This window comes from Vigna angularis, chromosome 2 (assembly GCF_016808095.1).
Source record: "Vigna angularis cultivar LongXiaoDou No.4 chromosome 2, ASM1680809v1, whole genome shotgun sequence".
NCBI classification, from domain to species: Eukaryota; Viridiplantae; Streptophyta; class Magnoliopsida; order Fabales; family Fabaceae; genus Vigna; species Vigna angularis.
The window spans coordinates 29,375,484-29,447,572 of record NC_068971.1 but is presented as its reverse complement, the minus strand read 5'-3'; the positions used below and the strand labels follow the sequence as shown (position 1 = coordinate 29,447,572).

Below are 72,089 nucleotides of genomic sequence, written 5' to 3'. Positions count from 1 at the left end.
TAAAAGTTGCAGGTGAATTAGCTGCGTGGAAGATTCTTTATATTTATTTTCAACTGAACATAAATCATACTATGATCTTTTTTATTTTCATCACATATATATAAAATCTAAAGTAGATGATGAATATAAAAGTACCCATTTTAATTATTTGAAAAGTCATATATTGTGTTAAAAGCGCATGAATACCAGCTTTTAAACGAATAAAAAAAAGATGACGTAAGGGTTTTGGACATAAGATAGAAAAATTGTTGATGATAGTAAAATATATGAAGGTTGGAAAAGGGGGATGAATTGCATATGAAAAGACGAGAAAATCGGGTATAAGTAGTAAAGTTAAAAGAGATTACCTCAAAGAAGAAATATGGTATTAGAAGTTGTTTCTGAATAGTTAGTAGCATTAAGTATATGTAAAGGTGTTTTAATTTTGAAAAGCGGCATATAGTTTTACAAATGACTATTTCTACAAGGCTTATGGGGAGGAGTAAATAAGTTGGACAAGAGGACCTTCCACTTTGGGTTGAACTCATGGAAGTGCGCATATCTTTATAGCTTTCTAGTTCGGATGAAAGAGAGTTTGAGTGAAAATAGACCCAAATCATACACTTTTGGCTCTTCTTAACAAGGGCAGGTGTCCTTGTAAATTTTAGAGCCTCCCCTTGAAGATAGACTTACATAGTGCATATATAAACTGAGGATATACTTACATAGTGCATATAATAACTAGTTAGCACCATCCTTGCTTTCTCAGTATCCAAATTGCCTCTCAACCAAGAAAACAAACGATCAACAATAAAAGTGGAAAAGAAAATATTTAACCTAACTAAGTTTTCAAATATTGCATTTACTATGTATAACAAAAATGAATAGTATTATTAATGAGGCGCGCATTCAGATGTGCCTTTTTTTGAAATAAGCAAGATGAGTTTATAGTCAAATAAATTAATGACGCAAATTATTAAAAGAAACGAAGGTGACGCGATTAAGAGTTGCTAGAAAATTTGTATGCGTGCGTATGTATGCGTGTATGTATGAAGAAGGGATATGGATGGAAAAGAGAATAGGAGACGTTTCGATTGAACCATACTCTCTCTAGTCTCTACCTGAGGCATGCTTTGAGAAACCTGATTTTCTGTTCTTAGAGAACCCTTGCTACAAAGCAAGGGAATTATCTTCATACAGCAAAGGAAATTTAGCATCTTACGTACCTCAACACTGGTCGATTTATAAGTGTGAGTCCAAGATAACGTCACATTGATTCTCAGCCATGGAACATGGCTTCCATCAGACTCACAACCGTATTTAATATAGGTGTTGCCACTTTTTAGTTAATCAATAAAAGCTGTGGCAGTCATATATATAGGCAGTTTTTAATTACATTTCTATTAATGCTTTACATTTCAAGCAAATTAAACAAATGTTTTATCTTACTCTCACTCATGCACACTCGTGTACCCTCTTTTCCACAACGCATTTCTACAACCGACTAGCATTCTAGGTTTTCGTTCTGCTTCTCCGATACTGTCATGAATAGAACCATACTTATCAAATTGTTTTGTATAGTTTTCTAAAAGAAGTGATTAAAAGCAACAAAGTTTTTATGTAAAAAGCAAATTCTTATCCTGTTGGTTGGTTTAATTAGAGTACAAAGTTTTTTCTTTCACACTGTTTAGTCATCGTATTAAAATGTTAAGGTTCCAAAATTTTTTACAGCCAAAGCGTTAAAAAACCAGTAGGGTACTATTCAGTTACATGACACTGTCTTCTAGAAATAAATCATTCACCAATGCAGGTGGTCAAAAATTGCCAAGCATCTACCAGGAAGGACTGATAATGAGATAAAAAACTACTGGAGGACCAGGATTCAGAAGCACATCAAGCAAGCCGAGAACTCTCAGCAACAGAGTAATTCTAATTCTGAGATAAATGACCATCAAGCTAGCACTAGCCAAGTGTCCACCATGGCTGAGCCCATGGAGACCTACTCTTCACCCTGTTACCAAGGAATGTTAGAGCCATTTTCTACTCAGTTTCCCAATATTCCAGATCAATCCAGTTGTTGTACCAATGAAAACAACAATTATTGGAGCATGGAGGATATCTGGTCAATGCAGTTACTGAACGGGGATTAAATAAATAATAAATATTATAAAGATAAACTAAGTGCTTAATTAAGTTCCATAAAGCTGGAATCTCTCCTGCTGAAAAACATATATCATTAGGTTTGTTTATATATAAAGTAGTTGGATGTTTGGTTTTTCGTACAATTATATGTCAGAATCTAATTAGTTATGTGCTGTAATATATACGAGATCTTATATTAAACTGTATCTGCATGCTTTTATATCAAATGAGATGCTTTGTGCATCAGATATGGTTGAGAACCACAAAGTTTCCGACGTCTAATATAATCCCAGTGGGCGTCTTCTCTCTCTAGTTTCGTTCATTTTTCCTTTCGTTGATTGTCTATAAGATTAGTACTTTTAACTATTTGATAGAGTGTTTTCAGAAAAAAACAAATCATGTTCTTACAGGTATATAGATCAAACATATGTAACCAGGTGGTTACGAACATCATATATTCACCATGTTGGTAAACTGTTCTTTCTTCTCTTTCTTATTACGCTCTAAAATGTTAACCAAAATCTTTTAGCACTGTAGATTATGTAGCAGCCCGAGCGTAAGATGTGTTTGGGATGGTAAGATAGTAGTGTCAAACTCACCTTCATATAAACGGAAAGACAGCCAGACAAGTATGGGCATGAACTTGCATTTACATTGGGAAAAAGAAAAATCCTCATATATATATATATATATATATATATATGCACATCACCTAACTAAAGCCATAACATATTGACGCGTGGTCACAGAATAGCAACCATAGCTATGTTTGTTAACAATTGAAGTTCCTTTTTCTTATTACCCTTTCTTGTGCATAGCCATGCAACGTTTTAAAGACCGACGGAAACCTAACTCTTGTCCATGATGCATTGGTATTTCACATGGGCCTCATAAATTCATCCCATCACCACATCCTTTGCGATTAAGAAAACACGAATTGCGTAAGGTATCCTTTTTTAAGTAATTTTGACAGCTAATGCATCTCTTGGGACGTTGATTAGTAGCTAACAGTGGTTGGTTCTCATTTATCATAGGCAGTGATAGTTTTCATGATGGCATTCTTCAAACGCATAAGCTATGAGGTAATTGAAACTGAAAGAGTTTGTCATGTTGTGAGCACCAAGTTAGGCCAGTGAGGACAGTAGAGTAAGAGCATTCACGGCGTACCAAACTTCAACTTTAGTTTAGCTTCCAACACTTATTCGGACAAAGAGGGCTGAGAGGATGACTAAGAGACTAGTCCTGGGATTGTGCCATGTCCCATTAAGGAAACAAGGACAATTGCTTGTAGGCTTTAACTTTGTGCCTACGAGATGCGAAAAGGAACATACAGCATCTATCAACCACTCGTTCAATTTAGTCACATGTTATATGTGCAAAATTCAATTTCAACTCCCAAAAGAAAACTCGCACGTGATGTGATAAGGATGATTCACGTGGTAGGTCGGCCACTTGAACAAAACGTGATAGAATTGAACAAAGGAGCCAGTCATTATTTTGAACAATGATACAAACACATTATATCTCTCATCTTCATTATCTTGTTATATATTCTCTTTACTCCTTCGTCAGAAAACTAGAAAACCATTTCATCAAATCTAAACTGGTTTATAGTAGTTTATAACTCAAAAAGTTATGAAGACATTGGTAAAAGAACTAGTTTTAAAAAATTATTAGACAAAACACTAAAACTCATGATCAAACGCATTGTTATACATGCTAATACAAGTTTCTTTTTCCTTTTAAATCCTTAACCAATGATCTAAGGGTTTCTTTTAGCAGTAACGAAAGTATTATCAGTACACTTTTTTAAAAACCTTTGCTCGGTCGAAATTTATGGAAAAATTACAAAATCAGAAGAAAAAAAATAAGAATGTCCCTAACCCTTCTCATAACTCTGCACATGATTAAAGAAATATTTATCCATACATCCACTTGCATATTCGAAAATGAGATAACTCATCATTAATAAATTTACCATAAATACAAAAAAAGAAATACTTCTTTTATACAATAACAAGTACAAGTTTCTATGTAGATATTAATAAAATAATGATACAAATTTTCATTTTTATTATATATATATATATATATATATATATATATATTTTACATATTTATTAAATACTTTTTGTTTCTTATCATGTCATATATCTTATAAATTTATAATCGTTGTTTCTTGTTTAAGCGTATATGAGATGTTGATCAATGATACTTTGGGTGGATCTATGAATATCTTGTTTACTAATAACAACGGTAATTTGAAGATAAATTGAGAAGAACTTTTAAATTAAAATAAAAGCTAAAATCCACATCCCTGTGAAAGTAAAATGAGAGACTATAAAATATATTTGTATTTTTCTTATATAAAGGGAGTATTATGTACTATTTTTTTATTATTTAATAAAGTCTCGAATTTGAATTTTGTAAAAGAAAAAACATAACAGAGAAAAGTCGAGTAAAAATGAGCCGTTGTACTTTAAGGAGGAGATTATTCTTTAATGAAGATGCTTATATCCCTCACTGTACTAGTCAGTTTTAACTATCACTTTTTCTTTCATATCTTTAAATACTTTGTATATCTAATATTTTTCTCCTTTTATTAGATCAACCGTTAGATCTCTAATTCTCATTCTTCACTCATAGTTTTCGTACTATTTTTCTTCTCATATTCCACCCATTTCAGACCCATGAACATGCCTGAAAAAAAGTTACCCTTTAATCAATACTTCTACCTATTTTAGTGGAATCATCCTTCCCTTTCAGTTCTCTTCTTTATGATGTTTTTCTTTTTCTAACTTTGATAATTGTTTCATGTCACTTTTTATATACCACATTTTGCATTTGTTGAAAATATTGCTTTCTTTTCACTCTCTTTATTATAACCTTCTTTTTTTCACAAGTGTTAATAAAAAAGGATTAACAAGAAGAAGAAAAATATATATGATACAAAGGAAAGAAAAATGAAAGAAACATTTATTGAAATGAAAATGTGCCAAAAAAAATTATTTATGTAGATTTTGAATTGTCATTTAATTTAATTTAATTTAATTGCAATGTCCTTGATCTTTCATATCTTGGGAGGAGTAACATGAAGCTTTATAGATGTATTGAAACTCAAAATATATTTTGAACTCCTACGTAAAAATTTCTAATTGCACGTACATCCTTTAATGAAGAATAAGTTACCCAAAACAGTATAATTAGTATGAGGTGTGATCGAGTTAACTAGCTGACTAGCGTTCTTACTTTTGGTTAAACAAAATAAAAAGAGCTAGGTAACTGACATATTTACCCCAATTATTTGCCCCCGAAACAAATAAACAGTGAAAAATAAAGCAATCAAACTGAGGACGGGAAGTGGGGATGGTATAAAACAAGTCAGACCCTAGCTGGCTAAGCCTTATCACTGTACTTCAATGAAAAGCAAGGTTTGGTAACTAACGTACTCACACCGTTGTAAGATATCATAACAAAAATCAAATCCGATAAATAAATAAATAAATATATATATATATATATATTTATGACATCATTAATTTGAACAATATAAAATGTTTATATTTTTTCGTTAAGAAGATCTCATATAATAAATCCAACTTATTATGGCAGGTTTATAAAGATTTAACATCATAAGTCTACTTTATTATGATAAATATTTATAGATTTATCATAGTCACACTAGTAAAAAAAGAGGATTTAAACTCGCACAATAGGTTTCGGTTTAGGAGCAACCGAAGCCTATCAGAATGCGGTGGCATTTTCGTAGATTAATCGAACTTTTATGCCTCGATTAAATGAGAATCGAGGCATATACACCATATGACCTCGGTTAAAGTAACAACCAGTGCTTAATGCTCTGGAAATTTCTATAGATTTAACTTTTGAGCCTGACAACTTTTTGAACCCTGATATACTGCCTCGGTTCAGTGGGGGACCTGAGGCATATGCACAATATGACCTCGATTAAATGGGCACCCGGGGCATATACTTCAAAAAGCTTCTGCCATTTCGAATACTTTCCTCTTTCTCTGCGTCCCGCACAGCTTCTGCCATTTATGCTTTTCCATCTCTCTTCACCGCAAAGGGCCATTTCTCCTTTCCTCTACTTCGTCGCACAGTGAGAGAAGGCGACAAGAGGCGTTTGTGGTGGCTCGCAGCGGCGCTCGTGGAGGCCTTCGGACTGCCTTTTATTATTGAAGCCAAAGGTCACCCCACATCAGGCCTTTCCCAACAATCATTCTTTTTTTTCTATAAATACAATTTCGAAGCCTTAGATAACCTCTAGACATCCATTTATAAAATTTCTGCTATGAACTCCATCTGTTAATTTTTTTCTTTGTGTTTTTTGTTATCTCCTTCAAGGACACAAAAAAGCTTGAAGGAGTATAGAAAACCAAAGGAAAAGGTTGATAGATTTGGATTTTGCATCCTTTTGAAACGCTACTCCTCCTTCACTAAACTATAGAACTTTCGTAACCAAATTCATGTTAACTTTTTCCTTTGGTTTGCTATTGATTCCTCTACTAAACGAAGACATTTCTTTATTAACGATGAAGGCATGGTAGAAAACCAGAGGAAAATGTTAACACTTATGAATTTAAAATAGACTCTATAGCGGACGTCCAATTTTGTTAATAATTGACGTGATTGGCATTGGAGTAGTTTGGCGCATTAATTCTGTAACAAAAGCAGTTATTCTTTTTTTATCTATAAATACAATTTTGGAGACTTCGATAACCTGTACATCATTCATAAAATTTCTCCTAACAATCTGTTAACTTCTTTTCTTTGTTTTTCTATTATTTCTTCCAAGGTCACACAAACGAGTCATTTCTTTGTTGTTTGATTCCTTGTGCAAAGCTTGAAAAAGTAATAAAAATCCAAAGAAAAAGGTTGAGAGATTTGGATTTCGCACCCTTTCAAAACGCTACAACCTCCATTCAACAAATATCTCATAACAATCTGTTAACTTTCTTCTCTGTTTTTCTATCATCTCTTTGAAGTTCACCAAAGCGAGTAATTTCCTTGTGGTTTGATTCTTTGTCATGGGGAAGAGCTTGAAAGTGTGTGTCATGGCGAAGAGCTTGGAAGAGTGATAGAAATCCAAAGAAAAAGGTTGAAAGATTTGGATTTTGCACCATTTCAAAACGCTACAACCTCCATTCACAAAAATCCTTCTACATTTTAACAATCCCGCATATCTTTTCGTCGTTTGATTTTCATTTTTTTCCTATGTATAGTGTTATTATGTTTTTCCTTTTTTTTGTCTCCATTTATGAACCTACGTAATAATGGATTTCTTTTAGAAAGTCTTCAAATAATTTTACGTCAAATACTAAAGGAAAATGACGTCCCTATGTATTTCCCAAATAACGTGGACGTCGAGTGGTTTCAATATTGGACGTCTATCTCTTCGTTTTAACGTAGCATTTATCATGCCCTGCCAACAGTCTTTTCCCATATACCTGGATGTCGAGTGGTGTCAGTATATGACGTGGATCTCTTCGTTTCTAACACAACATTTATCAAGCCCAACCAATTGCGTTTTCCCATATAAAGTTGGACATTCTATTTGAATTTAAAAAGGATAAATAAAAAAAGGGAGCGACCTTTGGGTTTGGTTAACGAATAATACGTCACATACCCAAGAAATTGGACGTTTATTGTTGGTTTAGAAGGAAAAAGAAATAAAAAGTGAGTAATCTGGCTGACAATTATATGTCGAAGCCTGAAGAAATGACGTTAACCTCTTCATTTCAAAACTTTTTCTATTAATATTACGTCGAGTAGCTTTACCAATCGACGTACTATTTGTGTTCTAAAAGCAAAAAAAAAAAACAAAAAGAGTGCAATGATATATTCAATGTAATGATGTAACATTAAAATGTTCAATTACAATCATACAAGTGATTTAATCAATTTAAACAATTCAATCACCATTCACTAATGTTATTGCCAAAAGAGAATTTTATTAATATTCAAAAGATGATTACAACTAGCAAAACAAAAGATGGCTGAAGAAGCCACTCATTACAAAATTTAAATCAAATAACGAAAATTCATATTCTTCTGTTGCAGAATTATTGTTGATCCCTTTCTGGTTGTTCACATCACCTTCCTTTCCATTTTGATCGGTGATTTTTCAATCCTTAGAGTCTTTTGTCAATGACTGTGTCAGCTTTCAATTTACTTGAGTCCCAAGTATCTTTTTGAGCGATTCTGACATACAATCTATTTTCACCGCATAACCATCTAGCCCACTCATCGTCTTCAGTTTTTGTCAAATTTGTTTTGTTTGTACTCCAAGATTCAGAGATGGGATAGACTTGCTGATGATCATCATTTTTTATCATGGTGAATCCAATAAGTTCTTGATGACCAATCCATTTTTGAAAGAGAAAGCCTTCTTTCCTGATCGGTTGAAAAATGACAATCCCAATCCAAACCTCTTTGATCAGCTTTATATCAACCCGCTTGACTATGCTACAAAATGTTTCATCACTCATCTTTAAGTTGGAGTAGAACACCCTCACCAGTTTAAGATCTCTGTGAGAAACCACGATTTTAATCTTCCTTAGACTAAGAAGATTCTCTCAAATGTCTTCATCACTAAACCAACCTGTAGGATTAGCATTCCTTGCAGTCCGGGCAACCTTCCATTTTCTTCTTGATGATGAAAAAGCCATTTGTGATCAGATTCTGGAACGTCTTTCACATTTCTAGGGTTTGTAACTCTTCAGTTTAGAAAATACTGAGTGCGTTTTCAAATCTAGTATTTATAAAGTTTTGCATCAAATCTTATTAATTTCAGACCCAACTAAAATTTTCAATCTTATATATAGCCCAATAATACAATTTCATCAACGTCGAATTTTTAAAGGGTTCGACGTAATGGGCGCTAAAGTCTAAGGTTTGACATGACAGGCACTGGAGTAGTTGGGCGCATTAGTGGCTCCCAGCATTTTCTTTAAATACAGTTTCGGATCCTTTGGAACTACCCTTTGAAAACCTACAGTACAGAGCTTCCGTAACCAAATTCATGTTAACTTTTTCCTTTGGGTCTCCATCAATTCCTCTACTAAACGAAGACATTTCTTTATTAACTATTGAGATTGTTGGTAAGGGGAGCTCTGGTTTAGTTGAACCTACAATCTCAGAGTTTCTGGTTTTTGATGATGACAACACATAATTAATAACACATGTGTTTATGTGTTACATGCTCATAACTTTCATGTTTATGATTATTTGAGAACATGTTTGTGTTGAATCTGTCATTACTGTAATTCACTATGTTTTATATGAGATCTTATTTGTGAATGCATGACATATATTTGAGAAAAGGAAAACCACATGCACTTTTGTTGAACTTATAATATGTGGCAAAACAACAGTTTTAAGTCGACTTCATTATGAAGTAATTCGATCAAAACTCGTGGCTTTGCACAAACTTTTTCAAAGTGTGCTGTGAGAATTTTTAAAGAGAAAGTTTTTCAAAACTTTGTTTAACATTGTTGTATAGTCGATTACATGCAACCTACATTCGACTAAGTCTGTTACAGTTTTGAAATTATGTTAATGCTTGAATTAAATGTTACAACGGCTATATTTTTAAATATGTTGACCAAACATTTATAGTGATTCGACTGCATTAATTTTCCATTCAATTAACTGCATTTATTGCTGCTAATTGCTTTGACTGAAGTGTTGTATTTGACTGCATTAGTAGCTATGTCGACTTGAGAGCATTAATTTTATGGAAAACTATATATAGACGCGAGTTTGATTTCTCGAGAGACTTTTGTGATTCTAACGATTTGATTGATTTCTTTCAGATTATTGATCTCTTGCAGAAAGTGTGAAAGCTCCAAGAATTCATCAAGAAGACCGTGGTGTTCATCTTTGGTGATTGCTTGACGAGCAATAATCTGTGTGCTCTTACTGTCTGATCAACCTGCACTTGAGGTGTCTATTTTGTGATCAGTTTATTTCAATCTTGTGAAGATTGGTGTTGCCCTGTTGTGACTACAGGAAGAAGACGTGCGGCGTTCTAGACTTTGAGGATTGTTCAAAGTGATTAAAGACTGCAGGAGAGGGGACATCTTGCTGTTGTTATTTGTTTGTATATGCCTATATTTTGATTAGAGGGTTAGAGAGGTGTTTTATATTTTTGAGGTGGAGGTCTCTATAAAAGCCTTGTTGTAAAAACCTTGATCATTATAGTGCATTTGCTTCTTGTGGTGGAAGGACACTGGATGTAGGCTTGGCCGAACCAATATAAAAACTCAGCGTTTGATCTTTCTATCCCTACTCTGTTACATTCAGTCGACTTTACATTTTACTCATTCGACTATATTTCGCTGCACTACAAAGTCTTTTTCCTTGCGTTTCAAGAAAGCTTTTAAAGGCATCTACTTTGCAAAAAAGATTTAAAGAAAACATTATTTTTGTGTTTCACCAATTCACCCCCCTCTTGGTATTGAAACTAAGCCATTCTATTTTCAACAATTCACACTAGAGCTGGTTTTCATAACATATTTGAAAAACTAGTCGATTAAGTTTTCTGTTAAATCGACTATTCTTGGAAAATGGCTTTTAGTTCTCAAACCTTTGGTGAAGGTACATCAACAAATAGACCACCACTATTATCTAGTGAAAACTATGCTTTTTGGAAAATTGATAACAGTTGAAAAACTGTTATTTTTATACTCAAATTTGACCTTAAAGACAACCTTTATGACTTAGAAACTAGCTTGGAATCATGTTTTTGTTGAAGTTTTGGAAATAAGAGAGTTGGACAGGTTTTATGCTTGATTTCTTTATTTTTGCAGGTTTTAAGATGAATTGAGTGAAAGAAGTGAAGGGGCTAGGAGTTGGATTCAGAAAAGGAAGAAAAAGTGCATAAAAGGAGGAAGCCGCAAGTACCGCTCAGCGCCATTTACCGCTGAGCGGCACTTTGAAGACCCGTAGTCACCGCTGAGGGGAGAAACTGCAGCTGAGGGGCAGAATAAAAGTCACGCACTTACCGCTGAGCAGTATTTACCGCTGAGCGGCATTCTTATGGGCTTGGGCTTACTTTTCTGTAATATTTAGAAGTCTATATAAGGTTTTAGTCTTCCTAGGGTTAGTATCTTTGGCTGGAACGAAGTAGAAACACACTCTTTCACCCCTTGGAGGAGAATTTTGGATGTTACAGCTCCTTTCTCACCTTTCTAGGGTTTTATCTTTCACTCTTTCATTGCATTTCATCTAGTTTCACCATGAATATGGTGAACTAAACTTCTTTTGTTGTTGGGGAATCAATGTAATCCTTTTGAAACCTTATTTGTTGTTGAGAAAGATGTAACCTCTTAAACTCTCATGTATTGAATTGATTCTTGATTATACATGCTTTACTTCATTAATTGTTAGAGTTTTTCCTCTTTACTCTTTGCATGCTTTGTTTAACTCATTCAATTGCATGATCATTGATTTTTTCGATATGGACACATACGAGGAAATCTAGAATTGGGGAAATTCTCCCGGAAGCAATATTACCTAGACATAGGAATAGGAGGATCGGTTGCCTTTAAGCTTCTGTGCGAATGTAATGCATGATTAATTGCTAGGGAGACAAGACATTGTGAACTAGTGATTAGGATTAGGCTTTCTTCACCGAGACATCGGGTTTAAGGTGAATTAGAAAGTGACATTAACATTAATGAAGAAAGATGAATTCATATATGCATGAGAGTAAATTAGGTGGAATCCAAACCCAACAACAATATCATCAACTTCATCCATTCATTCTTGTGTTTAGCCTCAATTGATCAAATTGCATTCATGTTTATTTTATTGCATTTGCATCCAAAAACCCCAAAATTTGTTCTTTAGAGTCTTAATTAGTTGAGTAATCACATAACTGTTTAGTGCCGTGAGTCTCTTGGGAAACGATACTTGGTCTTACCATTTATTATTACTTGATACGATTCGGTACACTTGCCGAGGTCTTAACAAGTTTTTGACTTCGTTTTCAGGGATTAAAAATTTGTTTATAAAAAATCCGGATGCAAATCTTTCTTGAATCCGTGGATAAAGGTGTTTGGGATGCAACATTGAACGGTCCATTTGAGCCAACTCATGTTATTAATGGAAAAATTGTTTTGAAAATTTTTTCTGAGTGGACTCAAGATGTGAACCGTAGAGCACAATATGATGTTAAGGCTAGAAATGTATTTCTTCTACACTAACTATGAATGAGTTTTTCAGGATATCCCAATGCAAAACGGCTAAGGAAATGTGGGAAGTGTTGGAGGTGACTCATGAAGGAACACATGAAGTTAAGAGAGCCAGAAAGAATTCACTAATACAAGATTATGAATTATTCAGAATGAAGGCTGGTGAGACTATCTATGAGGTGTAGAAAAGATTCAGGCATATAGTCAACCACCTCATGGCTTTAGGAAAAGTTTTTGACAAAGAAGAGATCAATATCAAGATATTGAAAAGTCTGAATAGAAGCTGGCAACCCAAGGTTACTGCAATTTCTGTATCAAGAGACTTAACCAACATGAACATGGCCACATTGTTTGGAAAACTCAAAGAACATGAATTAGAGCTTGGAAGACTAAAGGAGGAAGAAGAAATTGAAGAGAAGAAATCGATTGCTCTAAAAGTCACAAGCAAGAAAGTTACAAAGATTGATGAACCTGAAACTGAATCAAATGCAGATATACCAGAAAAAGAAATGATGAATATGATGGTAAGAAAATTTAGCAAATTCATGAAAAATAAAAATTCTGCAACTAACAATGCACGTTTCTTAAGAGGAGGAAAGAAGAGTTCAAGAAGCAACGCTGTTCAATGCTATGAATGTGGAAAGGATGGTCATATCAGGCCTGATTGTCCAGATTTGAAGAACAAGCAGAAAGAATTCTCCAAGTATCCTTAGGACAAGAACAGGAAGCAGAGGAAAGCTTATATTGCTTGGGAAAACAATGATGAAGACTCTTCAAGTGATGATGATAATAGTGCTGAAGTGAAGTCAAATCTATGCTTTATGGTAGGCTCTACACAATCAGACGATGAAAGTGATCCTGAATTTGAAAATGAACCAATAGAATCAACTACTACATGCTACTGGATGCATTTCAGGAAATTCATGCAGAGGCCATGCGACTTCAGTACAAAGTGAATCGATTATCATCTGAGAGAAGAGATTATGAATACATAATTGATAATCTTGTGAAGGATAATGAAAAGCTTGAAAAAGATCTTGAAGAAGCTCTGAAATCTGCAAAGATAGTAAAGACCGAAGTACAAATTGTTGAGAAAGAGTGTGATAATTGTCTTCTACATGTTGAGAAAATTGAGTACTTAATTAGCACATTGGCAAAATTCACTCAAGGCAAAGAAAATCTTGATGTTGTGTTGAGATCATTTGGAAGAGCTATCTACAGACAAGGTATTGGTTATAAGGCTAAAAGTAATAGGATAAACTCAAAGAAATTTATTTATCTGAGTAAACCTACTACTAATGCATGCTTTTACTACAATACACTTGGTCACACAGTAAGAAACTGTTATTTTAGAAATGTTGGTGTTCCAAAGGGAAAATACAAATGGGTTCCCAAGGAACAGCTTTCTGCAATTGACAAGCAAGGACTCGAATTCAAATAGGTACCAACATCGAAAAATTTAAATTGTTTTGCAGGATAGCAGACGATGTTGTAGCAGTGCACAACTCAAGGATGAGCTAACTTGATAATATTAAAGTTCTTGAGTATCTACAAGTGGTAACGATTATTATCTTAGTGCATCATGCATGATATTTGTTTGAATGATTGTTTGATAAATGTATGATTGTTGATTGAGATTTTTTTTGTGAAAATCAATTTTTACGAATTTTGATCGATTGGATTAAGTACAAAGTCGATTACATGTTATTGTATGTGTGTTTCTGTTTTGTGAAAACCCTTTGTCATACAGAGTCGAGTGTGGACTTAATGAAATCGATTTGATATCTCTGTTATTGGGCTTTCTATATTTGAAATTTTAAATAGGGCCTATTGGTGATTTGAGCTTCGCGCCTTTATATTGTGTCCTGTTTGTGGAACTGTGATAGTTTTTAGTGAGGTTGGTAAGTATACTTCCAGTAACCCTACACTAAAGAAGTGTTTCCAAACACTCTGTACTCAGATGGCATCTTCATCTCAACCCTCTAGTGGAAGTAAAGGAAAAGAAATGACAGTCACAAGAGGTGCTGATCCTGAAGGGTGGATTAGTGATGATGTTACAAGAGAAAGATTTTTTCGTGGACGAGTCAAGATTGTGGTTACTCCCAAGCATCTTGACTTAAAGTTATTTGAAAAAGAAGGCTTTCAATTCGCAAGATGGCTGGAAACTCAAGAACTCCCCACAATAGTTCAAATGAAAGGTAACTGGTTTCCAAATCTGGTGAGAGTGTTCTACCATAACTTGAAAATAGTAAATGGTGACATCTGGTCAAGGGTAAAAGGTGTAAATATCCACACTAACAATGATGTGTGGCTTCAAGTTGTTGGATTAAAGTTTGAAGGTCAATCCTTTCATCTATCAAACTCTGAAACAAATCGATGGCTAAAGAAAAAGGATATCTACAGAGATTGGCTTAGATTTCCGGGAAGAGACACAAGAGAAAGACTTTACATGCATGAAGGTCTTAAAATGGAAGAAAGGGTTACTACACATCTCCTTGCTTGGGTGATCCTACCTGGAAGAATGATGCTGGATGAAATGACTACAGAGGATATCTACCTCTTGCATGCTATTAAGAATGACATTCCCACCAACTGGGTGGAGGTTCTAAAAGATCATATGGCTGAAGCTGCCCTCAGTAACTCTCATTATTTGCCATATGCTGTACTGGTCAGCAAATTACTAATTCTACAAGGTGTAGACATTAGTGGAGAGCAAAAGTGCTCCTGTAATTGCACAAATGTAATAAACATAAACACTATTGCAAGTTTTGGCCTGGTAAAAACAGTGAGAGGCTGGTGCTTTAAAGGAGAAGAAGAGTTAGTGTAAAGTTCTAGAAGCACGTGTGTCATGAATGAGGACAGGAAGAGTTTTATTCCTGAATCTAACTTTGAAAGATATGTGGTTGATCAATTTAGATGTCTAAATGAAAGGGTTGATCAATGGGAAAGAAGATTTGATGAGGCTCAATAACGAAGAGAAGACAACACTTCTGATACTATGGAAACATCTGACTCAGAATAGGGTTACAAGGAATGTCTGTCTTAGTTGTTTGGTTGTCTTAGTTGTTTGTTCTAGTTTGTTTGCTTTATTGGTTTAAGTGTTTCTTTTGTAGTAGGCTTTATATGCCTTATTTCTTTTGGTTGTTATGATTGTAATCATGGTTTAAGTCAATGAAATCATAATTATTTCTATATTGAGTACCTGATTATGTTTGAATTAAGTCGATTGTGTTATGTATGAAGTTGATTGCTTTACTGTTTCTCATTGCATTCATACATTTACACACACAGATTATACCTGTAATAATTCTTGCATTACAATGATTCTAAAATATTTGATCTAGAAAAGATCTTGAAAGGTTTTGCAGGAACATTGCTTCCAGATGAACAACTGGAGATACAATTCAAATGGAAAGCAATGAAGTCGATTGCAACAGTGGATTAGTCGATTAATGTTTAACAGGGGTTACAAATTCCATGATTTGGAATTTGGTTATTCGGTTTATTGATCATATATTGTTGATTGTTTCATTTTCAATATATCTCTATTCTATAATTGATTAAAATTACTTGAGATATTATTGAGATTGTTGATTGATATTGTATCTGTGCTTCATTGATGTGTTTGCATAATTTCAAATATGATACAATACTGTAACATGCTTATACATGCTCTGAAATGTTCTGTGAATACTGCATTGTGCATTTGGGTTTTGATTATAAAACATGCTTAATGGTAGGGGGAGCATTGCATAGGATCTTAGATAATTTCACATGCCTACACTTTAGGGGGAGATTATATCTTTATCATGTGATTATCTGTGACAATGGGAGCATCATTGTTTGATTAATATGATTTACTGATGCATCTTTGAATAACTGTTTGTCAGCATTTATACTAATATGACAAGGGGATCATTATCATAAGACATACCTTCTTTGCTAATGCACAAAGGGGGAGAATGCTGGGAGAATACTCTGATATACATTTATACAGCTCTGATATACATTTTGTTTGATCTGATATACTCTGATATGTTCTGATAGGAATTGATATGTTTTTTGCTCTGAATCAAAAATGAGAATATTTCAACACGTTTGCTCTGATATATTTTGATCATTTGTTGATCATTTGCTCTGATACATTTTCATATGATATGATTTGATTTGTACAACATGGCTATTTATTAATCATGGTTGTGCATCATAAAAAAAGGGGGAGATTGTTGAGATTGCTGATAAGGGGGAGCTCTGGTTTAGCTGAACCTACAATATCAGAGTTTTTGGTTTTTGATGATGACAACACATAATTAATAACACATGTGTTTATGTGTTACATGTTCATAACTTTCATGTTTATGATTATTTGAGAACATGTTTGTGTTGATTCTATCATTGTTGTAATTCACTATGTTTTATATGAGATCTTATTTGTGAATGCATGACATATATTTGAGAAAAGGAAAACCACATGCACTTTTGTTGAACTTATAATATGTGGCAAAACAGTAGTTTTAAGTCGACTTCATTATGAAGTAAGTCGACTAAAACTCGTGACTTTGTAAAAACTTTTTCAAAGTGTGATGTGAGAATTTTGGAAGAGAATGTTTTTCAAAACATTGTTTAATGTTAACAATATTTTTGATCACCGGCAACGTCGCCAAAAACTTGTTGATGGATTGGCAAGTGTACCAAATCGTACAAGTAATATAAAATGGTAATACGAAGTATCGTATCCTAGAGGACTCTCGGCACTAAACAGTTGTGTGATAACTCGATTAATTAAGACTTAAATAAAACGAGATTGTTGGATTCAAATGCAAAGACATAAAATTAAATATGAATGCAAATTGATCAATAGTAGAGTAACACAGAGATGAACGGATGTGGTTTAATATGAGATGAATATGTTGTTAGGGTTTGATTTAACCAAGTTTACTCTCATGTATATAAGAATTCTTCTTTTTACATTAATGTTAACGTCACTCACTAAATTACTTAGAACCCGATCCCTCAGAGCAATAAGCCTACCTTAATTCCTAGAAAATTAAGTCTGAAGATCAAGAGCTTAAGACGACCAAGTACTCATACCCTCATCCCTGAGAAATATTATCCTTGGGAGAATTCAACAAGAACCTGAATTGTAAGGAACCTCCCGGCACTCATGCAATTCATAAATCATGCTACTAAATGAGTTAAGCAAGCATTGAAACAGATGAATTCCCTAACAATTAATGAAAAATCATATAAATTAAGAATCAATTCAAATACATGAGAGTTCACAAGGTTACATCATCCCCCAACAACAAATAGAGTTTAGTTCTCGATAGACATGGAGAAACTATATGAATAATGGAAAAGCATGAGATAGTGAAACCTTAAGAGTAGAAGAGGAAGCTCCCGCCTCCAGATGCGCCTTTAGAGAGTAGAAGAGTGTGCTATTGTGTTGCTCCAGCCAGAGATACAAAACCTAGAGCACCTGGGTCCTTTAAATAAATATTACAACGACTATATTTTTAAATATGTTGACCAAGCATTTATTGCGATTGGACTGCATTAATTGTCCATTTAATTAACTGCATTTATTGCTCCTAACTGCTTTGACTGAAGTGTTGTATTCGACTGCATTAGTAGCTATGTCGACTTGAGAGCATCAATTTTATGGAAAACTATATATAGACGCGAATTTGATTTCTCCAGAGACTTTTGTGATTCTAACGATTTGATTGATTTCTTTCAGATTATTGATCTCTTGCAGAAAGTGCGAAAGCTCCAAGAATTCATCAAGAAGACCGTGGTGTTCATCTTTGGTGATTGCTTGACGAGCAAGAATCTGTGTGCTCTTACTGTTTGATCAACCTACACTTGAGGTGTCTGTTTTGTGATCAGTTTTTCAATCTTGTGAAGATTGGTGTTGCCCTGTTGTGACTACTGGAAGAGGACGTGCGACGTTCTACACTTTAAGGATTGTTCGAAGTGATTAAAGACTGCAGGAGAGGGGACATCTTGTTGTTGTTCCTTTTTTGTATATGCCTATATTTTGATTAGAGGGTTAGAGAGGTGTTTTATATTTTTGACGTGGAGGTCTCTATAAAAGCCTTGTTGTAAAAACCTTGATCATTATAAGGCATTTGCTTCTTGTGGTGGAAGGACACTAGATGTAGGCTTGGCCGAACCAGTATAAAAACTCAGCGTTTGATCTTTCTATCCCTACTTTGTTACATTCAGTCGACTTTACATTTTACTCATTTGACTATATTCCGCTGCACTACAAAATCTTTTTCCTTGCGGTTTCAAGAAAGCTTTTAAAGGCATCTACTTTGCGAAAAAGATTTAAAGAAAACATTATTTTTGTGTTTCACCAATTCACCCTCCCCCCTCTTGGTGTTGAAACTAAGCCATTCTATTTGCAATATTAACAATGAAGGCATGGTGGAAATCTAGAGGAAATGTTAACACTTATGAATTTCAAAAACATTCTCCATTGTTTTTCTGGTTTTTTTATTTACTTCTTGTGTTTTTTTTTAATGTTGTTTCGTGTTCATGTTTGATGTAGCTTATGGCTTTATCATATAGATATATATAGAAAAAAGAAACGAGGATCAATCTTCATCCTTTCGCTTTTCAAAGTGAATGATCCCCTCGTTCTTAACCTTTATGTGATCGCAATATCAAGGGACAGGAGCTCCTCCTAGCTTAGTAACCAAGTGCTACAAACCTTTGAAACTAGGGGAAAGCATATTGTATGTCCTGGTGATGACAAATTTATGAACACCGAAAAACTGCGCCACAAACTTGTTTAACCCTCGGCAAGTGTGACCGAATCGTATAAAGTAATAAAACTAGGTAAGACCAAGTATTGTTTTCCTAAAGGACTCACGGCCTAGTTAGTTATCTGAATTATTGATTATTTAAGACTTGTAGACAATTGATTGTAGGTTTTTAATGCAAAAGACAATAATTAAACATGTATGCATGAATTTGATCAATGGCAAAAAGAGTAAAACAAACACGTAATGAATTAAATGGATGAGTATGTTGTTGGGGTTATCAATTTCATCTTGTCCACTCTCATATATTTTAGGAATTCATCAATGTTAATGCCACTCTCTAAATTACCTTGTCAAGAAGGCCTATCCTTAATTACGAGTTCATACAATTCCTAGCATTCCTAGTAATTAATTCTTAAGTGCAGAAGCTTAAAGGCAACCAATATGCTATTGGGAGAAATTCCCCGGATCTAGATTTCCCCGTACGTTCCCATATCGACAAAATCAATGATCATGACAATGAATGAGTTAAACAAAGCAAGCATTAAGCAAAGAGGAAAAATCCTAACTAATGATGAAAGAAAGCATAAGTCTTAAAGTAAGATGTTAAAACAAATTCCATATATGAGAGTTTCACAAGACTACATTGATTCCCCAACAACAATACAAGGTTTAGTTCACCATATTCATGGTGAAACTAGATGAACAATAATGAAAGAATGGAAGATAAAACCCTAGAAAGGTGAAGAGGTAGCCTGAGCATCCCAGATCTTCCTTCAAGGGGTGGAAAAGAGAGTGTTTGCTTCGTCCCAGCTAAAGATACAAACCCTAGGAATACCTAAAGCTTATATACTATTCGTAAAATTACAGAAAATTAGGCCCAAGCCCAAAATAATGCCGCTCAGCGGTAAACTACCGCTTAGCGGTAAGTGCGTGAGTTGTTTTCCTCCCTTCAGCGGCCTTTTCACCCCTCAGCGGATCCAACGTGAGTTTCTAAGTGCCGCTCAGCGGTAAACTGCCGCTGAGCGGTAGTTGCGACTTCTCCTTTTGCACTTTTTGATGTCTTTTCTGATTCCATCTCTATTTTTCTTCACTTCTTTCACCAAATTCACCTTAAAACCTGCATAAAACACTGAAATCAAGCATAAACTTGTCCAACTCTCTTATTTCTAAAAATATGACTAAAAGCATGATTTCAAGCTAGTTTCTAAGTGTTAAAGGTTGCTTTTAGTATCAATTTTAAGCATGAAAATAACAATTTTTCAACTGTTATCACCTGGTTTCTGGGACTTTCTTCCCACAGGTTATTCTATACAATTTATGTAAGAGAGGAGAAGCCCCACTCGGGGAGATGAGTCAAAGATTTCTCTTATATACGATACCTACCAAAGAGAAGAGATCACATTCTGACAGGGAGCACACGAAGCAAAGGAAAGACTGGCATGCGTAGTATTAGATAGAGGTATTAACAAGCACACCTCTCCTAGTGTTCTTGTGATAAGACGCCAAATAGAAATCGAATTCAACGACGAACTTTAATAGGAAACTTAAAAGTTAATAAACTTCAAGCTGTAAAAATGAATACTTTTAAAGTCGACGTCGGTTATTGTCAAAATTCGACGTTCATGTCTTTCTGCAGGCAAATTAATCGTCATATAGTTTGATGAAATCTAACATGTATCATTGTCAAAAACTAGATTCTTAAACCCTTCCTATAAATCTGTAAATCTTGTTCTCAAATGGCTTCTTCATCTTCACGGTGTGGAAAGAAGGCTGCACAATTTTTAAGAAATGCTAGTCCAAATGGGTGGATTAGTGATGACGAAGAACGATACAAATTTGGATGTTATAGAAAACTCTTCAAGGTGGACCCTCACAAGTTTTTGGATCTGGAATTATTCAGAAGGGAGGGGTTTCTCTTTCAAGAATGGCTTATAGATGTTGGTCTCTCAAAATTTGTAGAAATGACCGGTGATTGGTATCTTGACCTGGTAAAAGTCTTCTACCACAATCTCAAGGTTGTCGATGGTGTTATATGCTCTCGGGTGAAAGGTGTCGATATTAAAATTGATGATGAAATATGGCTATCTTTTACTGGTCTCAAAGCAAAAGGCTTCATGTCTCATGAAAGAAATTTGGAACTACCACCAAGAAGAAAATTTATAAGGAATATCTGAGAAGTCCAAAAAGGCTAAAGGTATACAAGCCGTATCTACTTGATGGTTTGAAAATGGAAGAAAAAATGTGTGCTTTTGTACTTACTTGGGTAATACTACCTGGAAGATGTTTACGTGATCGTCTAACTACTGAAGATTTATTTTTGGTTCATGCCATAAAACCCCGGATACCAACCAACTAAGTCATGGACATATTCTGCCATATGGTTTTTTTATCAACAGTGTATTGAAGCATCATCAAGTTGATCTTTCTGGTGAAAAAAATATTTGGTGCACCGAATCAAATGAAATAGGAAAAACGACATTGACCTTTAATGTTCTAAAGAAAATAAAAGATGGTTGGGTGTTCAAGGATGTTGACGAAACTCCTTCTACCTTCACTCCACCCACTGAGTTTGAAAGATTTGTTGTGGATCAATTTCTAAGGCTTTCAACAAGAATTTCAAAAGTTAAAAAATCTCTGATCATGATTCACAAGAAATTAGATGAAGACAATGCTCTCAGAACTCCCTCAGCAAGTGAATCTGATGATGAAGACGACACAACAGAAGATGAGTCTATGAACACATCTGACTCAGATTAGGAAGAAGAGTCCATTTTAGTTTATTTTTCTAAAATTAATGTAATATTTTAATATATTTTAGTATATTTTTCTACGTTTGAACTCTGTTTGAAATTTTAATATATACTTTTCGTGGTTATATTTTCATATTTTTCCTTTGTTTAATGTTATTATGGATTTTTTTTAAAATCCTTGAAGTTTTTTTACGTCGAATTCTAAAAAATGTCGATGTTCTAAAAGATAAAAATAAGAAAAAAGGAATGTTACGTCGCATATTGTAAAAGTTGACGTCAAAGATCAAGTCTACATATAAAATTTAGGCGTAACTTGTCACTCTGATTACATTTTTTTTTGGGTTTCTCATAGCTCTTTCAAGGTCACAAAAATTTGGGTAAGGCATGAAGGAGCTATAGAAATCCAAAGAAATAAGTTAATAGATTTGGATTTCGTTTCAAGTAGTACAATTTGAATGACTTTTTCTTTTGGTTCAAGGAATGGTGGAAATCTAGAGGAAAATGTTAATGCTCATGAAATTTAAAAAAATTTAATAATTCTCTACGTCGAACGGGACAAGAGTTCGACGTCAACTACGTAAGTAGACTCTTATTTTTATTTGTCTTGAAGATGTTTCCACCCTAAGAAATCAGATAGCTCGAAAATGTAACGGTAGAAAACAACTCCAAGACAATTTAAAAAAAGAATCAAACATTGCCAAATGATGAAGTTGAACAACTTTTTTATAAATTTATTTTAGTTCTCAAAATTGTTTCAGCATTAAACATATTATGAACCATATTTCTTTTTCCTAAGCACTTCCCTTTTAGTAAGATATCTTAACCATTTCTATACTTGAATTTGAAAGGGCACCTTCATATGAAATGACGATGAATGCGCCACTTTCAAACACAAGTTAGCAAATTAGAATTTGAGGAACAAAAATGCTTCGAAATCTAAGGAAAAGAAAATACAAAGGGAATAAAAAACATGAATCCTAGTATGTTCAACAGGGAAACAAGAGGTTAGGGATTACATGAATTTCAAGCTATATTTATAGATGAAATGATGACATCAGACTAGCTACGAAATAGACGTACATGATATCATGAATTATGCATAGCAATTGCCACAGTCCATCATCTGTAGGAACGTCGAAGCCCAGCTGTAGTGGACGTTCGAACATCATTCAGTGAAAAGTAAAAAAATCTCTTTTGATTCAGATAAGAACTAATTGACGTCCAACCCCCCAATAATCGACGTGAAAAACATCGTTGGAAACAGAACACCATTAATGTCCCAACTACTCCAATTTCCTTCACGTCCAAGTCCCACAGACTCGGACGTGCTATTTAATGCTTAAAAACTAAAAAGAAAAAAAGATTAAAAACTAGATGAACCGTTGACGAAAATTAGATCATGATAAAAGTAGTACATCGTGTAATTATGCTTATTAACTGCCACATTGTATAAACGTTGAAGCCCAGCCGAATTCGACATTCAAACATCATTCCATGAAAAAGTAAAAAATCTCTTTGGATTCTGATATGAACTCCTTGTTGACTAAACGAAGACATTTCTATGATATAGGATGTCATTGATGACAAATTGATGGAAGCTTATCCATGCTTGAATGACCTGGCCTTGCAGATGCAGCGGATGAAAAATAGTATTGGTGCAGTGGATGAAATACATCAGAGTGGATGCAGTAGCAATTGGGTGAGATTTTGGTGTATTTGAGTGGAATAAGTATGTGTGGGAACCTCACAGCTCAGAAGGCCTTCCTACAATGGAAGGAAGCTAGAGGAAAGGGAAGAGAAAGTAGAGAGAATTAAATGACTCAAGAGCAATAGGCTGGCAGTGAATTTCAACAGCAATTTACTAAGCTCAAAAGTAACCCAATACAAAGAAAATGCCCTCTTATTTATAGGTGAAGAGGAGCCTAAATTCTGTTTGTAATTCCCTCCTAAAATTCAAATTATTCAGATTTTGATCAAGCAAAATCCATGCCTCATTCCAGCTCATCCAGCAAGGTGTGTGCTTCCTTCCAAATCAGCCAACATTCACGTGGAAAATGCTGGTGCATGCCGTAAGCACCTCCTTTGCTTTTTGGCTCCTTTGCTTGGTTCTTTCTTGGATGGCTCAATCATATTCTCCAAGATTTATTAATTCCTACAAAAAAAAATATAAGTGCTTTAGTTAAGAGAAGAAGGATTTTTATAAGTAACCTTCCATAGAAGTAAAATGTTAGATGATCCTTCTTCTTCTTGAATCTTCCTAGCCATTGCTCTAGTAAGAGGTCCAATGTGATTTCTTGATGGTTTTCCATCAGACCCTCCCTCTTGAAAAAGATCTGTCCTCAAATCTGCTTCATCCTGTTGATCATCTCCTGTGAAAGGAATTAAATCGCAAATGTTAAAAGTAGGACTGACACCATAACTTTCAGGAAGGTCTAATATGTATGCATTATCATTTATCTTTTTGAGCACCTTGAATGGACAATCTCCTCTTGGACTAAGTTTGGATTTCCTTTGAGAGGGAAATCTTTCCTTTCTCAAATGAAGCCAAACTAGGTCTCCTTTTTCAAAAACTATTTTCTTTCTCCCTTTGTTGTTGTATTCTGCATATTTTTGAGTTTGTTTTTCAATTTGGATTTTAACTTTCTCATGTAACTTCTTGATAAACTCCGCTTTAGAAGCACCTTCTTTATGAAGAAAAGAAGATGATTCTGGAAGAGGTAGTAAATCAAGAGGTGTGATAGGGTTAAAACCATAAACAACCTCAAAAGGAGAAAGATTTGTAGTCTTGTGGACTACTCTATTATAAGCAAATTCAATATGAGGTAGATGTTCATCCCAAGATTTGTTATTTCCTCTTAATATTACCCTTAATAATGTAGATAAAGATCTATTTACTACTTCAGTTTGCCCATCAGTTTGTGGGTGACATGTAGTAGAAAATAGAAGTTTAGTTCCAAGCTTTTCCCATAAAGTTTTCCAAAAATGGCTTAGAAACTTCACATCTCTATCAGACACTATAGTTTTGGGTAAGCCATGCAATCTCACTATTTCTTTAAAGAAGAGTCTAGAGATATAGCTAGCATCATCTATTTTGTGGCAGGGTATAAAATGAGCCATTTTACTAAAACGATCTACTACCACAAATATAGAATCATACCCCCTTTGAGTTCTTGGCAATCCTAAGACAAAGTCCATGCTTATGTCCTCCCAAGGGGTATTAGCTATAGGAAGAGGTGTATAGAGTCCATGAGGCATAATTTTGGACTTAGCTTGCAAACAAGCTATACATTTAGAACAATGCCTTTGAACATCTATTCTCATGTGTGGCCAATAAAATTTACTTTTCAAAATGTTTAGAGTTTTATCAACTCCATGATGGCCCATGAGTCCTGACTCTCTTTGATAAGAAGTTTTCTAATGGATCCTTGGGGTATACAAAGTTTTCCTTTATTAAAAAGATACCCCTCAGAAAGATAGAATCCATCAAAAGGCTTCTTAAGACATGATGAATAAGTGGATGCAAATGTTTCATCATTTTCATATAACTCTTTTATGTCATCAAATCCTAACATTTGAGATCCTAGGGTTACTAATAATGCATGTCTTCTAGATAAAGCATCCGCAACAACATTAGTACTCCCCTTTTTGTGTTTGATGACATAGGGAAATTGCTCAAGATATTCCACCCACTTTGCATGTCTTTTGTTTAGCTTTGCTTGCCCTTTAATGTACTTGAGAGATTCATGGTTAGTGTGTATGATGAATTCTCTAGTTACCAAGTAATGCTCCCAAGTTTTCAAAGCTCTAATGAGGGCATACAACTCTTTGTCATAGGTAGGATAGTTTAAGGTAGGCCCCCTAAGTTTTTCACTAAAGTAAGCTACGGGATGTCCTCCTTGTATTAAAACAGCTCCTATTCCTACCCTAGATGCATCACATTCTAGTTCAAAGGCTTTGGAAAAATCAGGCAAAACTAGAATAGGTGCATGTGTTAACTTGTGTTTCAAAGTCTCAAAAGACAACTCTTGCTTATCACCCCAAATAAAAGGCATATCTTTCTTGACTAGCTCATTTAAAGGAGCAGCTATGGTGGAGAAATCTTTCACAAATCTCCTATAAAAACTTGCTAACCCATGAAAACTTCTCACCTCTCCTACATTTTTAGGGGTTGGCCATTCTTGTATAGCCTTGATCTTCTCTGGATCAACATGTACACCTTCTTTTCCCACTTTGAATCCAAGGAAAATCACACTTTCTTGACAAAAAGTACATTTGTCAAAGTTGGCAAAGAGATGATGTTCTCTAAGAAAAAGCAAGACTTTTCTGACATGGTTAAGATGTTCTTGAAGGCCTTGACTATAGATTAAGATATCATCAAAGTAGACCACTACAAATCTGCCTATGCATTCCCTAAGCACATGATTCATTAATCTCATGAATGTACTTGGAGCATTGGTCAAGCCAAAGGGCATGACTAACCATTCATACAAACCAAACTTGGTCTTGAAAGCAGTTTTCCATTCATCTCCTTCATGAATTCTTATTTGATGGTATCCACTTTTAAGATCAATTTTGGTGAAGAGATTTGCTCCATGTAATTCATCCAACATGTCATCTAGCCTAGGAATGGGATGCCTATACTTGACAGTTATGTTGTTGATGGCCCTACAATCTGTACACATTCTCCAAGACCCATCCTTTTTAGGGACCAACAACACAGGCACAGCACAGGGACTTAAACTCTTTTGCATCCACCCTTTGTTCAACAAGTCATTAACTTGTTTCTCTATTTCTTTTGTTTCCATAGGGTTGGTTCTATAGGCTGGCCTATTGGGTAGGCTTGCCCCAGGCACCAAATCTATTTGATGTTCTATTCCCCTCAAAAGTGGTAATCCACTTGGTACCTCTTTGGGAAATATATCATCAAATTCCTTTAAAAGTTTTTGCAACCCCTTTGGTAGAGAACCAAGTTCATGAGTGATTGAAACAAATGCCTCTTTGCAATAAAGAAGGAAATGAGGTTGTCCAAGAAAAAGATTTTTGGAAATATTCAAGGTTTGAGGTTGGACAACTTCATGGGCTGAGGAATGGGTTACCAAATTCTTTCTTTCTTTCTTATTTTCTTTTTTCTTTTCTCCATCCAACTTCTTCTTAAGAATTATTTGGTCCTCTCTTACTTGTGAAGGTGTAAGAGGACACAAAATAATTTTCTTTCCCTTGTGTTGAATGGTGATTTTGTTGGTGACTCCATCATGTAAAGCTTGTTTATCATATTGCCAAGGTCTTCCAAGTAATATGTGCCCAGCTTCCATTGGTACTATATCACAAACAATTTAATCTTCATATTTGCCAATGGAAATAGGTACACTTACTTGTTCTTTAACTACTATTCCATCATCCTCTTTGATCCATTGAAGTTTGTAAGGTTTAGGATGAGGAGTAGTTGTTAAGCCAAGCTTCTCTATCATTCTAGAACTACAACAGTTGCAACAAGAGCCACTATCCACTATCATTGAACATGTCTTTTCTAAAACTTTGCATCTTGTGTGGAATAGGTTCTCTCTTTGTGACTGTTCTAATTCTACATGTTTACTTTCCAGGAGTCTCCTTACCATAAGTAAGTCACCATCACAAGGTAAAGCTTCTTCTTCTTCAGAAGTGGATGTCTCAGACTCACTATATGAAGAACCCTCACTTTCACTCTCATGCTCAAGGATGTAAGTTGACTTTCTATTGCGGCACTCAGATGCATAGTGCCCTTTTTCCCCACATCTAAAGCACTTAGTCTCCTTTCTCTTATGATCTCTTGAAGGTTCTTTGACTTTTTCTTTTCCTTTCTCTCTCTCTCTGTCTTCATATCTTTGCTTGGTTTGACTACCCTCCCTCTTATACTCTTTCTTATGGTAAGAACTATGAGGGTAATCTTTCTTGGTAGAGCTTTTCCTCTTTAGTTGTTGCTCAACCCTCACACAAAGTTGGACTAACTCATTGAGATCATTGTAGGGTATAAGTTCAACCCTATCTCTTATGTCATAGTTAAGTCCACTTTGAAACCTAGCTATTGTTATCCTAGGTTCTTCTCTTATCCCAGCTCTCAACATGAGTAACTCCATTTTCTGTCTATATTCCTCAACACCCATGTTCCTTTGTTGGAGTTTATGGAGTTTATCCATTATCTCCCTATCATAGTAGGCTGGTACATGCCTCTTCCTCAAGGCAGCTCTCATTTCATTCCAATACCTAATGGGAGGTAAGTGTCTTAGCCAATGGTCCTTGACTAAGGCTGTCCACCAAATTAAGGCATAACCTTGAAAGCTTAGAGAAGCCATGGTGACTCTCCTTTCATCATCTATTTGGTGGCACTCAAACAATTGCTCAACTTTCATTTCCCACTCTAGGTATTCTTCTACATCATCTTTTCCATGGAAGGAAGGAAGATCAATCTTAGGCTCTCTTGGGTAATGCTCTCTAACTCTATGTTGACTTCTAGGAGGCATTTGGTAGTGGTCATCATTGTGATGACTACTATTTTGCTCAATTTCACTTGGAGAAGATGATGATTCTTCTCTTCTCCTATGGGAAGATCTCTCTTTCTTTTTATCTTGATTAATCAAAAGTTGACTAATCATATCTTTGAGCTTACTAATCTCTTTATCCCTTTGTTCAAATCTTTGCTCAAATTCTTCCCTTAAAGACATTTCACTATTGGGTTTCAAACTTCCTTGCACACTTGATTGACTCATTCTTGTCAAAGGAAAAGGTTTTCACAAAGTTTTCAAAATATTTGACAAGTAATGAGTGAAAAGATTTTCACAAGCTTTCTTTGTTTTTGGTGAAAAATTTCTAAAGAGATTCTAGAAGCAAAAGATGTTTCTAAGTAGCTCCCAGGAAGAAGAGGTGAGTCACAAATGGACAAGCTTAGAAACCAAGTTCTTCCTTAGCCAGAGTTTCCTTAGAATGTTCTTTTACTTTAGTTTCTAAGTAGAAATTCTTCAAATTCTTTTTAAATGTTATGAACCTACAAACCAAAGAAAGGTTTACTATATGCTAGGCTATCCTAAATACCACGGAGACCTAAAAACAAAAGGATTACTCAAGACATTTAAGGAAAGCAATAAAGATGCAAGAATGTAAATGCTAGACGGCCCTAAGTGAAAGTGCAAGTGACACTTGGAGCCCCTTGACACACTTCCACACTAAGAAAACGAAATTGGACTATTACAATGTTCAATTGTGAACTTGGAATTGCTTCAAGAGCATTTTTCCAAGTCACTTGGCTCAAAAACAGCAAAGAAAAAAAAATACAATTTCTAACAGCAAATTCCGTGATATTTGATGTAAATAAACTTGAAATGAGGCCTAGAAGTAATGTGAGCTTTGTCTTCTTGCTGCTGCAGAAAGCCAATCAAAATAAAGGTGTGAGTTGATCTTTTTCCAGGGTTGAAATGCTGCTGTAACAGAATTTTCCAGCTGCTGGGCAGTGGTGTTTGGGCTGCAGTTGAGTCTTCCTTCTTGCTCCACTTTCAATGCTCAAACCACTTCCTAGGAGGCTACTAAAGTAGGAGAAGGATTCTGGTGCTGGATGCCCCAAACAGCTTGCACATACACTCCAAAACTCAGCAAAATCACACCAAACAGATTAAAAATTTGCACCAAATTTCTGCACACTGCACCAGTATAGGCTGCTGTATTGAACACTTTAGATGCCAAAAAATAGACACAAACAATTGGAACAGTATACAAATGAAAGTAGGTACACAAGAGGAACTTATCAAAGGCACTAGAATGGATGAAGAAAGCAAGAAAAAACACAAGCACAGTTTAGAAATTATTCCAAATGCAAACTGTTTGATAATTTTCAGAAGTGTTTGATAAAATGCCCCAATGAATTTCAGATTTTGTGTTTTTGATTTTTCAGGGCCTGTAATCTGGATTGGTTGGTTCTAACAGCTTTTTAACACTTGATACTTCTTCTTTTGATCATGTATTTTCATTTTTAATCATAGAACCAGCTTTTTCACAATCCAGCAATGAATTTTACACTAAAATTACCAAAACAGTGGCTGGAAAAAAAAAACAGAAACTGCACCAGAAAAAAATGAACTAAAATGGTGGTTTTGGAACCCAAAATGAGTAGCAGTGTTTCAGCAGCTTGGATGAATGTTCAAACAACTTTTATTCATGATATTAAACATGTTTAAACTCTTAAACAGCTGAAATAATGCTTACTACTCAAATTCACTGGTCCACTTCCAATTTTAACTCAAAATTGATGGTTTAAGTGTCCAATCTGCATATAACTTCAATTTTGACCAAATGAACAGTATTAGCAACTTTTAATCATCCATTTAGACTTGTTCAAACTGTCCAAACACACAGAAATAGCAGGATTCGAAAATCACCCTTGTTATGGCCAAATTATGCAGCAAAAACCATCAAGGAACCAACCAAATTTAGCTTTTCATGGAATCAAAAACAGGACAGCAAAGGCAATGACTCTAAGAAGTGTAAAAACACAGATCTAAGCTAGATTTAATGTGCTTAGCATGACCAAACTCAGATTATACAATTCAAGGAAACTTAGCACGGTGAAAAGCTTGGATTAAAACAGTAACAGTGATTTGAAACCAGATTTCAAGCAACTCAACCACTCATTTTTCAATTATGTGATTATTAGGAGTTGCTATCACCTCAAACACATGTAAAAACAGTAAACAAACTTGTACAAAGCTTGAAAATAAAGAAATCTGGATTGCATCAGCTGATATCAAATTAATCCAGAAATGATGTTTTATGCAGATTTTTCTACTAGAATCAATATTTGCAATGCTAATTGGCTCAAATGATCAAAGCTGGACATGTTGCCATTGCTTTATATGATCAACATAGAGCTAGCAATTGCTCAGGACACACTTAAAACAAAATGAAAGCTAGAACAGAATCAAATACTTGATGACAGAGTTGAAAAAAACTGCACAACAGGACATGACCATAACATTACTGGAAAATGAAAAATAAAGGTAGAAATGACTCAAACAAATAAAATTCACCGTTTAAAATGAAAGATGGACATAAGGCACTGTAAGAACACAGAATTAAAGGCTGGAACAGAATTACAGAAGCAGAATTAAAACTGAAACAGAAATAGAAAACAGAAACAGAAAACAGAAACAGAAAACAGAAACAGAGATGGAATTCAGCAGAATTAAATTGCAGAATGAGAAGAAATGCTTAGCTCCTTGGTGCGTGGAGAACCTAAGCTCTGATACCACTTGATGGAAGCTTATCCATGCTTGAATGACCTGGCCTTGCAGATGCAGCAGATGAAAAATAGTATTGGTGCAGTGGATGAAATACATCAGAGTGGATGCAGTAGCAATTGGGTGAGATTTTGGTGTATTTGAGTGGAATAAGTATGTGTGGGAACCTCACAGCTCAGAAGGCCTTCCTACAATGGAAGGAAGCTAGAGGAAAGGGAAGAGAAAGTAGAGAGAATTAAATGACTCAAGAGCAATAGACTCAAGAGCAATAGGCTGGCAGTGAATTTCAGCAGCAATTTACTAAGCTCAAAAGTAACCCAATACAAAGAAAAGGCCCTCTTATTTATAGGTGAAGAGGAGCCTAAATTCTGTTTGTAATTCCCTCCTAAAATTCAAATTATTCAGATTTTGATCAAGCAAAATCCATGCCTCATTCCAGCTCATCCAGCAAGGTGTGTGCTTCCTTCCAAATCAGCCAACATTCACGTGGAAAATGCTGGTGCATGCCGTAAGCACCTCCTTTGCTTTTTGGCTCCTTTGCTTGGTTCTTTCTTGGATGGCTCAATCATATTCTCCAAGATTTATTAATTCCTACAAAACAAAATATAAGTGCTTTAGTTAAGAGAAGAAGGATTTTTATAAGTAACCTTCCATAGAAGTAAAATGTTAGATGATCCTTCTTCTTCTTGAATCTTCCTAGCCATTGCTCTAGTAAGAGGTCCAATGTGATTTCTTGATGGTTTTCCATCACAAATATTTGACATTAATCTCTAGTCCTTTGCACCGAATACACTTAATATTCGACGTCAATTGTATGAATTTAATTTGTATTGAAGTTGTTTCCACCATAGCTATGAAATGTAATGGTAGAAGACAACTCCAAGACAATTTAAAAAACGATTCATACATAGTTAAATGATGAAGTTGAACAACATTTTTATATAAATATTTTAGATCTTAAAATTGTATCAGCATTAAACATATTGTGAACCATATTTCTTTTTCCTAAGCACTTCCCTTTCAGTAAGATAACTTAATCATTTCTGTACTATAAATAGCATTTTGTTGACTTGAATTTCAAAGGCCACCTTCATATGAACTGAGACCTGAATGCGGCACTTTGAAATTCAAGTGAGCAAATTGCAATTTAATGAACATACATGTTTCGAAATCAAAGGAAAGGAAAACACCAAGGAAATAAAAAACATGAATCCTAATATGTTCAGTATAGAAATAGGAATCAAGGGATTCGTGATGCAAGCAATATTTATAGATGAACCGATGACGTACATCATGTAATTATGCTTACTTACTACCACACTACACCATCTTCTATGAACGTCGAAGCCCCGCCGAATTAGACATTCAAACATCATTCAGAGAAAAAGTAATAAATTTCGTTTGATTCATATAAGAACAAATTGACGTCCCGTTGATGACAAATTTATGAACACCGAAAAACGGCGCCAAAAACTTGTTTAACCCTCGGCAAGTGTGACCGAATCGTATCAAGTAATAAACTCGGTAAGACCAAGTATCGTTCTCCCAAAGGACTCACGGCCTAGTTAGTTATATGATTTGTTGATTATTTAAGACTTGTGAACAATTGATTATAGGTTTTAAATGCAAAAGACAATAATTAAACATGTATGCATGAATTTGATCAATGGAAAAGAGGAAATCAAACACTTTAATGAATTAGATGGATGAGTATGTTGTTGAGGTAATCAATTTCATCTTATCCACTCTCATATACTTTAGGAATTCATCATTCTTTTCATCAATGTTAATGTCACTCTCTAAATCACCTTGCAAGAAGGCCTATCCTTAATTACGAGTTCATACAATTCCTAGCATCCCTAATAATTAATTCTGAAGTGCAGAAGCTTAACGGCAACCAACCCTCATATTCCTATGTCTAGGTAATATGCTATTGGGAGAAATTTCCCGGATCTAGATTTCCCCGTACGTTCCCATATCGACAAAATCAATAATCATGGCATTGAATGAGTTAAACAATGCAAGCTTTAAGCAAGGAGGAAAAACCCTAACTAATGATGAAAGAAAGCATGTATCTTAAAATAAGATGTTAAAACATAAATTCCATATATGAGAGTTTCACAAGACTACATTGATTCCCCAACAACAAAAAGAGTTTAGTTCACCATATTCATGGTGAAACTAGATGAACAATAATGAAAGAATGGAAGAGATAGAAAAACCCTAGAAAGAGAAGAGCAGAGCCGTCACCATCTCCCAATGTACCCCCAAGGGGTGAAAAGTGTGTTTCTACTTCCTCCCAGCCAAAGATACAAACCCTAGGAAGACTTAAAGCTTATATATTATTCGTAATATTACAGAAAAGTGGGCCTAAGCCCAAAAGACCACCGCTTAGCGGTAAACTGCCGCTCAGCGGTACTAGCGCAAAGTCAATTTTTCCCCTCAGCTGCATTTTCACCCCTCAGCGGAGCTTGAGTGCCGCTCAACGGTAAAGTGCCGCTGAGCGGTAGTTGCAGCTTCTCCTTTTGCACTTTTTGAGTTCTTTTCTGATTCCATCTCTATCCTTCTTCACTTCTTTCATCAAATTCACCTTAAAACCTGCATAAAACACTGAAATCAAGCATAAACCTGTCCAGCTCTCTTATTTCCAAAAATATGAACAAAAGCATGATTCCAAGCTAGTTTCTAAGTGTTAAAGGTTGCTTTTAGTATCAATTTTAAGCATGAAAATAACAGTTTTTCAACTGTTATCACAACCCCAAACTTAGAACTTTGCTTGTCCTCAAGCAAACAAGATGTAACTCAATCTTCTACCAATCAATTACTCCATTCAAAAATCCTCTTTTCAAGATAAGTAAAAACTTCAATTAAGCTCATGACAAAGACTTCAATCAAGACATACACATGCTTTAGTGTTCACAAAGTCACTTTATATCCAACAAATGCTATTTTTCATGAATGATCAATCAACTAAGCATGGATGTTCATGTGCTCATGGAATATTTCCTCACTAAGGAAAGTGTTTCACTCAAACACACAAGTGTATAAGAGGTAATCACTCAATCACTCTACTGCCACAATGTCACAAGAATTTACTTTGCCTTTCATTTAACCATAATCAAATACATTCACAAGCATGCATCATCACAAGGACTTTTCAATGGCTTTTAAGGTGGCTGGGCTAACAAGAAAATTGGTTTTTCTAGATCACAAAACCCTTGAGTTAAGAGAATCATATAAACACAATCATTCTTACTTTTCCCCAACTTTCTTTTGCATTGAGCTTCGCTTTTTCTTTTCTTTTCTTTCTCTTTTTCTTTCTCTTTTCACATACTTAATTCTTAGCTCTTAGCTCAATGCTTTCAATTTCCCTTTCTATTTTCCAACAACCCCAAACTTGAACATTTGTCAATACCACAAAATATTTTCTACTTAACTCAAGGTAAAGCTTTTCAACAAGGGTTTTCAAATCATGTTCAAGGCTAGGGGTTCAAAAGATAGAACACATAATGTTCTCTTTTAGTGGCTCATTTCATGAAATTGGCTAATACAAGGGTTACCAACAAATGGCCTTGATCATATGATGCAAACAAGCTAGTAATTCAATCATAGAAAACCTGGGCAAAGTCATTCATGATTTCAATGTAATAGCACTCAATCACAAAAACTCTGGAGCTAAAACCTCACATATAAGCTCATTCACATTTGACATACACATCGTGCTTAATATCACAATCACAATCACAACATCATGCATTTGTTCACAAAGTTTGTGAACCACCTGTATAAGCATGTAATGTGCACATCTCAACATCAATCCATATTGTCGCAACCGGAATCGCGACGGGACGACGATCCAAAAAGAAACAGGTTTTGAAAAGAGATTTTGGAGTCGCCACCATAGTTTATTCTGGAAAACTACGGAAAAACCATAAAATAATAAGACACGGTCCACGAAAACCAGATTCTGGGTTCGGGAGTCGGTTACGCGTAGGGAAGGTATTAGCACCCTACAACGCCTGCCCAAAGGCAGTACCTTTAACTAAATGCACGAATGTGATGTGGTTTCAAAATGTTTAACTATCCCCTAAAATAAAATTCTAAATAAACAAAATATATTTTTTAGTTTTTTGGGCTCGACAAGGATTGACCTTGCTCCTACGTATTCTCATTCAAAATGAGAAATCAGGGTTACGTAGTTCTTTCAGAGAGATTACTTGTAGTTTGGGAATATTTTAGTATTTTTAATAAAGAAGGAAAAGGTTTTCTAGCACAAGGCCTACGCGAGCGGTCGCACGTGTGCTTAAACCTTTTCAAAATATTTTTATTTGATTTTTAACTTTTGTAAAAGAAAAGGAAAAGGTTTTTTAGCACAAGGCCTACGCGAGCGGTCGCACGTGTGCTTAAACCTTTTCAAAATATTTTTATTTGATTTTTAACTTTTGTAAAAGAAAAGAAAAAGATTTTCAGCACAAGGCCTACGCGAGCGGTCGCACGTGTGCTTAAAACCTTTTCAAAATATTTTTATTTGATTTTTAACTTTTGTAAAAGAAAAGGAAAAGATTTTCAGCACAAGGCCTACGCGAGCGGTCGCACGTGTGCTTATAACCTTTTCAAAATATTTTTATTTGATTTTTAACTTTTGTAAAAGAAAAGAAAAAGATTTTCAGCACAAGGCCTACGCGAGCGGTCGCACGTGTGCTTAAACCTTTTCAAAATATTTTTGTAAATTCTTTTTATTTAAACTATAAATATTGTATTATTAAATATATATTTTAAGATAAGTAGATGTCTAAAATAAATAAATAGAACAAAATAAAATAAGGAAAAAAATAAATAAAAATAAAATAAATAAACAAAAGAAATGGAAGTGGCCGAACGGACGTTGGGGACAGATTCAGAATAACGAGCGTTCGTTGGGGAGAGAACAAACGTTCATTGGGGGATATAACGGACGTTTAGAAATGGAAAATGAATAACGAGCGTTCGTTGGGGAGAGAACGAACGTTCGTTGGGGGATATAACGGACGGACGTTGTAAAGGGCACTGAATGACGAGCGTTCGTAGGGAGAGGACGAACGGACGTTGTCGAAATGACGAGCGTTCGTTGAAAGAGATAACGAACGGACGTTGGGAACGAAGACTGAATGACGAACGCTCATTGTTGGAATGACGAGCGTTCGTCGAGAGAGATAACGAACGGACGTTGGGAACGAAGACTGAATGACGAACGCTCGTCGTTGGAATGACGAACGGACGTTTAGACAGGGAAGCCTAATGACGAACGCTCGTTGTTGAAATTGAACGGACGTTTAGACAGGGAAGCTTAATGACGAACGCTCGTTGTTGAAATGACGAACGGACGTTTAGACATGGAAGCTGAATAACGAGCGTTCGTAGGGAGTGATGGCTGAATAACGAGCGTTCGTTGAGGAGATGACGAACGGACGTTGAAGAAATTGAGGCTGAAGGACGAGCGTTCGTTGTACAGATAGTTATCAAACGGTTCGTCCAAGAAATGGCCGAACGGACGTTTGGATAAGAGGTTAAGTAACGAGCGTCCGTTGTACAGATAGTTACCAAACGGTCCGTCCAGAAAATGGCCGAACGGACGTTTGGATAAGAGGATAAATAACGAACGTTCCAAAAAAGGACTAAGGTTCCCGGACGTGCGTTCATTTCTGGGCCTGGCCTAGTCGAATGGTTTCTAACCTAGAATTTCCTAGGGGTTCAGGAGGTTCATCCTCATTCCCCACTCCCCAGCTCACGCCTTCTCTAGAGACCCAAGGTCTCCTGCTCGGCACCACAAGCTCACCGTCGCCTCTGCCATAGCCGGCCACCGTCGCCTCAACCAGAACGCGCCTTGGCCTCGCCGGCGACAACTCGCGCCACCAGAACCACCACCAGCCACGACGCCACCGTCTCCATTTTTCTCTCTTCGAAAACAGCGATCCCCGTTTTGGCTTAGTGAAGGCAAAGTATGGGCTTGTGTTTGGGTGCTGGAAACGGGTCATTGTTCTAGGCTGTGGCCTTGTATAATGCAGGTTGGTGTTATGCGTGAGTTGGAATGGAGGTTCCAATGGGTGAATGAGGCGGTGGCCGTGAGGTGTTGGTAGTGACCGTGGGCGAATACGGATGATGGTTGATGAGTGGATGAGGGAATGAGGTTTCGTTGAGTAAATGGAGGAATACAAAGTTTGCGAGACCGTGATGATGGGTGGGAGATGCAGCAGGGAATGAAGATGATCACGGGTATTGGAAATCAAGTGTTGGAGGTGAAGATTGATGATGTTTGGTAATAATGAGCATATACAAATATCCAGTGCATTCAACAACATTCATATACAAATTTAACAACATGGAGTGTTAGATATTACTTACCTCTCGATTGCTATTGCCAACCTTGCGTCTCCAATGGTTTTTTTCCTCTCCTTTTGCTGGCGTTTGTTTTTTTTTCAGGTGAAAAAATGGTGAATCTGGATGATGATGATCCCAGATGAAGGTCCCCCGAATCCCTTCCTCCTTTCTCTTTTCTCTCCCTTATCCAACCAAATCCTCCCTCCCAAAATCTCGGAAAATATTCTCTTCTAACCACCTGGTCTCCCCCCTTTCTCCTTCTAAAAAATCTTAGAAAATATTCCCTTAACCACCTCGTCTCCCTCCTTCAGACACGTCGCACATATCCCCTTTTCCACGTTTTTTATTTCCTTTTTTTTTATTTTATTTTTAAATTTTATTTTTTTAACTTTATTTTTCAATTTTTCAATTATTTTGATTAATTAACTTTATTAAAACAAAATGAATATAAGAAATAAAATAAAAATTGAATTAAAAGCAAAGATCTAAATACATTAACATAGAATAAAACAAAAGGTAAAATAAAATAAAAGGAAAATAATAATAAAAAAAAACCAATAAAAACACATTTTTTACAACCCGGACAAAATTGAGTGTTGACAACTGCCCCTCTTTACTTAGATATTACTAAATAATATGAAAATTTAATCTTTTCGTATTATTTAAGTAAGGCTAAGTAAAGATAAAGACACTAATTTTGTCCGGGTTTCAATCATGAAAGAAAACAAACAAAATGGTTCAAGTCACGATGCCAAACGACCAATGTCAAGTAAAGTATCAGTAACAAAAAAACTAAAACCTGGATTTGACCATTGCCTCGCAGAGGGCCAAACTCACAGAACATAAATTTAAATCTGACCATTGCCATGCAGAGGGTCGATAACAGAAAATTAAAACCTGGATTTGACCATTGCCTCGTAGAGGGCCAAACTCACAGAACGGAAATTTAAATCCGACCATTGCCATGCAGAGGGTCGATAACCGAAAACTAAAACCTGGATTTGACCATTGCCTCGCAGAGGGCCAAACTCACAGAACAGAAATTTAAATCCGACCATTGCCATGCAGAGGGCCGATAACAGAAAACTAAAACCTGGATTTGACCATTGCCTCGCAGAGGGCCAAACTCACAGAACAGAAATTTAAATCCGACCATTGCCATGCAGAGGGCCGATAACAGAAAACTAAAACCTGGATTTGACCATTGCCTCGCAGAGGGCCAAACTCACAGAACAGAAATTTAAATCCGACCATTGCCATGCAGAGGGCCGATAACAGAAAACTAAAACCTGGATTTGACCATTGCCTCGTAGAGGGCCAAACTCACAGAACAGAAATTTAAATCCGACCATTGCCATGCAGAGGGCCGATAATAGAGAACTAAAACCTGGATTTGACCATTGCCTCGCAGAGGGCCAAACTCACAGAACAAAAATTTAAATTCGACCGTTGCCATGCAGAGGGCCGATAAAAGCAAATTAAAACCTTGATTTGTAGCTTTGAAAAGTTGATAAATGCCGAGTTAAACATGAAGATTTTACAAACAATTCTCCTCGCTTCCTCTGAGATGATGTTATGTCATGATGGTGCATGGATGCATAGACACATGAGACTTTCATTTTTTTTTTTTTTTTTTTTTTTTTTGAAAATTCCATGCTTGCAATCCATTGTTAATATTGTCATCAAACACGATGTACGTTCAAAACGCATTCCTTAAAAACAACGTTGATAGGTATAGAACCCTTTGATGAGCAGGAAGAAAGTGTAACCCTGAGTTAAAATTCTTTTTATCGCTTTTTGCAATCCAAATTAACTTGAACCCTGTAGGATGTGGAAGAATGGTTATGAAAAGCAGATGAATAATGATTTTCTGTGAGCAAATATTAACGTATGTGTGTCTCTCATTTGGGGAAAAGTGATATTAACATGTTGTGCTCCCATACTGCCCCAATTTTGCACAATGGAAAAGTGAAAAGATTTGGGTATGAAAGATTCCCCCCAAATTGGATGATCTTCGATTGACAGGGAGATTTTTTTTTTTTTTTTTTTTTTTTTTTTTTTTTAAGATAACACTAAATTGTGTCGTTCACCACATCATTCTGTTTCAAAGTTAAATTCGTGAGAAAGATTAGGACAAACAGTCTTCAGTCAGCGTGGGCTTTTATTGGCTTGTACCGTGGCTAAAGGTCAAAAGGTTTTGAAAGAAAGGATAACGAAGGCCCAAATAAGTGTTTGACGGTTACAGTCTTTAAACAAGAATCATTTGCAAGGTGCCCAGTCAACTGTCTTTAGGGATTTGAACTTCAGGCATCCTTTATTTTTCATTGTTGTTTGTTTCTTTCTTTTGGATCATTCTTTTCGTTGCCCCTATTGTGGTCTTTTATGATACTTTCCTTTTCATTTCTGTTTTTTTTTTTTTTATTTATTAAGATTTTCTCCTCAACTTTGGATGCTTATGATGTACCCTTTTAAATTGACGTCGACATGCTGATGATTCTTGTCTAGGGTGATGAAAACAGTTATGAATTTTGGCTCAAAAGGGGTACAATTGGATGAACTGCTTTTGACAATTGGATAATGAAAAATGGCCACACATCACTCCGAATCTTGTTTGTCTGAATTTCTCTTGAATTTAAACCTGAAACGAAACTATGTAGTGTTTGACACATCAACTTCAATTTTCCTTTGCTTTGTTTCCTTTGTTTTCTTCTTCTTCTTCTTTTTTTTATATATATCCCCCTTATCAACGGATTATCGGTGATATGTAACATGATGAAAACTGCCCCAATATTATATGTATGGCAATCCTTTGTCTTAAGGGAAACGAAAAAGTTAGGGTTCAAGTAATGTGAATGCAGATGCTTTATCAAGAAAATAACATCGGTTACTCCCAAAACCTTGAATCAGGAGAGGACTCACCAACGGTATTTTTCAAAACTTTTTTTTCATTTCGAAAATACTATGCCCTTGACAACTTTATTAACAACAAACTCAACATGTGACCTTTCTTTTTCACCTCTTTTTCGTTTTTTCTTTTTCGACATCCTCCAGGACCGAGCTCGCCAACTTGATATACCTGTGATGCTTTTATCAACACGCGCTTACTTATTTTCATTTTCCCTTGACTACTTAACAGCTCAGCGTGACATGCAATATTTTAGATGGAATGCAAACAAACAAAGTATGAATGAAATCACGTGAACTTTATTTAGTGAAAAAAAAAACACAGAGTACAATAAGCTTTAAAGATAATATCAACATCCCCTTAATAGCAACCACTATCACGGAATCATCATGCGTAAAACTTTTTTACTGCATCAGAATTAACTGGCAATGGTAACTCCTCTTCGTCCATTCTCGTGAGAATTAGTGCCCCACCAGAAAATGCTTTCTTCACTACAAATGGCCCTTCATAATTTGGAGTCCATTTGCCTCTATGATCCTTTTGTATAGGTAGAATCTTCTTCAACACCAGCTCACCTTCATGAAATTCTCTTGTGTGTACCTTTTTGTCAAATGCCTTCTTCATTCTTCTTTGGTACAATTGTCCATGGCATACTGCTGTTAATCTTTTTTCATCGATGAGATTGAGCTGGTCGAAACGAGCTTGAACCCACTCAGCCTCTTCTAATTGGGTTTCCATTAAAACTCGTAAGGACGGAATTTCCACTTCAAACGGAAGTACTGCCTCCATTCCATATACAAGCGAGAAAGGCGTTGCCCCAGTCGATGTTCGTACCGAAGTGCGATAACCATGTAAAGCAAAAGGAAGCATTTCATGCCAATCCTTATATGTGACCACCATCTTTTGCACAATCTTCTTGATATTTTTGTTAGCAGCCTCCACTGCCCCATTCATCTTTGGACGATAAGGAGAAGAATTAAGATGATGAATTTTGAACTCCTCACATAACTCTGTCATCATCTGGTTGTTCAAGTTAGTGGCATTATCAGTGATGATCCTATTAGGGAGCCCGTATCTGCAAATCAACTCCCTTTTTATGAACTTGGTCACCACCTTTCTAGTCACATTAGCATAAGAAGCAGCCTCAACCCATTTGGTGAAGTAATCGATTGCGACTAATATGAAACGGTGTCCATTTGACGCCTTTGGCTCTATAGCTCCGATGACATCTATTCCCCACATCGAAAAGGGCCATGGCGCAGACAACACGTTCAAGGTCGTGGGTGGCATATTGATATTATTTGCGTATACCTGGCATTTCTCACACTTTCTCACATGTGTACAACAATCATTTTCCATAGTCAACCAAAAATACCCCGCTCTCAGTATCTTCCTGGCCATTGAGTGTCCATTCATGTGCGTGCCAAATGTACCCTCGTGTACTTCTTTTAGTATCAGCTCGGCTTCTTTTGCATCTACGCATCTAAGGAGAACCATGTCATGATTCCTCTTATATAGAATATCCCCACTCAAAATGAAACTGCCAACCAACCTCCTTAACGCCCTTTTATCGTTTTCTGATGCCTTCTCTGGATATTCTCGGGTCCTAAGATAATGCCTGATATCAAAGTACCAAGGTTTACCATCTACCTCCTCTTCGATGAAATGACAATACGCTGGCTTCGCATGACTCTTCATTTCAATCATTGGCAATTCTGCATCTTGATCAACTTCAAACATTGATGACAAGGTAGCCAATGCGTCTGCTAATTGATTATCTTCTCGCGGTATATGATTAAACGTGATGGAATCAAAATACTCAATTAATCCCCTGATGTAAGCTTGGTATGGAATTAATTTAGTATCCCTAGTCTCCCATTCTCCCTTCAATTGATGGATGACCAAAGCTGAATCTCCGTATACATCCAGAATTTTTGCTTTAGACTCTATTGCTGCTCGAATACCCATGGCACAGGCTTCATATTCTGCGATATTATTCGTGCAATTAAAACACAACCTTGCCGTCATTGGAATGTATTGATTCTTAGGAGAGATAAGCACTGCCCCTATTCCATGCCCTATTACATTCGAGGCCCCATCGAATAATACCGTCCAGGCTTTTTCATTTTTGTCCTCTTTGTTCTCAGCAAATAAAGCCATGATATCTTCATCAGGAAACTCAGGTTGCATTGGCTGATAATCACTAATGGGTTGATGGGCTAAATATTCCGCTAAAGCGCTACCCTTGATAGATTTCTGAGTAACATATACAATGTCGTACTCTGATAGTAGCATCTGCCATCGAGCTATTCTTCCAGTGAGAGCAGGCTTTTCGAAAATATACTTGATAGGATCCATTTTAGATATCAACCAAGTAGAGTGACTCAACATGTATTGCCTTAAACGATGAGTAGCCCACGCCAGTGCACAACAAGTTCGCTCTAACGACGAATATCGTTGTTCGCAATCTGTGAATCTCTTGCTCAAGTAATATATAGCATGCTCTCTTTTCCCGTCTTCATCATGCTGACCCAATACACAACCCATTGAATTATCCAATACGGTCAAATACAAAATGAGCGGTCTTCCTGGCATAGGTGGACGCAACACAGGAGGGTCTTGCAGGTATTGTTTGACCTTTTCGAAAGCAATTTGACAATCTTCATTCCAGACTACAGCCTGATTTTTCCATAGCAACTTGAACATTGGTTCGCAAGTAGCAGTTAATTGGGAGATGAACCTAGCAATGTAGTTCAATCTTCCTAGAAAACCTCGAACCTCCTTTTCTGTTCTGGGCGCAGGCATTTCCGTTATCGCTCTTACTTTGTCAGGATCAACTTCTATCCCTCTTTGGCTGACAATAAAGCCCAACAATTTTCCAGACTTTACTCCAAACGTGCATTTGGCAGGATTTAACCTGAGTTTGACTTTCTCAGTCTCTCAAATAATTTCCTTAGATTGAAAATATGTTCCTCTTCTGATTCCGACTTTGCAATCATGTCATCCACATAAACTTCAATTTCCTTATGCATCATATCATGAAAGAGTGTCACCATTGCCCTTTGGTATGTTGCTCCAGCATTCTTGAGTCCGAAAGACATCACCTTATAACAAAATGTTCCCCATAATGTGATAAAGGTCGTTTTTTCCATATCTTCCGGTGCCATTTTAATTTGATTATATCCCGAGAATCCATCCATGAACGAAAATAACGAAAATTTGGCCGTATTATCAACCAGAGTATCGATGTGTGGTAACGGGAAATTATCTTTCGGACTTGCACGATTCAAATCACGATAGTCAACACACATTCGAACTTTCCCATCCTTCTTAGGCACTGGTACAACATTCGCTACCCATTGTGGGTATCTTGCCATAGCCAAAAATCCTGCGTCAAATTGCTTTTGGACCTCCTCTTTAATTTTTAGTGACATTTTCGGCTTCATTCTTCTTAGTTTTTGCTTGATTGGAGGGCATTCTGGCTTGAGTGGGAGCCTATGCTGCACAATATCGGTATCTAGACCCGGCATGTCATTGTAAGACCACGCGAACACATCTTTAAACTCCTTCAACAGGGCACGCAAACTATCCCTCACTTCCGTTTTCATACTAGTACCGATTTTCACTTCCCTTATCTCATCCTTCTCTCCCAAGTTGAGTATTTCAATCTCCTCCTGATGGGGTTCTATCTCCTTAGATTCTTGTTCCACTAATCTCAACAATTCTGGAGAGGGTTCCACATCATCTTCGAAATCATCTTCCGTATTATTGATAGGGTGCTCAAAATTAGGAACATTGATATCGTTATTTTCAAAACAATCATTGTCACATCTGCATCATTTAAATTTATGAAAAAGTATAAATAAATAAGATAAACAAAGAAAAATGCCAAATGATGATGAAATGCATCTTTATTATCACGCTGAGTTAAAAGTAAGTAAAAAAAAAAAATCAATCCGCAAAATCTCAGTTCTAAAGCCCCAATCGAAACTATAAGCTTAATTAAAACTATTACATTTTGTTCACATTAAGCATCACAGGTAAATCCAGTGTTTCCCAATTGTTGAGTTGAGTATCAGGGGAGCAAGCCCACACAAAGCTCAAACTTTGAGGCCTTTCTTCATCCTCCACAGCTGCTATCTGGCCAGTGTTGATCCACCCAGCACTGCGGAAGCTTTCCTTGATGTCAACAATGTGAATTTTGCTCTCTCGGGGCCCTCGTCTTTCTGCACGGGCCAGACTGCGTTCTTTTCTTTCTTCAATCATCCTTTTCCTGTCTTCCTTGGTAGGTTTGTACCCCAAGCCATATCTGTTCTTGTTTTCAACGATTTCTAGAGGGAATGCTCGCCCCTGCCGATATTTGCCCAAACCTTCCCCATGTATATAGCCCTCTTTTAGCATAATCTTGGCCATCATAATAGAAGCACATGATAGACGAGGATTTACTGGAAACGGTTCCACACAAGCATTTCCCACAATCTCCAACGATTGGAAGGCTGTCTCGAGAGCTTCTTCAGCCGCCTCGATGTAGCGTGTGGATGATGGCCCACTCACAAGAAGATCCTCTTCTCCTGATACTATCACCAGCTTATCTCCCATCACATACTTCAACTTCTGGTGTAGTGTAGAAGGCACAACTCTAGCCGAATGGATCCATGGGCGCCCCAACAAACAACTATAAGCTGGCAGGATATCCATAACCTGGAATGTTATTTGAAAGACACACGGGCCAACTTGCATTGGTAATTCCACTTCTCCCATCACTTCTCTTTTGCTACCATCAAACGCCCTCACAATCATTGAACTCGGCCTCATATGCATTCCTTCGCAAGGTAGCTTTTCCAAGGTTGCTTTCGGCATGACATTCAAAGAGGATCCATTGTCCACTAAAACACGTGCTATAACATGATCCAAGCATTTCACAGAGACGTGAAGAGCCTTGTTATGCCCTCTTCCTTCAGCAGGTATTTCTTCATCCGTGAAGGTGAGATAATTATTAGCAACAATATTGCCAACAATACCCTCGAATTTATTCAACGAAATACCTTGCTCCACGTGAGCCTCACTGAGTATCTTCATTAGCAGCTTTCTGTGTGATGCTGAATGCATGAGCAAGTCTAACAAGGATATACGAGCAGGCATACGGTTTAACTGTTCCACCACCTTATATTCACTTTGTTGTATAAATTTTAAAAATTCACCAGCCTCCTCTTCAGAAACTTCTCTCCTCTCTTCCTTGTCGGGGATCTCCTCTGTCTGTGCACCCTTCCCCTTTAAGAATTCTTTTGCCTTTGCGGCCATCGTTGCTTCCTTATCATTGACTCTTTCTCGTGCCAACTCTGGTGACGTGAAAATTCGACCACTCCTAGTCATTCCACCTATCCCTGATATGTTTTTGACGACAGGATCAACGCTTTGTGTTTCGCCTGACGCATGTGTCCCATATCTCCATGGGACGGCTTTTTCGTTCTTGTAAGGAAAAGGGGCTGGTACATGGATAACAACGGGCGACCTTCCTTGAGTTGGTGGGATAGAGGTAGTCTTAGTGAAACGAATCACCAATGGTTCTGGTAAAATCATGCCGGATTCATCACCAGTTTGTGCAAATACATTTCCCTCCTCCTTCTTGTAGCATACTTGCATCAGACCACGATCTAGCAGGTCTTGCAGAATTTCTTCAAACTCAACACACTCCTCAATAGAGTGCACAGCATCTGGGTGGAGCGCGCATGCCATACTCTCATCATAATCACCCTTCAAGATACCTACTTTCAGCAACGCCTCCAAAATAAACCTCCTAGAGCTCCTGACTTCTTTCACATTTCTCACCAGCTCATGTTCTTTCACTTCGACAGCATTCGTCGAAGCACTTCCATGCCCAGATAAAGGATTGGCCTCGATACTAGGCTTATCCTCTTGGAACTTTAACCACCCAGAATCAATTAGAGTCTGCACTTTATGCTTGAAAGCCAGACACCTCTCAGTGGAATGACCAGCGGCCCCTCCATGATAACTACACTTTGCATCTGCATCATAACTTCTTGGGTACGGAGGCTGCAAAGGCTTCAGGGGACAAACGACAACTAGACCTTGTTTGATAAGATGAGGCAATAATTCCGTATAAGTTGTAGGTATTGGGGTAAAGTTAACATAATTTCTTTCCTGGTTCCTTCTTGGATAAGTATTTGGACCCACATTTCATATTGGAACCTACGTTTGCCCCTCCCCTCCAATTATTCGTCGGGATGTATTGTGGTTGATAGTACCCTGATTGTTGTTGAGGCCTAATTTGATGACCAAATGACGCATTACCTGCATGTGGATGTTGACCCCAATATGGTCGATAGTTATGAGTGGGAGCCTGACCTCTCCACACGGGGGTTGCAGATGTTGCATGCACATCTCCTTCCTTTCTTTTTCCTGAGTTGAAACCGGGTTTTTTGGAATTTGCAACCACTGACAAGCCATATGCAATCTTCCCATTTTTCAACCCAATCTCTATTCGTTCGCCTATCACGATGATATCAGCAAAATTTGAAGATACATTTCCCACCATATGTTCATAAAATGGTGGTTGGAGCGTATTTACAAACATTGCCACCATTTCTCTATCATACAAAGGTGGCTCAACTTGTGCAGCCAATTCCCTCCACTGTTGAGCATACTCCTTAAAAGTTTCGTTGTCTTTCTTCGACATGTTTTACAGCTGTAAACGATCTGGCGCAACATGTGTATTGTATATGTATTGTTTCACAAAAGCATCAGCCAAGTCTGCCCAACAACGAATTCGAGTCGGCTCCAAATGGGTATACCAGTTTAATGCCACTCCAGCCAAACTATCTTGAAAAACATGGATGAGCAGCTGCTCGTCATAAGCATATGCAGCCATCTTTCTGCAAAACATGGTTAGATGGCTCTTTGGGCATGTATTTCCCTTATACTTCTCAAAATCTGGCGCTTTGAACTTATGTGGTATTTTGACGCCAGGAACCAAGCTCAATCTGGCAACATCTCCGAATCCATAACTTTGATATCCCTCAACAGCCCTCAATCTTACCTCTAGGCTCTCCAGTTTATCCTTTGCCCCATCGACATTACTAATTACCCCCTGAAACGAAGTATATGGCGCAGCCCTTGTAGAAAAGCCCTCTCCGGTAATCACATGTGGCACCGGGGTTACTCGTATTCCATCAGACATGTTTGCATGCATTCCTTCATTTACCATAGGTGCAGACATTACAACAGGTCCTTGAGTACTGATTGGCGGTACGTTGGCAGTGGTAGGGAAAGAGAATGAAGTCTGTTCCCCTTCTGTGTATTCTCCCACAGGTGGGGTGTAACCTGGAGGTAATCCATACATTGGGAACGAAACAGATTGGCTCCCAGCATTGAACAACGGGGGGTAATATTGAGCACTTCCCTCAACTTGCGCAGGCGTCGCCCCTCCCGTAGTCTTCAGGGCTTCGAGAGCCGCCAAAATCTGGGCCATCTGATCCTTCAACTGGCTGACATCAGCCTTAATAGATTCGTGTGACTGCTCCCAATTCTCCATGACCTTCGAGTTAGCTCTGGTCCTGTACGGATGTCGTGGAAAACTTGCCGTTGTTCTCTCACTCGTACCGCTACTATTTTTTTATTAAATTAAATTAGATAAGGATGAAAAATGCAAAACAAAAGAAAACATGATGCATGCTAGTGATAAGTGGAAATCACAGGATAACGATGACAATACTGATGGAAAATTAACACAAGCCGATACCAAACAAACATCCCTTATCTTTCATTTAAAGAAAATTTGATCCATTACATCGTCTAAGGAACAAAACACATAATTCTGATGTACATCAATCCCGCGCCCGGGCAATGAAAGATTTCATCTCTCCCACCAACCATTTACAATGATTAATAAACAACTCTATTTCCGCTGGTGAATTACGAAAATGAGTACTAGCTTCAGCATTCGACACCATCCTGGGGATGTCTTCAATTGCCCCATTTGCTAAAGCAGCCAACTGAGAGAAGCTTTCCTTCCAGTGCTTTACAGCCATTTCTTGCTCTGCGATGTGCTCTTTCATTCGCTTTATCAAGGCCTGATGCCTTTCTTCAAATTCTATCGACCTCCATCACTCCTCCTGTTCCTCAATATATTCCTCCATTTGTTTTATCAAAGTTCGATGCTCTTCTTCTGCTTCTGCTAGCTTCCAACGCTCTCGGTTCATATCCGCCTCAAACGACATGGCCATCTCTTTCATCTCATGCCCCGCTTTTTCTACCTGCACCTGCGCTTCTCTTAGTCTCTTCAGGGCTTCTCGCTTATCTCTTTCGGCTTCTTCGTAGAGGTGCTTCCACTGCTTTCCCTCTTCTAAAGCCACCTTCTTCTCATTTACCCTCATGGATAATTCCTTACTCGCGGCCGCTAGATCCTGTTTCACTCGAAATGTATAATCCCTCTCAGCCTTTTGGCTTTTGACAATGTTTTCATAAGCTCGCGACTTTTCTTCATTATCATTTCTCATATCCACAAGATCATTACGCGCCCTTTGTAATTCGTTTTCCAACCTAGCATTTCTCATCTTCAATTTCTCCATCTCAGCCTTCAATTGTTGCACATCTTCACTTTCTAGGGCTTGGGATGGTCCTTCACTAGCTGATTGATCCTTGATTGGCTTGAAAGGCAACTTGACTACTTCACTCTCTCTAGAATCCAGGTGTGATAACTAACCCTGCTATCCACTACTCCATCCCTCAAGTCCTTCTCTGCTCGAACAACATTTTCCCAGGCGCTTTTAACCTTTCTTAACAATTCGATGAAATGCCCGTCTTCGTAATAAATGAATAGGGTAGCAAGGTAATCTGATGAAGGTGCCCCTTTCATAGGATGCCCAAATTGTCTTTGCACCAAAAGGGGGTTGTAATTGATACAGTACCGGGCACCTATGAGAGGCACATTAGGAAAACTACCACAATGCTGTATAGCCAGTTTATTTCCGAGCCAAGGAAGGCGCCATTTTATACTTCTTTCGCTCAAGCCAGCAAGGAATCGGGCCCAATCGTTTCCTCCTTTACCTTTAAGCCCTTGGTGTGACAAAGTCTCCGATAGACTCTTAACGTCGACCATTTCCTTAAACACGCGCGCTGTCATCCATATATACAACGCCGGTAAACAACAAAGAATCTTCTTTCCCTTTCTCTCATGGCAAAAACTCAAGGACCCATAAACATCCGCAAGGATTGCTGTTACAGGATTCTCTGATCTGGTTTTACTCGCCACGAAGACGTCTATTGCGGTGTAATCCACGAATTCTTCTATTTTGGGAAACAAGACAATACCATATATGGTGAGGGCTAATACATCCATGAAAGTTTCCCAATCCTCTTTATCAGCCAGGTGATGTAAATACTGCTCTAGATATCCCTATGATAACCCATGCAATTGATTCCTCATCATCATCCTGTCTTCAAGCTCCTTGGGATGTAGTTTCATGATGGCAGCAATGGTGGGTATAGAGGCATGATGCTCTAAATGTTGATAGGGAGTGGTGCCCTCCAGTGGCAAACCCAAGATATGCTCGAACTCCTCTATGGTTGGCGCCAACTGAAAGTCTTGAAATGTGAAACATCGAAACGGAGAATCATAATATTGTGCCAAGGCTGTGATAGCGGGTATTTGTACTTCAACCTCCATTAAATTCAACAAATTTCCATATCTTCTCTGAAAGGTTTCTCTCTTTATAGTCTTAAGCCTCTTGCCCAAGTTTATCAGCCCGGTCAAATTTCCAACATGGGTCCTTAGACTATACTTCTTTCTTAAATCGGAAGAGTCAGTGTGTCGTGTAGCATCGGATCTTGTGTTAACATCCATCTCGTATGAAGTCAAGTAGGTACCTGTGATTTCCTTTAAAATTAACATGTTACTAAATGATGTATGAATATGATGCATGATAATAAAACAACATGACGAAACAAAGCACATGCATAGTATGAAATGTAATATCATAAAAAAAACATGAACAGCGTGAGGGTTACAGAAGTACATATTCCTCCCATCGTGCCCTACCAAAGGTTCACTGCTTTGAGTTCAAGGTCAAGTATATGCAATCTCACAAGGATGATTCCCTGAACCTAAAGGTCAAAGGTTACTAGAGCTATGGCCCCCTTCATAGTATCTCCACAACAGTCGAGTAATCAACTAGGTGTGGAAACACATATGAAGAGAACAAACTCTAGCTGGAGTTCTCACGATAGCCAAACAGGAAATACATCCCAGAGTGACACCGCTACACAACTCCTCTAATTCTAAACTACGCTCAGACCCGGGTATAGGGCCCCACTCATGATATGCCGAAAGTGTGTGTGTGAAGGGAGAAAATTATGCACATCCAAACCCTCACCTGCAAAACAACAAGAAAAATTCCCAGGCAGATATAAACATATTGTCTACCCTAGGGTTCAATATTCAACAGTTTTTGCAGTTATTCCAAATATCAAGCATAGATAGAGAAAAGGGAAAGAAAAACACAAAGCAAAACCACATCGAATTCGCGCATCTAATTAAATGGCTCGACTCTGAAGACATCCCCAGTGGAGTCGCCATCTGTCGCAACCGGAATCGCGACGGGACGACGATCCAAAAAGAAACAGGTTTTGACAAGAGATTTTGGAGTCGCCACCATAGTTTATTCTGGAAAACCACGGAAAAACCATAAAATAATAAGACACGGTCCACGAAAACCAGATTCTGGGTTCGGGAGTCGGTTACGCGTAGGGAAGGTATTAGCACCCTACAACGCCTGCCCGAAGGCAGTACCTTTAACTAAATGCGCGAATGTGATGTGGTTTCAAAATGTTTAACTATCCCCTAAAATAAAATTCTAAATAAACAAAATATATTTTTTAGTTTTTTGGGCCCGACAAGGATTGACCTTGCTCCTACGTATTCTCATTCAAAATGAGAAATCAGGGTTACGTAGTTCTTTCAGAGAGATTACTTGTAGTTTGGGAATATTTTAGTATTTTTAATAAAGAAGGGAAAGGTTTTCTAGCACAAGGCCTACGCGAGCGGTCGCACGTGTGCTTAAACCTTTTCAAAATATTTTTATTTGATTTTTAACTTTTGTAAAAGAAAAGGAAAAGGTTTTTTAGCACAAGGCCTACGCGAGCGGTCGCACGTGTGCTTAAACCTTTTCAAAATATTTTTATTTGATTTTTAACTTTTGTAAAAGAAAAGAAAAAGATTTTCAGCACAAAGCCTACGCGAGCGGTCGCACGTGTGCTTAAAACCTTTTCAAAATATTTTTATTTGATTTTTAACTTTTGTAAAAGAAAAGGAAAAGATTTTCAGCACAAGGCCTACGCGAGCGGTCGCACGTGTGCTTATAACCTTTTCAAAATATTTTTATTTGATTTTTAACTTTTGTAAAAGAAAAGAAAAAGATTTTCAGCACAAGGCCTACGCGAGCGGTCGCACGTGTGCTTAAACCTTTTCAAAATATTTTTGTAAATTCTTTTTATTTAAACTATAAATATTGTATTATTAAATATATATTTTAAGATAAGTAGATGTCTAAAATAAATAAATAGAACAAAATAAAATAAGGAAAAAAATAAATAAAAATAAAATAAATAAACAAAAGAAATGGAAGTGGCCGAACGGACGTTGGGGACAGATTCAGAATAACGAGCGTTCGTTGGGGAGAGAACAAACGTTCATTGGGGGATATAACGGATATTTATAAATGGAAACGGAATAACGAGCGTTCGTTGGGGAAATAACGAACGTTCGTTGGGGGATATAACGGACGGACGTTGTAAAGGGCACTGAATGACGAGCGTTCGTAGGGAGAGGACGAACGGACGTTGGGAACGAAGACTGAATGACGAACGCTCATTGTTGGAATGACGAGCGTTCGTCGAGAGAGATAACGAACGGACGTTGGGAACGAAGACTGAAGGACGAACGCTCGTCGTTGGAATGACGAACGGACGTTTAGACAGGGAAGCCTAATGACGAACGCTCGTTGTTGAAATTGAACGGACGTTTAGACAGGGAAGCTTAATGACGAACGCTCGTTGTTGAAATGACGAACGGACGTTTAGACATGGAAGCTGAATAACGAGCGTTCGTAGGGAGTGATGGCTGAATAACGAGCGTTCGTTGAGGAGATACCGAACGGACGTTGAAGAAATTGAGGCTGAAGGACGAGCGTTCGTTGTACAGATAGTTATCAAACGGTTCGTCCAAGAAATGGCCGAACGGACGTTTGGATAAGAGGTTAAGTAACGAGCGTCCGTTGTACAGATAGTTACCAAACGGTCCGTCCAGGAAATGGCCGAACGGACGTTTGGATAAGAGGATAAGGCCTAAGGTTCCCGGACGTGCGTTCATTTCTGGGCCTGGCCCAGTCGAATGGTTTCTAACCTAGAATTTCCTAGGGGTTCAGGAGGTTCATCCTCATTCCCCACTCCCCAGCTCACGCCTTCTCTAGAGACCCAAGGTCTCCTGCTCGGCACCACAAGCTCACCATCGCCTCTGCCATAGCCGGCCACCGTCGCCTCAACCAGAACGCGCCTTGGCCTCGCCGGCGACAACTCGCGCCACCAGAACCACCACCAGCCACGACGCCACCGTCTCCATTTTTCTCTCTTCGAAAACAGCGATCCCCGTTTTGGCTCAGTGAAGGCAAAGTATGGGCTTGTGTTTGGGTGCTGGAAATGGGTCATTGTTCTAGGCTGTGGCCTTGTATAATGCAGGTTGGTTTTATGCGTGAGTTGGAATGGAGGTTCCAATGGGTGAATGAGGCGGTGGCCGTGAGGTGTTGGTAGTGACCGTGGGCGAATACGGATGATGGTTGATGAGTGGATGAGGGAATGAGGTTTCGTTGAGTAAATGGAGGAATACAAAGTTTGCGAGACCGTGATGATGGGTGGGAGATGCAGCAGGGAATGAAGATGATCACGGGTATTGGAAATCAAGTGTTGGAGGTGAAGATTGATGATGTTTGGTAATAATGAGCATATACAAATATCCAGTGCATTCAACAACATTCATATACAAATTTAACAACATGGAGTGTTAGATATTACTTACCCCTCTCGATTGCTATTGCCAACCTTGCGTCTCCAATGGTTTTTTTTTCCTCTCCTTTTGCTGGCGTCTGTTTTTTTTTCAGGTGAAAAATGGTGAATCTGGATGATGATGATCCCAGATGAAGGTCCCCTGAATCCCCTCCTCCTTTCTCTTTTCTCTCCCTTATCCAACCAAATCCTCCCTCCCAAAATCTCGGAAAATATTCTCTTCTAACCACCTGGTCTCCCCCCTTTCTCCTTCCAAAAAATCTTAGAAAATATTCCCTTAACCACCTCGTCTCCCTCCTTCAGACACGTCCCACATATCCCCTTTTCCACGTTTTTTATTTCCTTTTTTTTATTTTATTTTTAAATTTTATTTTTTTAACTTTATTTTTCAATTTTTCAATTATTTTGATTAATTAACTTTATTAAAACAAAATGAATATAAGAAATAAAATAAAAATTGAATTAAAAGCAAAGATCTAAATACATTAACATAGAATAAAACAAATGGTAAAATAAAATAAAAGGAAAATAATAATATAAAAAAACCAATAAAAACACATTTTTTACAACCCGGACAAAATTGAGTGTTGACACATATCAAAGCATCATCAAGCATTACTTATCAAACAATCACAATCATAAGCAAACCATCATAACAGACAAAGTTTCCAATTGAGTACATCAAACCCTATTCTAAAAACACAAGTAAATAAGTTAAGAACATAAAACAAAAACGTAAGTCTTGCTTTAGTTATGATAGCATTCATCAGTAAATGCTATCTCAGCTCCTCATCAATCTGAGCTGTCCTCTGTATCCTCCTCTTCTTCCTCATCTTCAGCATCCTCAAATGCATCATCCTCATCATCATCAACATCATCTTCATCCATCTCCATAGCTGAAGCTTCAGCTGCTTCAACTCTGCCTCCTTGTACCTGCTCTTCTGGCCAGGCTACCACATTATGAAACTCCTCCATAGTCCACCTGTGTGCTGGAGGTGTATCATACATTCCAAGAATCATTTCAGTATTGGCCACCTGCCCTCTATGGATAGATTGTAATTGTGCACCTATAAGAGACATGTACATGTCCCTCATCTGGAAAGGTTCTGCTTCATGTGTCTCAACAAATGCCTGACTCTGTGCTTGCCCTCTTTCTCTGCGAGTACGGCATGGTGGAACTGGCCGAGCTGCCTCCTCACCTCCATAGTATTGTCTGTAATAGGCCTCATCAATTGCTTTCCTTGGCCTTTCAAATGGTGGAGCAGAAATGTCCATCCCAGCTATCTTGCAGAGGTGTGTAATCAAAGAAGGATGTCCTAAGGGTGCTTTCTTGTTTGTTGTGTTGGCACACACCCTTATCTCATCAGCTATGACCTGTCCAATATTGACATTCAAGTTCCTGATTGCATAGTAAAGGAGGAGTGCCCTACTAAGAGTGATGTCTAACACATGAGAACATGGCTGAATGTTGGCATGAGAAATTTCCATCCAATACTTCGCAAGAGGAGTCAAATTAGTCCTCCTAATGTTTACCACAGAGCCAGTTCTATTCCTCTGAAAATGTCCTCCAGGTACACATAAAACTCTCTCCACATCATCGAAATCAGTGCCTTCTTCCATACATAGAGCAAACTGGCACTGCTCACCAGCCCAAACAGTATCCAAGAAGTTGTTGATGGAATCAGGATCATACATAATAGCATGGCCTCTGACATAGTGATGACAAACTTATGAACACCGAAAAACGGCGCCACAAACTTGTTTAACAATCGGAAAGTGTGACCGAATCGTATCAAGTAATAAAACTAGGTAAGACCAAGTATCATTTTCCCAAAGAACTCACGACCTAGTTAGTTATTTGATTTGTTGATTATTTAAGACTTGTGAACGATGGATTGTAGGTTTTTAATGCAAAAGACAGTAATTAAATATGTATGCATGAGTTTGATCAATGGCAAAAAGAGTAAAACAAACACGTAATGAATGATATGGATGAGTATGTTGTTGGGGTTATCAATTTCATCTTATCCACTCTCATATACTTTAGGAATTCATCAATCTTTTCATCAATGTTAATGCCACTCTCTAAATTACCTTGTCAAGAAGGCCTATCCTTAATTACGAGTTCATACAATTCCTAGCATTCCTAGTAATTAGTTCTGAAGTGCAGGAGCTTAAAGGCAACCAATATGCTATTGGGAGAAATTCCCCGGATCTAGACTTCCCCGTACGTTCCCATATCGACAAAATCAATGATCATGACAATGAATGAGTTAAACAATGCAAGCATTAAGCAAAGAGGAAAAACCCTAACTACTGATGAAAGAAAGCATGTATCTCAAATAAGATGTTTAAACACAAATTCCATATATGAGAGTTTCACAAGATTACATTGATCCCCCTACAACAATACAAGGTTTAGTTCACCATATTCATGGTGAATCTAGATGAACAATAATGAAAGAATGAAAGATAAAACCCTAGAAAGGTAGAGAGGTAGCCTGAGCATCCAAGATCTTCCTTCAAAGGGGTGGAAAAGAGAGTGTTTGCTTCGTCCCAGCCAAAGATACAAACCCTAGGATTACCTAAAGCTTATATACTGTTCGTAATAATACAGAAAATTAGGCCCAAGCCCAAAATAATGCCGCTCAGCGGTAAGTGCGTGAGTTGGTTTCCTCCCCTCAATGGCCTTTGCACCCCTCAGCGGAGCCAACGTGGGTTTCTGAGTGCCGCTCAGCGGTAAACTACCGCTGAGTGGTGGTTGCGGCTTCTCCTTTTGCACTCTTTAATGTCTTTTCTGATTCCATTCCTATCCTTCTTCACTTCTTTCACCAAATTCACCTTAAAACCTGCATAAAACACTGAAATCAAGCATAAACATGTCCAGCTCTCTTATTTCTAAAAATATAACCAAAAGCATGATTTCAAGCTAGTTTCTAAGTGTTAAAGGTTGCTTTTAGTATCAAATTTAAGCATCAAAATAATAGGTTTTCAACTGTTATCACATAGCCTAGGTAATTCTCAGCTGGATAATCACCAATCTTCCTTGCATTGACGTAGAATTCTTTCACCACAGCTATATTGGCAGGTGTAGGGTATGTGGCTAGCTTTCCCCAATCATTTCCCAACAATTGCTCTTCAAATTGAGGAGCAAAGTTAGGTATCATTCCAACCTTCCTTTCCATAAGGAGTCTCCTATCTTGGACCACCTTAAAGTGCTTCTCATGTTTGCGAGATAGGAACCTACTAGAATGGGGTTGTTCTGGTTCCTTTTCTTTTCTTTTGGAAGCCATGGTCTTCATTCTTTTGCCTGAAGAGGATGCCATTCCTACATCAAACACAGATTACAAAACCACAAAACCTATTGTTAATCATTAGTAAACACCTTATTTCGAAGCTAGACCACCGCTGAGGGTCAAAATCACCCCTCAGCGCCACCAGTGCATGAATCCATTACACAATGCAGCAAAAATCACAAGTCTGTCAGAGTGCCGCTCAGCGGCAATATACCCCTGAGCGGTAAATCTGGAGAATTTTGAAAAACTTCTTTTGGCTTATCCTAACTCCACCTAAATACAATTTTCATGTTTTCAACTTAAAATCAAACAGTTCAATCGGTTCAAACATCAATTAATTTATCAAATCATGCATACGAATCAAAACCCCTAAAAATTCATGCTTCAACAATCAAATTCATGCTCAAGAACCCTAGAATGAAAAATGCTTGACTTACTTGGGTGGAGATGCTAGATGAATGGAGAATGCTTTCAAGCTATGAAGAATAATGATACTCTCTTCCAACGCCAAACTTAGATGGAAAACAAGTGAGAAAGTGAGTGGAAGGGAGATTTTCTCAAGAGGGATGAAGGAAAAAGGGTTAGAGAACCTTTCAAAAGTATGTCGGAGTGTGTGTGCAGAGAAGAATCTGAAAAGAGAAACCAAGGCGCAGCTTAGGGTATAAAAATACCCTAATGGGCTCGGGTTCCGCTAAGAGGCAACCTAAGCCCAGTCTGCGACACTACCGCTCAGCGGCATTTTCGGGAAGTGCTCTCCTTCTCCTTAGCTTAACCTAAATGCGTCCTAAACATACCCCTCACTGGCTCCCTGCAATAAAATTCTCAGATCACTCATGCACAACCCTATCATGCAACAAACAAAAATATAATCAATCAACTGGGTTGCCTCCCAGGTAGAGCTTGTTTAACGTCACGAGCCTGACCCAAAATCCACTAACACCCATCAGTAGTTGTTCAAACCTAATATCTTTCAGTAGATACTTAACCACCTAGCATCCTTCAGTAGATGCTATACCCAAAAATTTTACAAAAACAATGTCCAACTGATTAAAAATTACAAAACCAAAATAAAATAAAAAAAAACAATTGTCCTCAAATCACTGGAATGCCTTCCAGCAAACGCTCTTTTAACGTCATTAGCTTGACCCAATAAATTTCAAGTTCCTTCTTCATGGTTGATGTTCATATCACACCAACTCCTCAACTGCTTCCGGTACACATTTTTGACTCTTCTAGAATGTGGAGACTCTATCTCTATCATCTCATTCTCTTTGTAGCCTTTCACAACCCACAACTTGTTTTTGAATCTCACAGGTTTACCAAGTTGGAGTCGTTCTTTCATCCAATCATCATGGACTTTTTTCTTTCTTCCAATCTTTTCTTCTTCCTGTACCTGAAACAACAAACAATGTTTACCTTTAACCTTGGGCTTTTCATCTTCAGGGCTAGTCATGAGTACATCTTGAAATGTAGCTTTATGACTAGCTTCTTCCTCCTGCATCTACCTCTCTTCTTTGAAGACATCTACAATAACTCTTTCTTCTCGGTCTTGGAGCACCACTATACCTTCATTCACATCAATGATGGCTTTGGTTGTTTTCATAAACGGTCTTCCAAGAATAATGGGTATCTTTTCAGTCTCCATCTCCATCACCACAAAGTCTGCCAAGAACTGTAGTTTGCCTACACAAACTATAATATCCTCTGCTATTCCATAGGGTTTCTTCGAGGATCCATCTGCCATTACTAAGTTAACCTTTATAGGTTTCACATCAACATCACTAATCTGCTCAAGTAAAGAATAAGGTATCAAGTTAACACTTGATCCTAAATCAAGTAAAGCTTTTTTTATCCTTTTCTTCCCTATTGTGCATGGAATGGAAAAACCTCCTGGATCTTTTGCTTTTAGAGGGAATGGCTCCTTTTTAACAGCTTTATACTTCTTTGTATCATCATCTCTACGTCTTTTCTTTGTAGAAACTTCTTCCTTAGGTTTAGTATAAACTGCAATATGCTGTAATATCTCCTTCCAAGGTACATCATTGTCCACCATCTTGAATAATTCTGTAAAATCAAATTGTTCCTCTTGATTTATTGGAAAAGGAAAAATATCCTTACTCTTTATCTCTCTTCTCTCTCCTTTCTCTTTTCTCTCTTCTTTTTCTTCTTCTCTCTTTTCTCTCTCTTCTTTTTCTTCCTCTCCTTTTTCTTTCTCTCTGTCTAACTCAACTGTTTCATCATTTGTACTCTCCAACACTTTACATTCTTCCCTGGGGTTAACCTCAGTATTAGCCCCAAAATTTTTGTCAGGCCTTTCTTCCAACTGCTTGGTAATCTGATCCATTTGAATCTCCAAGTTCTTAATAGCAGCATCGGTGCTCTTTTGAGAAGATTCAGTTTTCTGTATAAATTGCTGAAGAGTTTCTTCCATCCTTATTGATCTTTCATTAAGTATAGAAATTTGTTGCCATAAGGTTGGTTGTTGTTGTTGTTGCTTGTTAAATTGCCCAGTTTGTCCAGCTTGCCCACTTTGTCCTTGACCAATGCTTGGGTGTGGTTTCCACCCTTGATTGAAATTCCCCTAACAGTATGGAAATTGATTGGCCATGAAGTTAACATCCTCAAAAGCTTCTGCTGGAAAGGCACATTGACCATTGATATGGTCACCTCCACATAATTCACACAACTGTGATTGAACCGCTGCAACAGTCTTTAACTCTTTCGGCAGTTGTGCAAGTGTTTTCATGAGAGTCTCCAGTTGTTGAGTTAGTATCTTGTTCTGTGCTAGCAAGGCGTCATGGGATTGCAACTGTAGAACTCCTTTTTGTTGAATATGAGCTCCTCTTTCACTGTTCAGCTCATTATCACTAGTAGCCATGTTTTCAATTATTTCTGTAGCTTCCTCTGGAGTTTTCCATTTGATATTTCCTTTAGCTGAGGTGTCAAGCATCATCTTGGTTTGTGAACCAAGACCTCCAAGGAAGATCAAGACTACTTCCACTTCGTCAAAACCATGCGTGGGAGTTTTTCTTAGTAAGCTTTTATATTTGTCTCATGCATGACCTAGTGATTCCTCCATACCTTGCCTGAAAGATGAAATCTCTTGCTTTCCTTTATTTACCTTTGATTGTGGAAAGTATTTGTTTAGGAACTTTGTCACCATTGCTTCCCACTCTATAAAGCTTCCTTTTGGAAAAGAGTTCAACCAAAGCTTAGCGTTGCCTCCTAATGAGAATGGAAACAGGCTAAGTTTGATTGCTTTGTCCGGCACCCCATTTATCTTTACTGTGTTGCAAATCTCGTTAAACGTTGTGAGGTGCTCATATGGGCTTTCGTGAGACAACCCATTAAACTGGTTACTCTTAACCAATTGGATTAATGCTGGTTTCACCTCCATATTAGCCGCATTGACTCTTGGTCTTGCTATGCTATTGAAATGTTGAGGTCCAGCTATATTAGTGTAATCTGCAAGAGTTCTTCTGATATTATTATTCTCCATCTCCTCAGTGCTATGGTCAGAACTTTGTGATGATGGTTGTAACAAAGTTTCCGGAGAAGGAAAAAGTTCTCTAGATGTACGGATTCTTCTCCTCCGTCTACTCTCGTCTAAACCTTCAAGAAGAGGTTCTGCAGTTTTCTTGCTCCTAGTTCGGATTGCTTCCTGCATACACAAGAAAACAAATCCCTAGAAAAATTAGTTAGCACAAAAAGATATAAAAGAAGATATAATATGAGAGATGAGAAGATAAAAACCGAAAATAGAAAGATAAAAACAAAAAACAAAGAATAAAAACAGAAAATAAAATAAAAATAAAAACAGAAAAATAAAATAAAATAATAACTGAAAAATAAAAACAGAAAATAAAAACAGAAAAAATAAAAATAGAAATTCAAATTTCAAAATTCAAGTCAAAGATAATCAATAATAAAACAAATGAACTAGTTACACCACGAGTCCCCGGCAACGGCGCCAAAAACTTGATGACAAATTTATGAACACCGAAAAACGGCGCCAAAAACTTGTTTAACCCTCGGCAAGTGTGACCGAATCGTATCAAGTAATAAACTCGGTAAGACCAAGTATCGTTCTCCCAAAGGACTCACGGCCTAGTTAGTTATATGATTTGTTGATTATTTAAGACTTGTGAACAATTGATTGTAGGTTTTAAATGCAAAAGACAATAATTAAACATGTATGCATGAATTTGATCAATGGAAAAGAGGAAATCAAACACTTTAATGAATTAGATGGATGAGTATGTTGTTGGGGTAATCAATTTCATCTTATCCACTCTCATATACTTTAGGAATTCATCATTCTTTTCATCAATGCTAATGCCACTCTCTAAATCACCTTGCAAGAAGGCCTATCCTTAATTACGAGTTCATACAATTCCTAGCATCCCTAATAATTAATTTTGAAGTGCAGAAGCTTAACGACAACCAACCCTCATATTCCTATGTCTAGGTAATATGCTATTGGGAGAAATTCCCCGGATCTAGATTTCCCCGTTCGTTCCCATATCGACAAAATCAATAATCATGGCATTGAATGAGTTAAACAATGCAAGCTTTAAGCAAGGAGGAAAAACCCTAACTAATGATGAAAGAAAGCATGTATCTTAAAATAAGATGTTAAAACATAAATTCCATATATGAGAGTTTCACAAGACTACATTGATTCCCCAACAACAAGAAGAGTTTAGTTCACCATATTCATGGTGAAACTAGATGAACAATAATGAAAGAATGGAAGAGATAGAAAAACCCTAGAAAGAGAAGAGGAGAGTCGTCACCATCTCCTAATCTACCTTCAAGGGGTGAAAAGTGTGTTTCTGCTTCCTCCCTACCAAAGATACAAACCCTAGGATGACCTAAAGCTTATATACTATTCGTAATATTACAAAAAAGTGGGCCTAAGCCCAAAAGACCACCGCTCAGCGGTAAACTTCCGCTCAGCGGTACTAGCGCAAAGTCAATTTTTCCCCTCAGTTGCATTTTCACCCCTCAGCGGAGCCTAAGTGCCGCTGAGCGGTAGTTGCGGCTTCTCCTTTTGCACTTTTTTGAGTTCTTTTCTGATTCCATCTCTATCCTTCTTCACTTCTTTCATCAAATTCACCTTAAAACCTGCATAAAACACTGAAATCAAGCATAAACCTGTCCAACTCTCTTATTTCCAAAAATATGAATAAAAGCATGATTCCAAGCTAGTTTCTAAGTGTTAAAGGTTGCTTTTAGTATCAATTTTAAGCATGAAAATAACAGTTTTTCAACTGTTATCACCCGTCCCCCAGAAATTGTGTACTTATCAATCACCCGCGAAGAAGGTGAGATTTGGAAGGATCGAAGTTAAAAAGTTTGATGTGCCCCTCTATATTCATATAATTCCACTCTCAATTTTGGTAAGTTAATATAATCGATTCTAAGTAATAAAGAATCGATTCAAAGCGTTATAAATTAAGAAATGCAAATGAGCTTTTAATGATTATTTATGGTGACATTAATGACAACGTGGCTGGATATTGATCACACGTTTGTTAAAATACTAAAAAGCAAAGAAATAATGCATGAGAGGGGTCAAATTTATGTTTTAATAATGTTAATCATAGTATTTTTTGATATCATAATCATTTATACTAATAACTAATTATAATTATTTGAATGTGGCCAAATTTTTGGTTTAAGAGTTCGTTTGATCTTTTATCGTATTCGAATTTTTAAATTAGAGTTTTTTTATAAACGCATAAGTGGTAGTCGTGATTGGTCTGTTTCAAATATATAGACCAATAAACTAGTGACGCATAGTGTTAATCCTCAGCAAGTGTAATCGAATCGTATCAAGTAATAATAAATGGTAAGAACAAGTATCGTTTCCCAAAGGACTCATGACCTAAACAGTTATGTGATTTGTTGATTAAACAAGACTTGTAAAACAAATTCTTGTAGTTTGAATGAAAATGCCGAAAAGTAAATATGAATACATGTATTGATCAATTGGATCAAGAGAAGCAAAACGTGATTGAAATATATGATGATGATGTTGTTTGTGGTTTTCAATTCATCCTATCCACTCTCATGTATTCAAGAATTCATCTTCTTCATTAATGTTAATGCCACTTTCTAATTTACCTTAAACCCAATATCTTGGTGAAGAAAGCCTACTCCTAATCACTAGTTTACAATGTCTTGTCTCCCTAGCAATTATTCATGCATTACATTCGCACAAAAGCTTAAAGGTAACCAATCCTCCTATTCCTATGTCTAAGCAATATTACTATTGGGAGAATTTTTTCATGTCTAGATTTACCTATATGTGTCCATATAAATAAAATCAATGATCATGCAATTGAATGAGTTAAACAAAGCATGCATAGAGTATAGAAGAAAAACCCTAACAATTAACGAAAGAAAGCATATGAATTAAAGAATCAATTCAATACATGAGAGTTTCAAAGGATTACATTGATTCCCCAACAACAATGAAGGTTTAGTTTACCATAATCATGTTGAAACTAGATGAAAAATAATGAAAGAATGAAAGATAGAACCCTAGAATTTGAAGAGTGGAGCTTGAGCATCCAAAATCCTTCACCAAGGGGTGAAGAAAGTGTGATTTTGCTTCGTTCTGCCAAAAGATACCATTAAAATCCCGCTCAGCGGTAATTTTCGCTCAGCGGTAAGCGCGATTCTTCATTTTGATGCTCAGCTACAGTTTTGCCCCTCAGCGGTGACTACGGGTCTTCAGAGTGCCGCTGAGCGGTACTTGCGGCTCTTCTTTTATGCACTTCTTCCTTTTCTGACTCCAACTTATGGCTACTTCACTTCTTCCATTCAATTCATCTTAAAACCTGCAAAAATAAGGGAAACCAAGCATAAAACCCATCCAACTCTCTTATTTCAAAAACATAAGCAAAAACATGATTCCAAGCTAGTATCTAAGTCATAAAGGTTATTTTTGGTGTCAAATTTAAGTATAAAAATAAAATTTTTTCAACTGTTATCACAACCCCAAACTTAGAACTTTGCTTGTCCTCAAGCAAACAAGATGTAATTCAATCTTCCACCAATCCATACAATGGTTCACCACATTCCAAACTCCTTCTCTCAAGACAAGTAATTACTCAAATCAGCTTAACACAAAGACTTCAATCAAGATGCACACATGCTTCAGTGTTCACATAATCACATAATATCCAATAAATTCTATTCTCATGAATGATCAATCAACTAAGCATAGATGTAATTATGTGCTCATGGAATTTTTCGTCACCAGAAAAAGTGTTTAACTCAAATACAGAAGTGTATAAGAGATCACTCATTCACTCTACTATCACAATGTCACATTAATTAACTTTGCCTTTCATTTAACCATAATCAAACACAATCACAAGTAAGTATCATCACAAGGGCTCTTCTATGGCTTATAATGTGGCTGGGCTAACAAGGGCTCTTCTATGGCTCATCTAAACACAACTATTCTTCCTTCTTCCCAACTTTCTTTTGCATTGAGCCTTTCTCTTTTTCTTTCTTTTTTTTTCCTTTTTCTTTTGATTTTCACGTGCTTAGCTCAATGCTTTTCATATTCCCCTTTTCTTAAACCACCCAACAACCCCAAACTTGAACATTTATCAATACCATAAGATATCTTCAACTCAACTCAAGGTAAAACTTTTCAAAAAGGGTTTTCTATCATGTTCAAAGCTAAGGGTTCAAAGGATAGAACACATTGTGCTCTCTTTTATTAGCTAAAATGATGCATTTGGCTAATTAAAGGGTAACAACAAATGGCCTTGATGATATGATACATACAAGCAAGTGATTCAATCATAGAAACCTAGACAAAGTCATTCATGCTTTCAAAGTAATAGCATTCATTTACCAAAAACTCTGCTTAGCATATAGGCTCATTCAACATTCCACATACACATCCTGCTTAGCATCATAATCACAATCACAACACCATGCATTTGTTCACATAGCTCGTGAACCACCACTTGTATATAAGCATATAGTGCACAATCTCAACATCAATCAATATCCAAGCATCATCAAGCAATACTCATCATCATGCATAAGTCACAAGCAAACCATCATAACATATAAAGTTTCAAACTGAGTACATCAAACCCTAATCTAAAAATAGAAGCAAATAAGTTCAACAGAATTTAAACGCAAAAAAATAAAAATCCTGCTCTAGAAGTGATAGCATCCATCAGTAGATGCTATCTCAGCTCCTCATCAACCCATGCTGTCATCTGAATCTTCCTCCTCTTCATCATCCTCAGCATCTTCAGCATCCTTAAACTCATCATCATCATCATCCATAGTAGAAGCTCCAGCTGCTCCAGCTCCACTGCCCAAGGCTTGCTCCTCTGGCCATGTAACCACATTATGAAATTCATCCACGGTCCACCTATGTGTTGGGGGTGTATCATACATCCCAATAATCATCTCAGCTATGGCCACCTGCCCTCTGTGAATAGACTGCATCTGGGCATCTATAAGAGACATATACATGTCCCTCATCTGAAATGGCTCTGCCTCATAAGGCTCTCTAGATGCTTGGCTCTATGGTGGTCCTCTCGCTCTGCGAGGACGGCGGGGTGGTACTGGCTGAGCTGCCTCATCACCTCCACAATACTCTCTGTAATAGGCCTCACCAATAGCTTTCCTAGGCCTCTCAAATGGTGGTGCAGAGATATTCACCCCAACTAGCTCACATAAGTGTGTAATCAAAGAGGGATGCCCCAAAGGTGCTTTGTTGTTCATAGTGTTGGCACATACTTGTATCTCATTAGCTATGACCTGGCCAATGTTAATGCTCAGCCCTCTAAGCACATAGTACAAGAGAAACGCCCTACTGACAATTATGTCTGAGACATGTGAGCATGGCTAGATGTTGGCATGAGAAAATGCCATCCAATACTTTACTAGGGGAGTCAGATCAACTCTCCTGATGTTCACTACAACACCATTCCTGTTTCTCTGAAAGTGTCCACGAGGCACACATAGCACACTTTCCACATCACCAAAGTCTGCTCCTTCTTCCATATTGAGAGCAAACTAACACTGCTCACCAGCCCATTCAGTATTTAAGAATCTATTAATGGAATAAGGTCATATCGAATGTCGTGTCCTCTAACATAGCTCAGATAATCTTCAGCAGAATCATCACCCAACCTTCTTGCATTGGTGTAAAATTCTTTCATCGCTACTATGTTAGCTCGTGCAGGATAAGTGGCTAATCTCCCCCAGTTTCTGTTCTCCAATTGCTCCCCAAACTGTGGAGGTAAGTCAGGTATCAATCCAGCCTTCCTTTCCATTAACAGCCTCCTATCTTGGACAACTTTGAAGTGATGCTCATGCTTGCGGGAAAGGAACTTGTTGGCATAAGAGCGTTCTGGTTCCTTATCCTTTCTCTTGGATCCTACAGTCTTGATCCTCTTGCCCGATGAGGAGGCCATCCCTACATCAAACACAATTCACAAAACCACAAGACATATTGTTAAGCATTAGTAAACCACAAACAACAGCCTAAGATCAGTCTTATCACCGCTGAGGACAATCCCAACCCCTCAACGCAACCTGTGCATCAAACCAGCAAGCCAAAAAGCATCAAAAACCACTCTGCCAGAATCGCGCTCAGGGGTAATTTCTGCTGAGCGGCGATTCTGCAGAATTTTCAAAATTGCTTTTAAAACATCCTAATCTCCACCTACTTGTAATCTTCCTAGTTCCAGAACCAAATCAAGCATTTTAATCGGTTCAAACAACAATTAATTCATCTAACATGCATAGAAATCAAAATCCCTAAAGAATCATGCTTTGACAACAATGTTCTTATCAATTCATGCTTTTAAGAACCCTAGAATGAAAATGCTTGAACTTACTTGGGTGGAGATGCTAGATGAGTGAAAAATGCTCTAGGAATGTGAACAAATCAACCCCCAACAACAATGCTCTCACCAAACCCCAAACTTGGATGGAAACCTAGTTCAAAAGTGAGTGGAAGAGAGGTTTTGTGAAGGGGGAAGAAGGAGAAAGTTAGGAGAACTCTTTGAAGAGTGTTTGAGAGTGCGTGGGAAGAGGGAGATCTGGAAATAGAAGCAAAACCGCGCCCCAGGGTATAAATATACCCAAATGGGCCTAATCCCGCTGAGCCCAAATGAGCTAAACCAGTCCACACCACTCTGTAGTACTGGCGCTCAACAGAAATTTCCGCTGAGCGGCATTTGCGCCACCTCTTCTCCTTCTTCCTAGCTTTCCCTAGGTGTCTTATAATCATGCCTCTCACTCACCTTATGAATTTATGTTCTCACATCACTCAACATTCCATCCCTATCGTGCATCTAAAGCAGAATCAAAACAAACAAACACAAATAAAGTAAATCAACTGGGTTGCCTCCCAAGTAGCGCTTGTTTAACGTCACGAGCCTGACCCAATATCCTCCAGCACTCTTCAGTAAGTGCAAACCTTTCTTACCAACACCCATCAGTAGGTGTAAACAAACCTAGTATCCTTCAGTAGATACTCAACCACCTAGCACCCATCAGTAGATGCCATACCATAAAATCTTAAACAACAAAAATCAATGTCCATAGTTTATAAAATTACATAACCAAAATCAAAAATCAATGTTCTGAAATCACTAGGGTGCCTCCCAGTAAGCGCTCTTTTAACGTCATTAGCTTGAACCAATAAAGTTCAAGTTCCATCTTCAATGTTGGTGTTCCTTTTCCTTTCATCACACCAACTCATCAACTGCTTCCGGTCCACCTTTTTGACTCTCCTTGAATATGGAGCTTCAATTTCTATCACTCCATTCTCTTTATAGTCTTTCACAACCCACAACTTGTTTTTGAATCTTACAGGTGTACAAGGTTTGAGTTGTGCTTGGATAGAGTCATCATGAACCTTCCTTCCTTTGCCATCTTTTTCTTCTTCCCTAACCTGTGACAAGAAACAATGTTTACCTTTGAAGCCCGACTTTGTAGCTTTTGAACTAGTCACGGGTGCATCTTTACATGCAGCTTTATGACTAGACTCTTTCTCTTGAATATACTGCTCCTCTTTGAAGACATTAAAGATCACCTTCTCTCCTCGGTCTTGAAGCACTATCATCCCCTCATCCACATTTATGATGACCTTTGCCGTTTTCATAAACGGTCTTCCAAGAATGATTGGGACCTTCTCATCCTCCTTCATCTCCATCACCACAAAGTCCACCAGGAATTTTAATGTGTCAATGCACACCACATCTTCCATCACACCATAAGGCTTCTTTAAAGATCCATCTGCCATTAGCAAGGTTACCTTTGTTGGCTTGACTTCAATATCACCAATTCTTTCAAGCAGAGATAAAGGCATCAAATTAATACTTGACCCTAAATAAATTAATACTTGACCCTAAATAAATTAAGGCTTTCCTTATTCTCTCCTTACCTATCACGCAAGGAATAGTAAAGCCTCCTGGATCTTTCACTTTTGGAGGAAGTGGCTTCTTCTCAATAACACTGTAATCTCCCTTTTCATCTAGAAATTTCTTCTTTATGGAGACTTGCTTCATGTGCTTTGCATAAGCTGGAATTTGCTGCAATGCTTCATTCATAGGTATTGAAATCTCCAATTGCCTAAAGATATCTTTAAATCGCCCATATTGTCTCTCTTTTTCACTCTTTTCACTCCCCTTAGGGTAAGGAAGAATTTTATCACTTTTCTCTATCTTTTTCTCTCCCCTCTTCTTGTCTTTCTCTTTTCTCTCTTCTTTTATTACTAACTCAAGTCTCTTTTTTCATCATTCACCCTCTCATCATCTGCACTTACAATAACTTTGCACTCTTCCCTAGGGTTAACCTCAGTATTAGCCCTAAAATTCTTCTCAGGCTTCTCCTTTAAATCCTTAGCCATTTGGCCAATCTAGATCTCCATATTTCTAATTGCAACTTCAGTACTGTTATGGTTGGAGATGGTCACCTGAATAAATTGTTGAAGAGTTTCTTCAAGCTTTGTTAATTTCTCATTTAATGCAGATATTTGTTGCCAAATTGATGGTTGCTTGTGTGGTCTATTGAATTGTCCTGCTTGTCCAGTTTGTCCATTTTGACCTTGACCCATGCTTGAGTGTGATTTCCACCCTTGGTTGTAATTCCCTTGACGGTATGGAAATTGATTGGCCATGAAGAGATTTCTTGTATCTATCCCAGGCTTGACCTAGTGTCTCCTCCATGCCTTGTCTAAAAGAAGAGATTTCTTGCTTCCCTTTGTTGATTTTATATTGTGGGAAGTACTTGTTTAAGAACTTTGAAACCACGGCTTCCCATTCAGTAAAACTTTCCTCTGGAAAAGAATTCAACCATAACTTAGCATTGCCTCCCAATGAGAAAGGAAACAAACTAAGCTTTATTCCTTCATCCAGCACACCATTGATCTTCACTGTGTTGCAAATCTCATTGAATGTGGTGAGATGTTCATATGGACTTTCATGTGATAGCCCATTAAATTGGTTACTGTTGACCAATTGTATCAACGCCGGTTTCACCTCCATGTTTGCAGCATTGATCCTCGGCCTAGCAATGCTATTAAAGTGATGAGGGCCAACAACATTGGTGTAATCCGCCAGAGTACGTCTACCATTGTTCTCTCTAGCCATATCCTCAGTACTTTGGTTGGAACTTTGTGGTGAGGGTTGTAGAAGTGTTTCCGGAGAAGGAAATAGTTCTCTAGAAGTGTGAATTCTCCTTCTCCTTCTACTTTCGTCCAATCCTTCAAGAAGAGGTTCCAAAGTTTTCTTGCTTCTAGTCCGAATTGTACTCTGTATACACAAGGAAACAAGTCCCTAGAAAAAAATTGTTAGCACAAAAAGATAGAAAAGATAAACTTAAAAATATAGAAAGATAAAGATTAAGAACAAAAGATAAGAAGATAAAAATAAAAAATAAAAAGATCAAGAGCTATATCAAAATAAAAAAAATAAAAATAAACAAAAAGATAGAAAGATAAACAAAAAGATAAAAAGTCAAAGATAATCAATAATCACACAAATAGAATAGTTAAACCACGAGTCCCCGGCAACGGCGCCCAAAACTTGTTAATCCTCGGCAAGTGTAATCGAATCGTATCAAGTAATAATAAATGGTAAGACCAAGTATCGTTTCCCAAAGGACTCACGGCCTTAAGAGTTATGTGATTTGTTGATTAAACAAGACTTGTAAAACAAATTCTTGTAGTTTGAATGCAAATGCCGAAAAGTAAATATGAATGCATGTATTGATCAATTGGATCAAAAGAAGCAAAACGTGATTGAAATATATGATGATGATGTTGTTGGGGGTTTTCAATTCATCCTATCCACTCTCATGTATTGAAGAATTCATCTTCTTCATTAATGTTAATGCCACTTTCTAATTTACCTTAAACCTAATGTCTTGGTGAAGAAAGCCTACTCCTAATCACTAGTTTACAATGTCTTGTCTCCCTAGCAATTATTCATGCATTACATTCGCACAGAAGCTTAAAGGCAACCAATCCTTCTATTCCTATGTCTAGGCAATATTACTATTGGGAGAATTTCTTCATGTCTAGATTTACCTATATGTGTCCATATAAATAAAATCAATGATCATGCAATTGAATGAGTTAAACAAAGCATGCATAGAGTATAGAAGAAAAACCCTAACAATTAATGAAAGAAAGCATATGAATTAAAGAACCAATTCAATACATGAGAGTTTCAAAGGATTACATTGATTCCCCAACAACAATGAAGGTTTAGTTCACCATAATCATGGTGAAACTAGATGAAAAATAATGAAAGAATGAAAGACAGAACCCTAGAATTTGAAGAGTGGAGCTTGAGCATCCAAAATCTTCCTCCAAGGGGTGAAGAAAGTGTGATTTTGCTTCGTTCTGCCAAAAGATACTAACCCTAGGTCGACTAAAACCTTATATAGACTCTTAAAGATTACAGAAAAGTGGCCCAAGGCCCATTAAAATGCCGCTCAACGGTAATTTCCGCTCAGCGGTAAGCGCGATTCTTCATTTTGACGCTCAGCTGTAGTTTTGCCTCTTAGCGGTGACTACGGGTCTTCAGAGTGCTGCTCAGCGGTAATTTTCGCTGAGCGGTACTTGCGGCTCTTCTTTTATGCACTTCTTCTTCCTTTTCCGACTCCAACTTATGGCTACTTCACTTCTTCCATTCAATTCATCTTAAAACCTGCAGAAACAAGGGAAACCAAGCATAAAACCCATCCAACTCTCTTATTTCAAAAACATAAGCAAAAGCATGATTCCAAGCTAGTTTGTAAGTCATAAAGGTTGTTTTTGGTGTCAAATTTAAGTATAAAAATAAAAGCTTTTCAATTGTTATCACATAGTCTATTGTCAAAAAGTTGGTAACATATCATTGGTCTTAACAAAATTTTTGTTGTGGTCGAATTATGCCAAATCTCTATCATGACCTGGCCCGTCCGTCTCGACTTTTTTGCTTGTACTGGAGGGTCAAAAGACAAAGATGGAGACACCACAATCTAGCATACTGATAAGGAAAGGAAGATTCACCACAAAGATCTTAATCTTTGATAAGAATCAGAGTTATAAACCAATAACCAAGAGAATCGTCTCTAACAAAACTGCAAATGCATATTTATGACTTCCAAAGTGTCTACATATGTATTTGGTGTCCCTATATATAGGTATAAATGTTTAAGGCACCTAAGAAACCCTAAAAGAAAGCCCAATGAAATTGGGTTCAAAAATAACTTGACAAATGAAACAAATAGTTTGCAATTAAAAAAAAATACAATTTTTTTTATTTCCTATATTAATTATTATTTCGGAGATAGTCCTCTATCCTAACTTTGGCTCGGGTCAGCCCATCCCGACCTTTGGCAACGTCCGACCCGTTTTGACCTTCAACTTATGTTAGTCTGTCTGGACCTTTAGACTTAATCAACCCATCCCAAAATTCATTTTGGGTCAACCAGTCTCGACCGTTAGTCAAACTTAAACTGCCTTAATCTTTGACCCAACCTATTCTATCTTAATTTTTGGTCCAGATCGGTCTGACTATTCTCCATACACGCTGTCTCTTCTCGATCTTTGACTTGGTTTGATGCATCTCAATTGTTAACTTGTCTCAATATTTTTTTCTAACTGACCTATCTCAATTTTTGTCCAAAATAATCTATCTTAACTTTCAGTTTATCAGTCAACTTAATTTTTTCTCAAACTTAAAGTATTATTTTTTATAAATCAATCAATGTCTTTTAGTATAATCATACCTATATTTATCCTAAAATTAACACACACGTAGGAAGAGATATTGAAGACTTGATTTA

At 37.2% G+C, this 72,089-nt stretch overlaps 2 protein-coding genes and 1 pseudogene across 2 annotated transcripts in view; 1 reads left to right on the top strand and 2 right to left on the bottom strand.

Moving 5' to 3' along the window:
- The window catches only part of LOC108328804 (MYB-like transcription factor EOBII), a 3,761-nt gene extending 1,356 nt beyond the window's left edge, over window positions 1-2,405 (top strand). The window contains exon 3 of the mRNA XM_017562693.2: window positions 1,790-2,405. Within this exon, the coding sequence (XP_017418182.1) occupies window positions 1,790-2,129 (340 nt within the window). The 3' untranslated portion in view covers window positions 2,130-2,405. The remainder of the gene's footprint in view (window positions 1-1,789) is intronic.
- Window positions 2,406-40,770: 38,365 nt separating this feature from the next.
- Window positions 40,771-47,935, bottom strand: LOC108324560 (uncharacterized; annotated as a pseudogene).
- Window positions 47,936-48,506: 571 nt separating this feature from the next.
- On the bottom strand, window positions 48,507-48,971 carry LOC128195332 (uncharacterized). Its single transcript, XM_052872593.1, has one exon. It carries the CDS (start codon window positions 48,969-48,971, stop codon window positions 48,507-48,509), a length of 465 nt encoding a protein of 154 aa, XP_052728553.1.
- Between the last annotated feature and the right edge of the window lie 23,118 nt (window positions 48,972-72,089).

Excerpts from the sequence above, each read along its gene's own strand:
- LOC128195332 (XM_052872593.1), bottom strand. The coding sequence starts at position 48,971 with ATGGAGAAATTGAAGATGAGAAATGCTAGGTTGGAAAACGAATTACAA.